This window comes from Mustelus asterias, chromosome 27 (genome assembly GCF_964213995.1).
Source record: "Mustelus asterias chromosome 27, sMusAst1.hap1.1, whole genome shotgun sequence".
Classification (NCBI taxonomy): Eukaryota; Metazoa; Chordata; class Chondrichthyes; order Carcharhiniformes; family Triakidae; genus Mustelus; species Mustelus asterias.
Window position 1 is genome coordinate 21,695,590 of NC_135827.1, and position 72,089 is coordinate 21,767,678.

Consider the following 72,089-nt stretch of genomic DNA (forward strand, 5'->3'; position numbering starts at 1 on the left):
CCATTTATGCGTGGCTGACTAACTGGACAGCAAAGCCCTGGAAAGATCCAGATGTCTGTTGTTACATGACATGACATCCTGAACCTCATGAGGCACTGAACTTCAGACATTTGGGAAGGCAGCAGTGTCGCTGGACTAGTCATCCAGAGACCCAGTGTAATGCTCTGGGGACCTGGGTTTGAATCCCATTACTGCAGATGGTGAAATTTGAATTCAATCAAAATCTGGAATTAAAAGTCCAATAATGGCCATGAAACTATTGTTGATTGTTGTAAAAACCCATCCAGTTCACGATCATAGAAAAGAAGCATAGAATCCCTACAGTTCAGAAGGAGGCCATTCGGCCCATCTAGTCTGCACCGACCACAACTCCACCCATGCCCTACTCCCGCAAACCCCACACATCCACACCGCCAACCCCCTCTGACACCAGAGCCAATCAACCTAACCTGCGTTTCTTTGGACTAATGTCCTTTAGGGAAGAAAATTTGCCAACCTTACCTGGCCTGGCCTACATATGACTCCAGAGTCACAGCAATGTGGTTGACTCCTAATTGTCCCAGGGATGGGCAATAAATGCTGGCCCAGCCAGCAACTCCCACATCCTATGAACAAATAAAAAAATGTCAAGGATACTAAGCCTCTGTTGATGTGGTTTCATAGGTCCTGACTCTTGCGAACTGTACACCTCTGCTGGGCATCTCAATAGAGTTCCCCAGTTGGCTGGTGTTCCTGTGGCTCAGTTTGTAACATGCTTATCTTCAAACTACAAGATTCTGGGTTCAAGTCCCAGACCAGGAGTTATGCATAAAAATGAAGACTGGCGCTTCAAGTGTTGTAATGAGGGAGTGCTGCACTATTGGAGGTGCTGCTTTGCTGGAGGAAATGTTAAGCCATCCATCTATGCCAACTTGGGTCAAATTAATTAATTGCTCAGTACAGTGATCCATAGAATCTCTACAGAGCAGAAGGAGGCCATTCAGTCCATCAAGTCTGCACTAACTCTCCGATAGAGCACCGTACCCAGGCCGGCCCAACCCCTGCCCTGTTCCCTCAGCCCCACATATTTACCCCGCCAATCCCCCTAACCTATTCATCTCTGAGTCGAGAGACTACAGGAAAATTTAGCATGGCCCATCAACCTAAGCGCGCATCTTTGGACTGTGAGAGGACATGGCGAATCAGAATAGGGGCAATGGAAGCATGGTGGTAATGTTATTGGCTTAATAATCTAAAGGTTCAGGCTATGCCCCAGGGGTAAGGATCCAAGTCCCTCCAATGGCAGCTGGTGGAATTTAAATTAAACTCATTAAACATGGAATTGAAAGCTAGTCTCGGTAATGGTGTCATGAAGGTTCAGTGCAAGGGCAATTAGAGATGGCAACAAATATTAGCCAGTAACACTCACATTCCAACAAAGAATACAAACTTCCATTTTGTCCTCTCTGCTGTATGGCTGCAGGTGTGGTTTGCTGTACTTCCCCTGGTCATCTTGTCCTCACCTGATCTTCATCCAAGGTAACCAAAGCTCCATGATCCCTGATAAGATAGACCAAACCTCCAAAGTGTGAAAGTAACCTCTCAGTAAAAGTGTGAACAAACCCAGTCCTACAAGTGGCTGCGAGACTGAATATTTATTTCTCATATTTCCCTGAGATTAGTTATACCCCCTCAATTAGTGTAATGATCTTGTGTGCACTGATGATTTTCGGGAAGCCCAGGAACCTATTGTTAAACATATGCTGAAATAGGTAGGGCAGCACAGTGGCACAGTGGTCAGAACTGCTGCCTCACAGCAACAGGGACCCGGGTTCGATTTCAGCCTTGGGCGACTGTGTGGAGTTTGCACATTCTCCCTGTGTCTGCGTGGGTTTCCTCCGGGTGCTCCAGTTTCCTCTCACAGTCCAAAGATGCGCGCTTAGGTTGATGGGCCATGCTAAATTTTCCTGTAATCTCTCGACTCAGAGATGAATAGGTTAGGGGGATTGGCGGGGTAAATATGTGGGGCTGAGGGAACAGGGCAAGGGTTGGGCCGGCCTGGGTACGGTGCTCTATCGGAGAGTTAGTGCAGACTTGATGGACTGAATGGCCTCCTTCTGCTCTGTAGAGATTCTATGGATCACTGTACTGAGCAATTAATTAACACATGGGCCGGGATCTTCTGCCCTTGTTTTTGTTGGGTGGGTTTGGTGATGGGACGGGAAAATCTGGTGAGATGTCCAAATCGTGTTTCACGCTAACATAAATGGGTGACACGATTGTCCCCGCCCCCTGCCAATGACATGGCGTGTTTCCCAACATTGGAAACAGAATTTCTAAACATTCACACCTCATTATCAGGCCTCTAAGCCTGAAGCAACCCCCTAACCCGTAAGAAAGTTCATTTACGTCAGCCTTAGGGCAGAAAGGCCGGAAGCCCAACTGGTCTCCCAAGGCATGCACCTGATGAGCAGACCTGTGGTGATTTGTGGTGCTTGTCCTTTTAAGGGCAACACAGCAGAGTAAGGGTCACCTGCCTTGGGGGATCAATTGAGACTGAGGATCACAGAGGGTGAAGTCCTCTTTAAACAGGAGATATGTAAGGAGCTAGATGCAGGCATGAGGCAGTTGTTTACTTATCAATAAATCCTTTTTGTTTTCACTAATGGAGTCTTTGAAAGTGCATGATTACACAAATTACCCAAGGAGCTCAGGTGAGTGCATGGTTCAAGGGGCAGGGGGTCATGACCAGGCACTAGCCTGGCACTGCATAGGTGCTGCACCCTGGCAGTGGCCCCCAGAACTGTCCAAACACTACCCAGAGAATGCCAGGGGGCAATGCCCTGCCAGTAGCGGGGAGGGGGATGCATTGACTAGACTAGAATTCAGAGACTCAGGCTAATTCTCCAGGGACATGGGCTCGAATCCCACCACAGCAGATGGTGACATTTGAATTCAGTAGAAATCTGGAATTAAAAGTCTACTGATGACCATGAAACCATTGTCACTTGTTGTAAAAACCCATCTAGTTCACTAATGTCCTTTAGGGAAGGAAATCTGCCGTTCTTACCTGGACTGGCCTACATGTGACACTAGAGCCACAGCAATGCGGTTGACTCTCAATTGCCCTCTGAAATGGAGGGCAATTAGGGAAGGGCAATAAATGATGGCCCAGCCAGCAATGCCCACATCCTGTAAAACAAATTTACAAAAGAATGGGGGCTGTGCGTGGGAGTTCCTGGTGAATGATTGTACACTGGCGCGGCCTTCAAAGTGACCCCACGATCTTCAAAAAACTATGGTGCTGACATCGTGGGACCTGCCTTGAGGCCTCTGAGTCCTGAATGACGGAAAATGCCCCCATTGCTGCCGGCGGCTTCAATGCCACTTTTCCTGCCTACCTTTGCTGATTTCCTGGAAAATCTCACCCTCGGTAACTGGCAAACTGGCTCTCCCATGTTGATTTTGTACATGTGGCCTAACATGCTGAAGTAAAGTGCGGAAGGATATTCCCGATAGTGGGGAGGCCCAGAGCCAGGGGTCACAATCTGAAGATTCAGGGTAGACCACTTAGGATGGAGGTGAATTCATTACCACAGGAAGTAGTTGATGCCAAAATATTGAATGTATTCAAGAGGCGGCTGGATATAGCACTTGGGCGAATGGGATTGTAATAACTCCATGGAGATGAAAATCCCATCACCAAGTTACTTTATTTACACCATACAACTGTACACAGCCAGCTCTCCAGTTGCTCCCTGCTGAATGCAGGCTGGGAGTCTGACACACCAGCTTTAAGGGAGGTTTCAGGGAGGTTTAACACAGATATCAGAAGGACATATTTTACACAGAGGGTCGTGGGGGCCTGGAATGTGTTGCCGGGCAAGGTGGTGGAGGCGGACACACTGGAAGACTTATCTAGACAGCTATATGAACGGAGTGGGAATGGAGGGATACAAAAGAGTGGTCTAGTTTGGACCAGGGAGCGGCGCGGGCTAATTGTTCCTTGTTTCTCGTTTCAAGGCTTCATTCTATGATCATCTTGCTGGTGCCAGTACAGAGCGAGACTGCGGATAGTTGGGAACCTGTCTCGGGGGCAGGGAATTCATATGGTGTTCGCGGAAGTGGAAATGACTAGGGTTGGGAAGCATTTTCCGATCAGGGCCAGTGTGATCTCCTGGACTCGTTTCGATCGCCTCAGGGGGTCGGAGAGGAATTTCCCAGATTTTTTTCCCCCATATTGGCCCTGGGGTTTTCACTCTGGGTTTTCGCCTCTCCCTGGAGATCACATGGTCTGGAATGGGGGGGTGGGGGTGAGTTAATAGGTTGTGATGAACAAAGCATCGTAGCTGTGAGGAACAGCTCGGTGGATAGGATATTGGTATGTAGATAGGCTGGAAAATTGGGCGGGGATCCTGGATTCAGGATTCAATCCTGGACCGGGGAGCGGCGCGGGCTTGGAGGGCCGAAGGGCCTGTTCCTGTGCTGTATTGTTCTTTGTTCTTTAAATAGAAAGCATGAGGCTCGCTGATTTAACCATCAATTAGGACTCATCAGGCAGTTCATACTCTAGCAAGCAAACCTCATTAGCCTGGCTGAAGTCATCACAGGGATTAAAGGTTACGGGAAAAAAAGCAGGATTAGCCTATCGAGTTGGATGATCAGCCATGATCGTAGTGAATGGTGGAGCAGGTTCAAAGGGCCGAATGGCCTCCTCCTGTTCCTTTCTTCTGTTTCTATGTTGCTTTGGAAATCAGTGTGTTGGAGCTGATCCCTCACATTTTCACTGATATGAAACGCCCAGCCCACTCGCAGGTTGAAATTCAGGCCAAACATTTCAACCGAAGAAAGAGGAAGCTCAAATAATTTCATAACAGCAAAGACCCAACCAACTTTATCTTTTGAAATAGGGTGGTGGGAAATACTTTATTAAAGATATCAGACTCTGCAAGTCTTCATAACATGGAGGCAACTTTGAAAATACAATTGTTTTGGAATATTTCCATATTTCATTCAATCAAACTTACAAGAAGTATTTAATAAATGATAAATTCAAGCACAAAATGAACATTAAATGTTAAAGCCAATTGTTAGTAATGTGTCACACGGTAACAATGGCATTGACTGCATATTGGAGTCACTAAACCGTGTGCTATGATGACCCTGTGAATTTGGGTTTAAGATTATTATTATTACTAATGACTACTTTTTAATATAAAAACAAAGAAAATATAATGACATTGGTAATAACCTGTAGTGATTTCCCAGATAAAAGTCTTACCCTATTAGTCAATATGTATGTTACACCTCATTTTGAAACTGCCTCGGTCACAAATTGGGTGTAAAATTTACACATTGTGTGGGGAATATTCTGTCCCGCCTGCCACGGGAATCGTAGCGGGTGGGAGGGGCCGGACCATGCAAAGGGCCGCTAACCTTGGGTGGGATTTTCCAGACTTTGATCGAGCACGACCGGGAAATCCTGTCCATTATTTTATTATGAATGTATAGGTAATCAATGATGTATTGATATATAGGATGGAATAGAGGATCTTGAAAAATCGTTAAGTCGGACAACTCAATCATGTACTTTAAGGCACATTCTAATTTTCAGCTGTTTTTAGTGTCTGTAATCTGACTTCACTGGGTAGGAGAGACCGGGATGCTGTCTTCCATCACCAATAGAATATTTGATACAATGGCTGGGATTTTACTGTCCCGCCGCAACGGGAATGGGAGCAGGTGAGGGGCGAACAATGGATAGGTCCGTTGACCTGTGGCAGGATTTTACAGTTTCAGGACCGATGAGGCCATAAAATCCCACCTAAGGACAGAGAATGCTGGGGAACTCAGCAGGTCTGGCAACATCGGTAGCGATCTCTCCCTTCAGGTACTGCCAGACCTGCTGAGTCTTTTGAGTATTCTTTGCTTTTGTTTCAGATTGGCATCCACGGTATTTTGGTTAGAATATTTGACTTGTTGGTTGATCAACGGTTCTGGTCAGACTCATCATCAAATACTTCAAGTGGTTCCGCACTACACATATTGAATATTCAGACACTGGCATTATTGGGCGTCCCTTAATAAAATTTAATTAAAAATCATTAAAATGCAAGAGGCCAGAATGGACATGGAAGTTGTATAAAACTTAAAATAATAGTGATGACATCCTTATTGTCCGATATTAACAGACTGAGGGAGTTGGCTGTAATTCTGAGTTTATTAACGCTCAGCAAATCTTTTTTTAATATTACTGCTCAGAAGTGCAAAAAGAATTTCACACCTCTTCATGCTAGTCAGTTTCAGAAAACTGCATCGACTGTAATGTATAACAGGCAAATATGGAGTCTACCATTTGTAATTGTTTAAAGAAAGCAAAAAAAAAGTGCATTTCTAAAAGTATTTTCTGAGATCTGTACCATACAACATGAACCTCAACGAACTGAGCAAGAACTCTTAAATTGGTTTAGGGTCTTATGTCTGCAGGGAAATATAGGTGAACATTTCTGCAGGATGTGAGATTCACTTTATTGTGATTGCTGAAGTGCTATTAGTGCAAAGAATATCAGTGTGATGACAAATCCACTTGATGTTTTGAAGGCACTCATAGCATTTCCTGTGGTAGTAGTGGTAGTTGGGTTGGTGCTCTTATTCATGGTGGTCTTTTTGCTGGTGGGCCCACTCTTGGTAACTGTGGTTGCTGCACTGTTTGTCTTTGCACTGCTCATACTGGATGCAGCAGTGCTGGTCATGGATCCAGTGGATGCAGTGTTGGGTTCGGATGTAGCAGTGCTGGTCATGGATCCAGTGGATCCAGTGTTGGGTTTGGATGCAGCAGTGCTGGTCATGGATCCAGTGGATGCAGTGTTGGGTTTGGATGTAGCAGTGCTGGTCATGGATCCAGTGGATGAAGTGCTGGGTTCGGATATAGCAGTGCTGGTCATGGATCCAGTGGATGAAGTGCTGGGTTCGGATATAGCAGTGCTGGCCATTGAGGTCATTTGTTCTGTGTGAATACCATTATATTTAGTAAATAATATTTCTATGTTCAACAATACTAACATTTTCATTAAGATCCCAATTATACTGATTGAGGGCGAAAGATTTCACTTCCATGCTCACTTACAAGCCCCTGGTTATCTCACGTTCAATTTGACAAAAGGGGGATTCAAGATGTGGGGAGCTCAGAAATGGGATTTGCATCCCTCAAATTTTTAACTCAGAAGGTATTTGGCATGACATTTTTTTTGTCAATCGGCAAAGGAATTGAACTTTGATTTGGTTTGATTTATTATTGTCACATGTATCGGGATACAGTGAAAAGTATTGCTTCTTGCGTGTTATACAAAGCATACCATTCACAGAGTACATAGGGGAGAAGGAAAGGAAAGGGTGCAGGATATAGTGTTACAGCCTTGGCTAGGGTGTAAAGAAAGATAAGCTTAATATAAGGTAGATCCATTCAAAAGTCTGATGGCAGCAGAGGAGAATTCTTGAGTCGGTTGATACATGATCTCAGACTTTATATTATTCATATTGAGCCTGTGAATTCATATATATGAATATGCAATGTCAGCCATGAATCACTCAGTTCCCACTGAGAATATTGCTAACTATTGTGGAAATATAAACAGGGCTATTACATATGATTTTGTTCCTCACTAGTGCATCTTTAAAGTTCTGTCATTCAATAAAGTTCATTTATTGGTGTCACAAGCAGGCTTACATTAACACTGCAATGAAATTACTGTGAAAATCCCCCAGTCTCCATACTCCGATGTCTGTTCGGGTACACTGAGGGAGAATTTAGCATGGCCACTGCACCTAACCAGCACGTCTTTTGGACTGTGGGAGGAAACCGGAGCATCCGAAGGAAACCCACGCAGACATGGGGAGAATGTGCAGACCCCACACAGACAGTGACCCAACTGGGAACTGAACCTGGGTCCCTGGTGCTGTGAGGCAGCAGTGCTAACCACTGTGCCGCCCCCATAGCTACATATCAGGGACTTGTACAGCAGTAGTTTTTCAATTTTGGGAGTTCTCCTTAAAAATATCACATCCCCAAATATTCCCTGTAAATATTGCCAGACTCCTAGGGATATCTTAACTGAAGCTCTGAGTTATTATCAGGCCCTTGAAGGGAAAGAATGAGCACACCCCAGTAAACATAATTTTATTAGGATAGTGCAAGAGAATTAATTTGCTGGTAACTGTGTAGAAAATTAATGTAGAGCACATAAGATTTGAGACAATATGCAGACAGTGGACAGCATGCTCACTGTTGTGAGGGCCTCAGATTCACTAATGTTGGGCCTAGAAATTGATAGTAACCTAAAATGGCCGTGCAAGGGGTATATGAGCTGGGATTTTCCGGGTCAGCCGGAAGGACTGTAAATTCCTGGTGGAAATCAATGGGCTTTTGGCTGCCTCTCCAAATTTTCCCCCAGCATGGAACATTTCCCACTGCGAGCGGGAAATTCCAGCAATGGTCTGTAAATGGATGAGATTGAAGTGCTCATTATATTGGGCACTCTGGGCCTCTTTGCCTTTGAGCGGCAGACAGTTAATGGAGGCTCGCAGAAGAGAGAGCACCAGTGGTCAGGCATGTTCCGCAGTCCTTCTGGAGAACAGGACAGGGAGGCAAATGGGAATGGGCGGTGCAGGAGTGAACTGGCACAAGGGGTGAGGCAACTAGGAATGGGGAATGAATAATAAACCCCCGACAGTGAGGAAGAGGCCATTCGACCCATCAGGTCTGCACTGTCTCTCTGACAGAGTATCTTACCCAGGCCCTCTTCCCCGCCCTATCCCCGTAACTCCACACATTTCCCATGGTTAATCCATCTAATTTACACATCTGGGGACACTAAGGGGCAACTTAGCACGGCCAATCCACCTAACCTGCACATCTTTGGACTGTGGGAGGAAACCAGAGCACTGGAGGAAACCCACACAGACATAGGGAGAATGTGAAAACTCCACACAGTCACCCAAGACTGGAATCGAACCCAGGTCCCTGGTGCTGTGAGGCAGCACTGCTAACCGTTGTGCCGTTGTGCCACATAAATGGTTGGGAGAGGGATGGATTGGAAATGAGTGCAATGTTGATCAGAAGAATGGATGCTGATGGTGGAAATTGGGGATGGTAGTGGCAATAACAGGTGCCAGAATGTGGTGACTAGGAGATTTTCACAGTAACTTCATTGCAGTGTTAATGTAAGCCATACTTGTGACTAATAAATTAACTTTACTTTAATTGGCGATGGTAGAGGCACAGTTTTAGAGACGGAAACCTGCAGAGTTTGAACATGGAGCTGTGAGGTGTATTCCATCTGCTCTGCAGTTCCAGTCAGGTAACTATTTTAAGTAACAAAGATATGTAGAGGGACAAGTAGTATTGAGGAAGCAGGGGGGCTGCAGAAGGACTTGGACAGGTTAGGAGAGTGGGCAAAGAAGTGGCAGATGGAATACAATGTGGAAAAGTGTGAGGTTATGCACTTTGGAAGGAGGAATGGAGGCATAGATTATTTTCTAAATGGGGAAATGCTTAGGAAATCAGAAACATAAAGGGACTTGGGAGTCATTGTTCATGATTCTCTTTAGGATAACATGCAGGTTCAGTCGTCAGTTTCAGAAGGTAAATGCAATGTTAGCGTTCATGTCAAGAGGGCTACAATACAAGAGCAGGGATGTACTTCTGAGGCTGTATAGGGCTTTGGTCAGACCCCATTCGGAGTATTGTGAGCAGTTTTGGGCCCCATATCTAAGGAAGGATGTATTGGCCTTGGAAAGGGTCCAGAGGAGGTTCACAAGAATGATCCCTGGAATGAAGAGCTTGTGGTATGAGGAACGGTTGAGGACACTGGGTCTGTACTCATTTGAGTTTAGAAGGATGAGGGGAGATCCTATTAAAACTCACAGGATACTGCGAGGCCTGGATAGAGTGAATGTGGAGAGGATGTTTCCACTAGTAGGAAAAACTAGACCCAGAGGGCACAACCTCAAGCTAAAGAGATGATCCTTTAAAACAGAGATGAGGAGGAATTTCTTCAGCCAGGGAGTGGTGAATCTGTGGAACTCTTTGCTGCAGAAGGCTTTGGAGGCCAGGAATTTGAGTGTCTTTAAGGCAGAGATAGATAAGTTCTTGATTAATAAGGGGATTAGTGGTTGTGGGGAAAAGGCAGTAGAATGGGGATGAGAAAAATATCAGCCATGATTGAATGGCGAAGCAGACTCGATGGGCCGAGTGGCCTAACTCTGCTCCTATGTCTTATGATCTTATGGTAATTAACTTGTTGCTTGTAGCCTGTAGCCAAACCTTTACAGAAAACCTGTTAGGCCACATGAAGAGCTGGCTTTCCTGAATGCAGCTGGCTCAGTTTCAGCCAATCTGTGATACACTTCCTGCTTGTGTATGCAAGGGATCAAATGTTTGTTTCAGGCGTGAATCTTGAACACCTTTTCTGAGCCAGAATCTCTGGGTTTGTTTCCCACGATGTGGAGATGCCGGCGTTGGACTGGGGTAAACACAGTAAGAAGTTTAACAACACCAGGTTAAAGTCCAACAGGTTTATTTGGTAGCAAAAGCCACACCTGGCTTTTGCTACCAAATAAACCTGTTGGACTTTAACCTGGTGTTGTTAAACTCCTTACTTTGTTTCCCACCCCATGGTTGACGGCCAAGGAAGGCGCATTCAGATGGGTTGAGTGTGTAAATCTGCGAATCCTTCCAACACGCCAATGGCTGGCAGTTAGAGTGGGAGAGACCCCTGGTCAGCCACACCTGATGTGGAGTGTTGCCTCTGGTGACAGACGCGCAACCTGTTCTTGGAATTACTAGATATGGAATCAGACAAAAGTCTGCCTTAGTGCACCACTCGGTGTGGGAAGAGAATTGGAATTGAATCCCTTCAAGGGGAGAACCCCCCCTAACTTGAATAATCTCAGGAACCTTTAAGGAGCCTTGAACATAGCCTGTGTGCAAGCCACATCTGGAGGTAGGATGTCTTGGTGTAATGAAGGCCTTGGGGAATCCTTGACCAATAATGTCAGAATGCACGGGACTGTCTGATATTCCAGATATGATTATTCATCCCATTTTGTCTGCATTGGCTATAACAGAGAGAGAAAAAAGAAACTAATTATGCATTTTAACCCCATTTTCCAGCATCTGCTCTGTTTCATACAGCGCTTCAGGAACGGATCTTGATTTTAAATCCAATCACCTTAAATCTACACCCCTTGGTAATTGCACTCTCCATTCAGGGAAACAGTTTTTTTTCCTCACCACACTATCTGGACTCCTCATATTTTGAAAGTAAGTGATTTACTCTCAAGTCACCAAACATCCAACCCAAGGAGAACAGAGAAGCTTGCTGTAGTTTATGAACAGATTTTCCTACTGATTATTGCATTGTGTAATGGGGTGACTGAGATAAGGAATTCAGTGTGTGGGTCCAACAACATACCAGCGGATGCAATGCAAGGCAAGATTTGTAAATCCATTCCTGTTTATAATCAGTAAGAAGTCTTACGACACCAAGTTAAAGTCCATCTCACCTGATGAAGGAGCGGCACTCCAAAAGCTCGTGATTCCAAATAAACCTGTTGGACTCTAACTTGGTGTCATGAGACTGTGCCCACCCCAATCCAATGCCGGCATCTCCACATCATGGCTACCATTGACACCGCAAACCGCTGGCTCAAAGTGGAGAAGATCTCCAAGAAGATCGTGTTTATATCAGGAATGAGATTCAACCATCTAAGGCTGTTTTTTTTATTCATTCGTGGGACATGAGCATCGCTGGCTGGCCAGCGTTTATTGTCTATCCCTAGTTGCCCTTGGAGAGCACTTGAGAGTCAACCACATTGCGGTTCTGGAGTCACATGTAGGCCAGACCGGGTAAGGATGGCAGATTTCCTTCCCTGAAGGACATTAGCGAACCAGATACGGTTTTCCAATAATTGACAATGATTTCATGGTCATCAGTAGATTCTTAATTCCAGATATTTTTTAATGAATTCAAATTCCACCATCGGCCATGGCAGGATTTGAACCTGGGTCCCCTGAACATTCGTTGAGTTTCTGGATTAATAGGCTAACGATAATACTACTAGGCCATCACCTCCCCTAATTGCACACAACTTGTGATCTGCCAAGAATTGGAACATTATGCCAGGACCCAGGGCCTTTAAAGCTTGCGAGAGTAATTAAGGTCTCAGCTTATTGGCAAATTGTCATGACGTTAGCAGTAAGCATAGGAAGTGAAATCTTGCACGATTGTTATATAAATATACTTTCTTATGAAACTATATTGATCAATCTATCCACCCATCTATCATTGTCAACCAGCATCTAAAGATGAGCCTTACTTGAGCTGAGGAGTGCAGTTAAAAGAAATGTGCCATCACTTGTCTTGACATACGCACTGAAACAGAATAGGAAGAGTGGTTATTCACTTTGGAATCAACAACAAGAAGGTAGATTACTACCTGAATGGCTGTATATTGGGTGAGGGGAGTGTGCAGCAGGACCTGGGTGTCCTTGTGCACCAGTCACTTAAGGTAAGCATGCAGGTGCAACAGGTGGTAAAGAAGGCAAATGGCATGTTGGCCTTCATTGTGAGAGGTTTCGAGTACAGGAGCAGGGATGTGTTGTTGTGATTATACAGGGCCTTGGTGAGGCCACACCTAGAGTATTGTGTACAGTTTTGGTCTCCTTTTCTGAGGAAGGATGTCCTTGCTCTCGAGGGAGTGCAGCGAAGGTTTGATTCCGGGGATGGCGGGACTGATGTATGAGGAGATACTGACTACGTTAGGATTGTTTTTGCTGGAGTTCAGACGAATGAGGGGAGATCTCATATAGACTTATAAAATTCTAACAGGACTAGACAGGATAGATGCAGGAAGGATATCCCTGATGGTGGGGGAGTCCAGGACCAGGAATCACAGTTTGAGGATTCAGGGTAGACCATTTAGGATGGAGGTGAGGAGACATTTCTTCACCCAAAGAGTGGTGAGCCTGTGGAATTCATTACCACAGGAAGTTGTTGATGCCAAAACATTGAACATATTCAAGAGGTGGCTGGATATAGCACTTGGGGCGAATGGGATCAAAGGTTATGGGGAAAAAGCAGGATTAGGCTATTGAGTTGGATGATCAGCCATGATCGTGATGAATGGTGGAGCAGGATCGAAGGGCCAAATGGCCTCCTCCTGCTCCTATCTTCTACGTTTCTATGTTTGAATGAAACAGCTAATACTTGTTATCATGTGACTCAATTCACAATCAAAGAGCAACATTCAGAATTAAAGTTGGATTACTAGGTTCATGGTGGATATATATCTGCCTCATTACTCATTGAGTTATACAGCATTTTCAAAGCTTGTTAAGAGTTTTATTATTGTAATTATATGTAAATGGAGGCCTACATTAACATTAAACCATGAAGTGACCTGAACTGGGTCCTATAAGTTAACTGTAGGTATCGAGGCTTTCCCTCTTTCTTCTGTTTTGGGTTCCAATAGTTGGGTCCCATTAGCCACAGTTGGTACTGTTGTGCAAATCCATTACGTGAGGGAAGGGATGATTCAGGCTGCGCAATGAGGGTGGCCGTTCTGAAGTGTTGATTTGGAACATTGATGCTTCTTTACCTTCACAAGTATTGAGAGAGGCAGGATTCTGTTTTTTAAAATCACCCCACCTTTTATTCTCCCTTTCAGAGTGCTAAATTACATTGGGTCGTGATCCCACCAAATAGGTAACATTTTCAAGTAGACGGCACGGTGACTAAAAATAGGTGATTTGACTATGGGTCGGCCAGGTAGATGATTGTTCAGAATATGGAAGCAGGTGATAAAGGAACTGGTCTTGTACCTTGCACAAGTACAAAATTTCACGCAACATGGGAGGAGAGAATGGGAGGGAGAATGGGGAGAAGAATAGGGGAGAGAATGGGGGGGAGAATGGGGGGCAGAATGGAGGGCAGTGCTGGGACCACAACTTTTCACAATATACATTAACGATTTGGAAGGAGAAACTGAAGGCATTGTTGCTAAGTTTGCAGATGATACAAAGATATGTAGAGGGACAGGTAGCATTGAGGAAGTAGGGGGGCTGCAAAAGGACTTGGACAGGTTAGGAGAGTGGGCAAAGAAGTGGCAGTTGGAATACAATGTGGAAAAGTGTGAGGTTATGCACTTTGGAAGGAGAAATGGAGGCATAGACTATTTTCTAAATGGGAAAATGCTTTGGAAATCAGAAACATAAAGGGACTTGGGAGTCATTGTTCAAGATTCTCTTGGGGTTAACAAGCAGGTTTAGTTGGCAGTTAGGAAGGCAAATGCAATGTTAGTATTCATGTCAAGAGGGCTAGAATACAAGTACAGGGATGTATTTCGGAGGCTGTATAAGGCTCTGGTCAGACCCCATTTGGAGTATTGTGAGCAGTTTTGGGCCCCATATCTAAGGAAGGATGTATTTTGGCCTTGGAAAGGGTCCAGAGGAGGTTCACAAGAATGATCCCTGGAATAAAGAGCTTGTGGTATGAGGAACGGTTGAGGCCTCTGGGTCTGTACTCGTTGAGCTTAGAAGGATGAGGGGGGATCTTATTGAAACTTACAGGATACTGCGAGGCCTGGATAGAGTGGATGTGGAGAAGATGTTTTCACTAGTAGGAAAAACTAGACCCAGAGGGCACAACCTCAGACTAAAGGGACGATCCTTTAAAACTGAGATGAGGAGGAATTTCTTCAGCCAGGGAGTGGTGAATCTGTGGAACTCTTTGCCGTAGAAGGCTGTGGAGGCCAGGTCATTGAGTGTCTTTAAGACAGATATAGATAGGGTCTTGATTTATAGGAGGATCGGGGGGTTATGGGTTGAGAGAAATAATCAGCCATGATTGAATGGCGGAGCAGACTCAATGGGCCGAGTGACCTAATTCTGCTCCTATGTCTTATGGTCTTATGGTCTTATAGAATGGCGGGGGAGAGAATGGGGGAACAATGGGGGAAGAATGTGGGGGAGAATGTGGGAGAAAATGGGGGAGAGAATGGGGGGGGCAGAATGGCGGGGAGAGAATGGGGGAAAGAAATGGGGGAGAGAAAGGGGAGAATGGGGAGGAGAGAATGGGCGGAGAATGGAGGGAGAATGGGGGAGAATGGGGGAGAATGAGGGAGAGAAAGGGGACAATGGGGAAGAATGAGGGGAGAATGATGGGAGAGAATGGGGGGAGAATGAGGAGGAGAATGGGGGAGAGAATGTGGGGAGAATGGGAGAGAATGGGGGAGAATGACAGGGAGAGAATTGTGAGAGAATGGGGGAGAATGAGGGGGGGGAGAATGGTGGGGGAGAATGAATAACTTGACTATGGGTCGGCCAGGTAGATGATAGTTTGGAATATGAAACTGGGTGATAAAGGAACTGGTCTCGTATCTTGCACAAGTACAAGATGTCGCGCAAAATGTTTCCCAGCTCTTGTGCAGATTGATTATAGCTGGCGTATGATACATGTGATATTTCTATGACAATTGTGTGCATTTTATGTGAGAATCTCTCATGGGAAAGAGATGAAAAGTTAAAATACGTTGATTTTTGAAGACCTACCTAATTGTCACATTGACTGACATGTCTGCAGGCGAAGTCCACATGTTCGTCTTTGTCACATTTCTGGTTTCAAGAATGCCAGAACAGTTTGCTGAATTACCCGTCCAAGTACCAAAGCTGGAGCCATTCACCACAGCTGATAGAGCCACTTCAACCTGAACATGAGTTCCGAAGATGGTAACTGGGGGAAAGCAGCAACACTGATAATAAATACTTGTATCGAGATGAAGATCATCACAACTATGGCTTCGTAGAAAATACAATATCTAGCTAAAGGCTTTCTTTTGAAATTTGAGGGATATGCTAAGCTTGTGATGCAGTTTACTAAAGGAAGCATAATTGTATCCACAAAGGTGTTATTCTGCGGGTGCTGGAAGTCTGAAATACGAACAGTAAATGCTAGGCATACTCAGTAGGCTGGAGGGACAAATAGCCTCTCTTTCCCAGTTTCAGGTCAATCAAATCTGACCGAGTGGATTTTGGACATTGTGGGATGTAGCCTTTGCAGGTGACATCAGCGTAGTACCTAAGTGTTTGTCACCACCAGGATTGGACAGCAACTATTTATTAGAACAGCTATACTTATATTCAGAGCACTAGAATCTATAGAATCCCTATAGTGCAGAAGGAGGATATTCAGCCCATTGAGTCTGCACCAACAACAATCCCACCCAGGCCCCATCTCCGAAACCCCATGTATTACCCTACTAATCCCCCTGACACTAAGAGGCAATTTAGCATGGCCAATCAATCTAACCCGCACATCTTTGGACTGAGGGAGGACCTCGGAGCACGTGGAGGAAACCCACGCAGACACGGGGAGAAAGTGCAACCTCCACACAGACAGCGACCCGAGGTCGGAACTGAACCCAGATTCCTGGCGCTGTGAGGCAGCAGTGCTAACCACCATGCCACCGTGCTGTCCAGGATCGATTCTGCCCGGGAATGCCCATGCACAGCCTCAGGGATGCCCGCTCTTCGGCCCGGTTGGCCAATAGAGTCACTCGACCTTCTGAAACTTTGCCCCTTAAAGCAGCTTACTATTACAATCCGCCTTTGGCGTAAATGGCCATTCTATATTGTGCAAATGAGTGAGCATTTCAAAGGCATTGAAGTCAGAGATGGACCAGACTCTAACACCAGAATAAGTGTCTATCCAATGAATGAGTCAATTTTTAATGTAGTAATAATAGGTAGTTGTCGTGAGGGAGAGGTAATAGATTAATATGACATGGCTTTAAAATCCAAGAAAGGAGACAAAAAAATGGTCATCAAAATCTACATTTGAAACCTATAGGAATTGCTTCCTATTTAAATCAAGATCATCCCTGCAAATCAAGATTATCCGAGTTTCTTCCCATTGCCCTTTAGGCAGAGAAAAATATAATTGAAAGCTGAAAATGTTCGATAATATGTCAGATAAAACACACTCCTATCAGCTTCAGTCACCAAGGCTCGCAAAAGGAAATAAATTAAATTACGGTTCACAGAGTTATGCTGCGTCAAATCTACAACACGGAAGCGAGCCCGTTGTTTGAGCTGGTCTGACCCAGTTCACACAAAAACTTCCCTTTATTGCCTTTTCCCCTCCATGTTCTTCCTTCTGATTGCTGTCCAGGGACAGTGTTGGCAACAAGTGATCCTTGATAAACTATTGGTAGGATTTGATTAATCCAGATTGGAATGACCCAAATGATTGCAGACCAGAGGTTGGCCCAGATCCTGCTCATGTCTAAATAATGGCCACTTTACTGGGGTAGCGCAGGGCAAGTGGCTCCAAGGACAAAGCATTCTGCTTACCTGGAATCCCTTCCACAAATATTCACTTCCCCCACCAGCGATAAACAGCAGCAGCAGTGTGTACCATCTACAAGATGCACTGCAGCAACTCACTAAGGCTCCTTAGGCAGCACCTTTCAAATCCATTACCATCCAGAAGGACAAGAGCAGTAGATACCTGGAATCTACCATTTTCTCCATTAGAGCGATCATATTTCAGAGGTGCTTAATTGACTCTTAGACACCTGAGGCATTCTGATTTTGGAAAAGGTGCTATATAAATGCAACTCTATGACATGCCCTTGGTCAAAAATAGTATTCAGTGATTTTTCTTTTTAAATCTAGCTAACTTTTGTCATTCTCATTGAGTTAACCTGGAGCCCAGAACACACAAAGCTGCACAAGATTAAGAAGTTGAACAATCTACAATTTCCAAATAATGGGCACATGATTGCAAACCACCCAATATCATCATTACCAACAAAGGACACAAGTGAGAGTAAAGCTCCATTGCCCCAATAGCATGTAAAGACAGGTTTAGCAACTTAAAGTGTATCGCTGGCTACTTAGTGAGAGCTGGTAAGAACTAACTCTAGAATCTGCTTCCCAGAGTTACATACACTTAAGCCTACGTCATATTTTATTCCCACATTAAGGGTGGAACATCCAACCAGCCCTATATCATGATACAATCATTGAGAAGCGCTCGTCCCAAGATATCCAGACTAAGATCCAGACTAAGATCATCCTAACGTTAATAGTGTAGAGAAAGCAAAAAGGTCTGGGAAATTGCCTTGTTGAGGCTTCAGCTGAAGGCACCTGATTCAAATTTCTATGCTACAAGGAGGAAGTCCTGGCTTTGCAGAGGCGATTTAATGAGGGAATTCAGTTAAGTGGAACAAAACTGGTCTGGGTCGCTTTGTAGCAGGGAGGTTTAAGGGATGGTTTAGCAAATAGGTTCAAAATTACCAAGGGTTTTGATGGAATGAATTAGGAGAACCAGTTTCCACTGGCAAAGGGGAGTTCACCAACTAGAGAACAGATTATGCTAAGCTGTAAATCTGTCGGCCACCTCTTCAAGATAAAGAAATGGTACCAACAGAGGAGCTAATTTAGAGGGTGGGATTTTCCGGCCACACTCGCCCCAAAACTGGAAAAACCCGCCCAAGGTCTTTGTATGGTCTGCTCCTCCCCGCCCGCTATGATTCGCGTGTCGGGCGGGATGGGAAAATTCCTCCCAGAATGTGCCATATGCTTACATAAAACTTGAAATGTCACCTATTAATTAACATTCAGTTCGATATAACAATCAGATTTACCTTCAAGCGCAGATAAAACATGATCCTTATAAAATAATGATTAAAACTAAATTAATTAGAAGGATGCGGAATTTAGTTCGCCAAAGGGTTGTAAAATATTGAATATGAGCAGATTAACAGTGGATTACTACGACATAGGTGAAATGCCTTTTAGACACACCAGATTTAATCTACACTTAACTATCTAACCATGTATTTCTGCATACTATACTAGATAAGATGGCTTATTGAACACCAGGGCCTGCTAACAACATGCTTATTTTGCAAATTATTTCAATACTTGTAGACAAGATGATATATTAATTGGAGAAAAATAAAGTTCAGCTACTTTAGTTTCTATTTTTGACTTTTTAAAGTTAGAAAAGTGCATAATAGCATAATCCTTAAGAATTTGGACTGGTTGTACAGAAAAGAAAATTGCCTTTGCTAAGATTTGACAGGAACTCACCATGATATGTCTTATTCGGCAAGTAATCAGTTGAATCAACGGTTAGGTTGAATAAATTACCGGTCCTACCATTCGGAAACATGCAAAGATTTTCAGAATAGGCTGGTGTGTGCTGAAGGAGCAGGCAAAAAAGCAACACTGGTAAAACTGAAGCCATTTCTTCTTCCGGATAGCGACGCTGGACAGCAGAAGTGAAGTGGTCAGCGGTTACTTCAACTCTCCGATTCCTTCTCAAAAAAGGATGCAGTGCTTTAGCGAAGGTGTGCTGCTCCGAGGCTACTGGCAGTGAATTTATATCATTCTGTTTTCATCATTGGGTGGGTCATTGGTAAAACCTGCACCACCTGCTATTGTTCAGATAATAAACGTTCTGCACAAAGTAATCTCTGCTTAAAAATCTTGGTGACGTTTTGTGTGACAAGGTTTTGATGAGTCAGTGCTCTACTTGTATCAAGTACTTTCGTAGTTTATTTTCATAAGTTCATAAGTTCATAAGATATAGGCTCAGAATTAGGTCATTCGGCCCATCGAGTCCACGCCGCCATTCGATATGATTTGATTTGATTTATTATTGTCACATGTATACAGTGAAAATTATTGTTTCTTGCGCTCTGTACAGACAAAGCATACCATTCATAGAGAAGGAAACGAGAGAGTGCAGAATGTAATGTTACAGTCATAGCTAGGGTGTACAGAAAGATCAATTTAACGCAAGGTAGGTCCATTCAGTTGTCTGGCGGCAGCAGGGAAGAAACTGTTCTTGAGTTGGTTGGTACGTGACCTCAGACTTTTGTATCTTTTTCCCGACAGAAGAAGGTGAAAGAGAGAATGTCCTGGATGTGTGGTGTCCGTAGTTATGCTGGCTGCTTTGCCGAGGCAGCGGGATGTGTAGACAGAGTCAATGGATTTTCCTGCCTTCTCCCCATAACCCTTCAATCCATTATCAATTAAAAATCTAACTCCTCCTTAAATTTACTCACTGTCCCAGCATCCACCGCACTTTGGAGTAGCGAATTCCACAGATTCACAACCCTTTGGGAGAAGTCGTTTCTCCTCAACTCAGCTTTAAATTTGCTACCCCTTATCCTAAGAATATGATCTCTCGTCCTAGAATGCCTCACTAGAGGAAGCATCAACTCCATGTCTACTTTATCCATATCTTTGATCATCTTGCACACCTCAATTTGATCTCCCCCCCATTCTCAACAACTGGAGAAACAAGGAGTGCACATAGCTCGTCTAACAGCCCCATGTGGCCAGTAAAGAAATCCAACAAAGAACAAAGAAAAAAGAACAAAGAAAATTACGGCACAGGAACAGGCCCTTCGGCCCTCCAAGCCTGCACCAACCATGCCACCCAATTTAACTAGAACCCTCTACCCTTTGGGGGACCATATCCCTCTATTCCCATCCTATTCATGTATTTGTCAAGACGCCCCTTAAAAGTCACAACCGTATCTGCATCCACTACCTCCCCCAGCAATGGGTTGCAGGCACCCACCACCCGCTGTGTAAAAGATCTGCCTCGTACATTTCCTTTAAACCTTGCCCCTTGCATCTTAAACTTGTGCCCCCTAGTAATTGACTCTTCCACTCTGGGAAAAAGCTTCTGACTATCCACTCTGTCCATGCCTCTCATAATCTTGTAGACTTCTATCAGGTTACCCCTCAACCTCTGTCGTTCCAGTGAGAACAAACCAAGTTTCTCCAACCTCTCCTCATAGCTGATGCCCTCCATACCAGGCAACATCCTGGTAAATCTTTTCTGTACCCTCTCCAAAGCCTCCACATCCTTCTGGTAGTGTGGCGACCAGAATTGAACACTATATTCCAAGTGCGGCCTAACTAAGGTTCTATAAAGTTGCAACATTACTTGCCGATTTTTAAACTCAATGCCCCGGCCGATGAAGGCAAGCATGCCGTATGCCTTCTTGACTGCCTTCTCCACCTGCATTGCCACTTTCAGTGACCTGTGTACCTGTACACCCAATACTCTTAAGGGTTCTGTCATTTACTGTATATTTCCTATTTGTATTAGATCTTCCAAAATGCATTACCTCACATTTGTCCGGAATGGAACTTGGCGTTTGACTGTCAACAACAGAAAGGCCAATCAGTGTATTGATCAAAAGACTCCTTGAGTCGCGAATCCCTCCACCATCTTTAACACGTTAACCCCAGAGCATAGGTAATTCTCAGCCATCGACACAGCTAACGGATTTTGGTCAATGCCACTTGCACCTGAGGTCCAACCATGGTTTGCCTTTATGGTCCAGGAGCAACAGTACACCTGAACCCAACTACCACAGGGGTTTCACAATAGTCCTATGGTATTTCACATGGCCTTACAAAGCCACTTGTGAGAACTACCTACATTGGCCTCCACGGTTATCCAATACGTGGATGGTATCCTGTTAGCCTCTGACACGGAAGAACAGCACATGCAGGACTTAGCACCCTGCTGGATCACCTTCACCTGAAAGGACACAAGGCTAGCATCAATAAAGCACAGATAGTCTAAAGAGTGGTTGTGTACCTGGGACAGAAGATTTAAGAAGGAAAAAGAGAACTTACCCAGTAAGGGCTACAGCCATTTGGACTGCTAAATAGCCTACCACGGTCCAAGGATTGAGATCCTTTTTGGGTCTGTGCAACTTTAACAGAAGTTGGGTGGACTCTTACACACAGCTTACCTAGCCACTGAATGATCTTTTGAAGGGAAAACAGGACTCCAAGGAAGCTATTACCCTCAAGGAAGAACAGAGAGAGGCTTTCAGGAACCTTAAAGATGCTGCACCAACATTAGGAATCCCCAACAACGGGAAGTCTTTCACTTTGTTTGTCCATGAAAAGGACGGATTTATGACAGTTATCTTGACAAAGGAACATGGGGACTGGCAAAGGCCTATCGGCTACTCTTCGGCGAAATTGGATACGGTCGTCCTCGGATGGGGAAGTTGCCAAAGGGCCATGGATACCACTTGTTGAGCCATAATGGCCACCGCACCTGTTGTTCTGGATCAGAAGCTAACTGTCAGGTGCCCTCACACAGTCCACGCTTTGTTGTCAATGAACAGAGTATCGCAGGTCACGGCAGCCACTGGACGGTGGTTCTGGAGGCCCACAATCTCCACTTTGTGGAACTTCTAAAGGAAACAGACGAAGCTGCTTTGGCGACGGAGGACTCTTTACCCAACCCAGATCTCGTCCTTTTTATGGATGGTTCCTCCTATGTTGGCAACAGTGTCAGAAAAGCCGGATGGGCAGTTACTACCATACATGACGTTGTGGCAAAAGGCTGCCTACCCTAAGGAAAGTCAGCTCAACAGGCCGAACTGCGAGCCTTGGCGAAGCCTGCCGGATCGAGGAGGGACAAGCGACTGATATTTATACGGACTCACAGTTCACTTTCGGAGTTGCCCACGGACTTTGGTCGGTTATGGTGGAAAAGGGGTTTCCTCACAGCAGTGGGTACACCTATCTGGGAGGGGGAAGTCCGAGATTTACTGGAAGCCATACGGTTGCCCCAGGAGGTATCCATTTTGAAGTGCAAAGCCCATATGATGGAAAACACCATGGAAGCAAAGGGAAATGCCCCAGCTGACCAGGCAGCCAGACAGGCTGCCTCACAATCCACCTGGTCGGATGAATCAATCCAGATGTATAAACTGGAATGTATAAACCAGTTTGACACAAGATCTGCAGAAAATGAGTGTACACGGGAAGAAAAATGGATCGAGGCAGGAATGAAGTTATGGGAAGACAGTGTATGAAAGCAAGGAGACACCGAGTAGCCAGTCACGTCCCAGGCGCAACCCCAAATAGGGCCACGGGCCTGGGTCCATTTGAAATAATAACTGGAAGACCATTGCCTGGAACTACTGATTTGCGAAAAGCTGATTGCCACTTGATAAATTACACTTGGTAAAAACCTGACAAATGTTATCAGCTCTTTTCCCAACAGGTGTCTGTAGCTTGGGGTGATCCCCCTGAAGGAGGACATGACCTTGTCCCAGAGAATTGGGTCTATGTGAAGAAAATAAAACGGGAATCCCTCGGGACCAAATGGGAAAGTCTGTTCCAGGTGTAGAAGGCCTGGATACAGGCATCCCAAGGGAAGAGAGCCCCCAGTGGCTCCACCTAAAGACATTTGTCTTTTTACTTCTTGCGTATATAACCACATGTTTAAACTCAGTATTACGTTGTTTTGTATGTTAAGCATTTATCTATCTCCAGCCTGCCAGCCCCTTGCACCTGAGGACCCAAAACAAGTGACCAAAGAGTTACAGGTGACCACCTTCATGTACATGGCCTACACCTATGCCAAGAGAGTTAATGGCTGGAATTTTACCGCAGGTGAGGCTCGCAGAACGGAATTCTCCGTTGGCCTCGGGTGGGATTTTACGAGCCTCGCCTGAGCGAGGTTGTAAAATCCCGCTCAATGTCTCCAGCTGTTGGGTGTGTGTGTACACATACCTACACATTCAAAGGGCAGTATTCCATTGAAACCTGTTCCCTTTAATGAGTCTGAAACAGTGGAACAGCTGATCAGAAGTAACGGGACCAATACGTCTTCTGTAGCAACCTTCGGCAGAGGAGCAAAGAGAAAAGACTGGGATGGGGCAGGCTACACCCTGAACTAATTTGTCGAATGGTACCAGCCCAATTACAATACAACCTGTGATCCCCTGTCCGTAGTCCTCACTAACACCTCTGGGATAGGAGGTCATGAGGGTCGGTCTGCCTAGTTAGGAACCAAATCGGAGGACAAGTGGTGGGGTATAGTAATTGTAGCAGTACCCTTAATCCTATCCAGCCGGTAGGAATGTGGAACTTATCAGGCATCCTCAACAAGGTAAGAGTTTTATCAACACCAGGTTAAAGTCCAACAGGTTTATTTGGTAGCAAATAAAGGAAGTACCATTGGTATTTGCTACCAAATAAACCTGTTGGACTTTAACCTGGTGTTGTTAAAACTCTTACTGTGTTTACCCCAGTCCAACGTCGGCATCTCCACATCATCCTCAACAAGTGGGAGCCCTTGGCGACCTGAGAATGATTTGATGTTGACCAGGGAACTCAGGAACTTTACAACCTATAATGGTACCTACTTTATTTGCAGCTACAAGGCCTATCCCTGGCTACTCCGACTCTAGATGGGATCTTGTTATCTGGGGTACATCCTACCCTGTATTTGCCACACAACCTCCCTGCCCTTGCCGCCTCGTTGGCAAAGAGTAAGGCGGGCACTTACAGAAACGGAACGATTCTTCACAATCCTGTTCCCTTGGTATGGAACTGCAAAACTGGCAAGGGAGTCCATCGACATGGCATCTGTCCTGGAAGAGGCAGCCAATGACACTGCCGTAGCCCTAGGTGAGATGACTGCTGAAATGGTAGCCATTCGTATCATAGCCCTGAAAAACAGGATGGCACTTGACAACATCCTGGCTGAACAAGGAGGCACCTTAATTGGGACAGAATGCTGCACCTACATACCCGACAGTTCAGAAAATATCACCAATTTGGCTAGACACATTAAAAAGGAAGTCGAAAAACTTAAACAGCCTCCACCCTCCACCTTGTGGAGCTGTGCAACTGGTTGGCTAGGATTCAATTGGAAGCTCCATGGTATAAGGACTGGTGTTATCTTTTGTTATTCTTGTAATGATGTACTGCGTAATCTTATTACTTAAATGCATGTATGTATTTGATTCAAAGTGGTTATATCGAGTCATAGGAGGGAATTGTGGGATCCTTTGTATGGTTTGCTTCAGTTAAAGACTTCATTTTGAGGTATTTCTGTCTGTGTAACTAACTATGTTAAGCTTCAAAGCTACATTTTAAAACTCAGCTGGGAATTCTGGGATGAGCTTAGAAATTGACTGCATTTGAAAATGCGATGTTAGTAGAAATGGTTCTTTTCATAAACAAGCTTTTTACATTCACAGCTGCAAATTGTTTTTGAAAGTTACAGACACTGCTTGTACCTGGTAATTTCATAACACGGATAAAAACTCAAATATTGTGGTAAGAGCTATATCTGTTTAGTCCAATTGAGTCCTGTGCAAGTTCAAGATCAAGTCTTTATTGGGACCAGCTTTTTGTCCCTCTCTCTCTCTTTCTCTCTCCAGTAAATCAGTCTCTTTTGCTTTCTGTAAATGCTCATTTTAAATGATGCTCAAAGAAGAGGTTCTACTTTGGACCAGTTTTGCCTATGTCTATTCTAAAGGAATGAACAGACCTTACAACCACGCCTCAGAGATTAGCGCGGGTCACTCCATTATTCTTGCTGTTATGATACTTAGGGTGTGATCGGTGCCAAACGAGCAGCGCATCACAATCTTATGGCACTTAACGCAATAAAAGAGCCCGGATGTGACTCTCGCTGGAATAGACCCTCTGGCCGCGTGACTCACACAAAGTGGCTGCAGCCATACGGCAATAACAACTGAGAGCTGCATATAAGCGCTAATGATGGACACACAGGCAGTCACGCCAGGAAGATGGCACCGCGAAGAACTGCCCCAAGATTTTCTTCCCTTCGGACGGGTCACGCCAGCAATGAGGTCTGGGAGTGGCGGCAGTCAGTGCCCGTGCATTGGCATGGAATACCAGCTGCCAGTGCCACAAGCAACTGAATGACCTCGTTCAGGCAACAAGGGCGAGTGTCCTTTTTTTTTGGTGGAAAATTGAGTTTAATTATCTTTGTATTCCATACTGATGGAGCTTGAAAATGTGGATTGCACGGTAGCACAGTGGAGTCAAAAATTGTACATGAAAATTGTGTCCTGGGCCGTGAGCCTTGCTTGCTGCATGTGCGTGTTGTGAAATCATAGACAAGGTTGATGGTTAAAGGTGTGAATTGTCTCAAGCGTGACAATCGCCAGGTAGGAGTGTTCCCTTCCTGTCAGGGAACACTTCAGCGGTCACGGGCATTCAGCCTCCAATTTTTGGGTAAGCGTTCTCCAAGGCAGCCTTCAAGACACACGCCAAAGCTGAATCGCCGAGCAGAAACTGATAGCCAAGTTCCACACGCATGAGGTCGGCCTCAACCGGGATCTCAGGTTCATGTCACACTAGATGTAAACCCCACAATTTGGCCTGGGCTTGCAAAATCCCACTAACTGTCCAGCTTGGGTCACTGTCTGTGTGGAGTCTGCACAGCCTCCCCATGTCTGCATGGGTTTCCTACAGGTGCTCTGGTTTCTTCTCACAGTCCAAAGATGTGCATGTTAGGTGGATTGACCATACTAAATTCTCCCTCAGTGTACCCGAACAGGCACCGGAGTGTGGCAAAGGGGATTTTTACAGTAACTTCATTGCAGTGTTAATGTAAGCCTACTTGTGACTAATAAATAAACTTTACTTTGGCTTGAGACAATTCACACCTCTTTAACCTGTGACTATCCCTCTCTCCACTCACGCTGTCTGTACCTGTAAAGATTTGATTACCTGAAAAGACTTGCATTCCAACCATTATCTTGCAATTGTGTCTTTGTTTATATATGCTGTGTTTGTGAAACCTACCTCTCCACTCACCTGATGAAGGAGCAGCGCCCCGAAAGCTCGTGACTTTAACCTGATGTTGTGAAACTGCCCACCCCAGTCCAACCCCGGCATCTCCACATCATGGCAACCCCGTGATGGTATCGTTCTGGAAACACAATTAGGATTCTGCCCGAGAAGCTTTGTTTCTCCGGGTATCACTGTGGACAGTGGCTTCAGTGTTATAACCTCACAGCTTAGAAAGAGAAGCTAAACAGGGATGCAGAACTTTACTTGGCCACAAAATTGAAAAGTAGCCTTTAAGCATCGTGAGTTTCAAATTCAAATTAGCGCTGTAAGAGTCAGCTTGAAAGTATCTCAGGGAGTGCATACATGATGATCTGAGGCATTAGCTGCTGGAATAAAAGTCACATTTATCACACTGCACGTCACATCACCTTACGTAACCTCAGATCTCACCTTCTTGCAGATTTTGTTTCCATTAGCTTCATTTCTGTACAATTTGACTGTGTGCACTTGTGAAAAATGTAAAGCTTACTTATTATCAAATGTATAATTTACCGTCGTCTCTGGGTGGCCAGAGCTGAAATGAAGAAACGCTTCTCTGACCTGTCTCCTTTAGGGATGTGAGCTCAAACCAGAATTTTCAGTGGTTAGCCCTGCTGCCTCACAGCGCCGGGGACCCAGGTTCGATTCCGGCCTCAGACTCGATGGGCCGAATGGCCTCCTTCTGCACTGTAGGGTTTCTATGATTTCTATGATATGTCAAATTATTGACTGTTGCAGTTGAGTGAACAAAGCCACCTCCCTGGTGTCAACATTTCAATTGAACATTCTGTACTGTCTTGGCACTTTTATTTTCAAGTGTGTGACTCTGGCTTCAAAGAGAAACTGAGCAGACAAAGCTGCAATGTAGACCACCAGAGAAAACCTCAAGAACCGGGAAGACACTGATGGAGGAATGTTTGGTCGCTGGTTGTTTTAAAACCCACAAATAGTCTATTAGACTGGTGAGGGGGGAAATGGCAGAATGCTCGTGAATTCCATTAAATTGTGTGTATAAATAACTGTGATCTGAGTATGTGAATCCTGCCTTGCTCATTTCTCATGTTCATTGTTTTATGTAACTGGTCTTCAGTTTAACTCATTCCTTGGGGCGGCACGGTGGTATAGTGGTTAGCACTGCTGCCTCATGGCGCCAAGGATCTGAGTTCGATTCCCGGCTTGGGTCACTGTCTGTGTGGAGTTTGCACATTCTCCCTGTCTCTGCGTGGGTTTCCTCCGGGTGCTCTGGTTTCCACTCTGTGGTGAACCATAGATGGTTACCACTATGGGTACTTGTACATATATTAGTCTTGTTACTGTTGGGGTTAGGGTTTGGGTGTTCCACCTGTTAGCATTGTTCTGTGGTACACTCCGTTCGGCTCCGCCTTCTTACAGGAGTATAAAGGTCACTGCTACTTCCTAGTAGCCTTTAGTCTGGGATAATATTGTCAAGTAGTGTGCTCCTATTTTGTCGTGAATAAAAGCCTTTATTCCCGGGTACGTCCTAGCCTCCCGTGTGAATCAATCGCGCATCACACTCACAATCCAAAAATGTGCTGGTTAGGTGGATTGGCCATGCTAAATTGCCCCTAGTGTCAGGTGGGGATTAGCAGGGTAAATATGTGGGGTTACAGGAACAGGGTCTGGGTAGGATTGTTGTCGGTGCAGACTCAATTGGCTGAATGGCCTCCTTCTGCACTGTAGGTATTCTATTCTATTCTACTCTATTTTATCCTTGCAATAAAATGGAGAAATTGTTGATTTTGGTACACTTGTGGATCTGCTTCTTAAAATCTGAGGTAACATTTGCCAAAATGTCCCTGTGTCCAATCCTTTGATTTGATTATTGCGATCTGGTTTTCACTGATTTGCAAATGTCATGAGTTGAAATCAGTTCCCGGATCAGTTCCCCTGGGCGGCACGGTAGCACAGTGGTTAGCACTGCTGCTTCACAGCTCCAGGGACCTGAGTTCGATTCCCGGCTTGGGTCACTGTCTGTGTGGAGCTTGCACATTCTCCTCGTGTCTGCGTGGGTTTCCTCCGGGTGCTCCGGTTTCCTCCCACAGTCCAAAGATGTGCGGGTTAGGTTGATTGGCCAGGTTAAAAATTGCCCCTTAGAGTCCTGAGATGTGTAGGTTAGAGGGATTAGCAGGTAAATATGTGGGGGTAGGGCCTGGGTGGGATTGTGGTCGGTGCAGACTCGATGGGCCGAATGGCCTCCTTCTGCACTGTAGGGTTTCTATGATTTCTATGATATGTCAAATTATTGATTGTTGCAGTTGAGTGAACAAAGCCACCTCCCTGGTGTCAACATTTCAATTGAACATTCTGTACTGTCTTGGCACTTTCATTTTCAAGTGTGTGACTCTGGCTTCAAAGAGAAACTGAGCAGACAAAGCTGCAATGTAGACCACCAGAGAAAACCTCAAGAACCGGGAAGACACTGATGGAGGAATGTTTGGTCACTGGTTGTTTTAAAACCCAATAGTCTATTAGACTGGTGAGGGGGGAAATGGCCGAATGCTCGTGAGTTCCATTAAATTGTGTGTATAAATAACTGTGATCTGAGTATGTGAATCCTGCCTTGCTCATTTCTCATGTTCATTGTTTTATGTAACTGGTCTTCAGTTTAACTCATTCCTTGGGGCGGCACGGTGGCACAGTGGTTAGCACTGCTGCCTCATGGCGCCAAGGACCTGAGTTCGATTCCCGGCTTGGGTCACTGTCTGTGTGGAGTTTGCACATTCTCCCCGTATCTGTGTGGGTTTCCTCCGGGTGCTCCGGTTTCCTCCCAGTCTAAAAGATGTGCTGGTTTGGTGCATTGACCCGAACAGGCGCTGGAATGTGGCGACTAGGGGAAGTTCACAGTAACTTCATTGCTGTGTTAATGTAAGCTTTACTTGTGACTAATAAATATACTTTACGTTTGCTTTATTTTAATTTCTGAGACCTTTTTCAGGAAATCCGCCATTTTAAAATTAGAACCAGATATATATAGAGAGTGGCATGTGGACTGCTCATTTCTATATTCTAATTGATGGGCAAAAGTTGGTTGTAAATGATTTTGTATATCCTTTAAAAAGATGATTAACATTCTTTTGAATGAAGGGCGCATTGTAAGCCTTCCAAGTCCCACACTGTTGACATATTGCTCAACATTTCGATCAGGCGTTATGAGAGTACAAGTTGACTAACCAGTATCTCAGTGGCAATTTAACTGAATGTTAACAATGACAACCCATGTCTGTTCCAGGCGTCAATTATTTTAGTGTCAGTTTCGTTTACAGCGGAACCAAGCACTCCTTCCAAACCAAAAGCTAAAAGGTAATAGTTCGCAAAGTTTGGAGCAGTAGCCCTCAGTGGGCAGCATCCTTTTGGTGCTTATTTTGACTTCAGGCGAGAAGGTACAATTGGAATGCGTAAAGGTGGAGGTTGAAAATACTGCCTGTTTCACATTATCATTCAAAGTCGCTATATATAATAAAACCACAAACCCTGTCACACCCATTGAGTAAGAAGCCTGACAACACCTGGTTAAAGTCCAACAGGTTTATTTGGTAGCAAATGCCACTAGCTTTCGGAGCGTGCTGCTCCTTCGTCAGGTGGAGTGGGAGATGTATGTCTCAGTTACATAAAACAATGAACATGAGAAATGAGCAAGGCAGGATTCACCTTCTCAGATCAAAGTTATTTATACACACAATTTAATGGAATTCACGAGCATTCTGCCATACACCCATTCAGATACATTCATGCATGTATGTGATGCGCTTCTCAATCACGAGGCCAGATGCTCGGGAAATAAAAGGCTTTTATTTACTGTAATGAAGCAGCCAATAATTATATACACTATCCCAGACTGAAGGGGTCCCAGCCAGAGCAGGGACTTTTATACCTCTCCCAGGAGTCGGAGCCCAACTGGGATGTACCACAACACTACAGTACAAAGGTGTAACAATCCCACCCTAACCCCAACAGCAACAAGTAGCACAACCCAACAGTAACATATGTACATCCTTGTAGTACTGGCCAGACCCTGGCTCAGTACTATCCAGTGGGAACCAACGATGGTTCACCACAGTATGAAAAGTGTGTGTTTCACTTCTCAATAAATTGATGCTCCTGTTTCCATCAATGGGGACGGACGAAGTAGAAATGGTTGAGAACTTCAAGCTTTTAGGTGTCCAGATCACCAACAACTTGCCCTGGTCCCTCCATGCCGACGCTATAGTTAAGAAAGCCCACCAATGCCTCTACTTTCTCAGGAGACTAAGGAGATTTGGTATGTCCGCTACGACTCTCAGCAACCTTTATAGATACTCCATAGAAAGGATTTTTTCTAGTTGTATCACAGCTTAGTATGGCTCCTGCTCTGTCAACTTTCTAGGCAAGTTAGTCTAAAAGGCAGTTTGTTCTTGTGGTGAACCATCGTTGGTTCCCACTAGATAGTACTGAGCCAGGGTCTGGCCAGTACTACAAGTATGTATATATGTTGCTGTTGGGGTTAGGGATGGGTTGTTCTACTTGTTGCAGTTGGGGTTAGGGTTGGGTTGTTACACCTTGTATTATAGTTATTGTGGTACATCCCAGTCGGGCTCCGCCTCCTGGGAGAGGTATAAAGGTCTCTGCTCTGTCTGGGACCCCTCAGTCTGGGATCGTGTATATAATTAGTAGCTGCCTTGTTACAGCAAATAAAAGCCTTTATTTCCTGAGCATCAAGCCTCGTGTGTGATAACGCGCATCAATTTTATTTGCTGCAAATAAACTCTCGTCGGAAAAAAAAGAGTATGGAGCAGATACTGAAGCCTGAACGCCTTACCCTAGATCCACGTGTGGTGGGCGCCTCTAACACCTTCGACCACTGGTTGAAATGTTTTGAGGACTACCTGGCAGCCTCCGCAGCGGTCACCACAGATGATGACAGACTCCGGGTCCTCCATGCGAGGGTAAGCGACACCGTCTACCTCGCGATCCGTGCGGCCACCGACTACACAAAGGCCCTCGAGCTTCTTAAGAAGCGTTATATTAAACCGCCCAACGAAATACACGCTCGTTACCTCTTAGCCACTCGACGACGGCAGTCCGGCGAAACGATGGAGGAATACGCGAACGAGCTCTTACAGCTAGTCAGGAGCTGTAACTGCAAAGCTGTGTTGGCTGAGCAGAATATGAACGACCTCGCTCGAGATGCGTTTGTGGCGGGAGTCGGATCATCTTACATCCGACTCAAATTACTGGAGAAAGGTAATCTTGACCTCACCCAGGCAATAGAACTAGCGGAGATGCTGGAAATGGCCTCCAAAAGTCTAGTATTGTATCCTGAACACCACATGGAGACAACGTGGCAGGAGCAGTCGCCAATCCCTCCTCGTCCCTCGGGTTCGAAATGCTGCGTAATGGCGTGCTCACACTCGGGCCAGACGACGGCAGCAGCTCCGGGCGCCCCGCGGTGTTACTTCTGTGGGGGAGCGAAGCATACTCGGCAACGGTGTCCCGCTAAAGCTGTGTTGTGATCCGCCTGCGGTAAGAAGGGGCACTATTCGAAAGTGTGCCGCTCTAAATCTGCTTCTCGGAACAGCAGTGCGGCCTGCGATTCCTCAGCGCCCGGTCCTTCATCGTCGATATCGTTGAGGGTTTCGTCCACGTGCGAGGCCAGGATGACGCCATTACGGTCGACGGATTCGGAGATGTGTGACCACCAGGGGTCGCTGAGTTTGGCGCCATCACCCATGTGCGACCTATGGGAGCGGCCATGTTGGTCGGCACCGACCGCGAACGACCAGCAGGGGTCATCCTCGTCAATCTCAGCTGCCTGCAGTGGCGCTCATGAACCAACAGTGGCGTCGATCATCCTGGACCAGGCCAAGCCTTATAGACTTGACAAGTCTATGATGGACATTCAGGTAAACGACCACTTGATTTATTGTCTGTTTGACAGCGGGAGCACTGAGAGTTTTATCCACCCAGACACTGTGAAGCGGTGTGGACTCCGGATTCAACCTCAACCTGTCAAACAGACAATTTCTATGGCATCAAGGTCCCGGTCTGTCACCGTGCTAGGGAGTTGTGTGGTAACTTTAACGGTGCAAGGCACAGTTTACGAGCGTTTCAAGCTCCTAGTGTTGCCGCACCTTTGCGCGCCAATACTTCTCGGACTAAACTTCATGGTCCACTTGAGGAGTGTAATCCTACAGTACGGTGGGCCACTCCCTTCGCTTTCAGTGGGATAACAGCAGCCTCCAAATTGCCCAATGCCTGTAGCCTCTCGACGCTGAAGATCACCACACCCTCCTTGTTCCAGAATCTTGTGCCAGGCTGCAAGCCCATTGTGACTAAGAGTAGGCATTACAGCGCTGAAGATCAGATCTTCATTCGATCTGAAGTTCAGCGGCTCCTCAAGGAAAGGATCATACAACCTAGCGCTAGTCCATGGAGAGCGCAGGTCGTGGTGGTCAAGAGTGGGAACAAACCCCGGATGGTCATTGACTATAGTCAGACCATTAATAGATACACGCAGCTGGATGCGTATCCCCTCCCGCGCATATCTGACATGGTCAATCAGATTGCGCAGTACCGGGTGTTCTCCACCATAGACCTCAAGTCTGCCTACCACCAACTCCCCATTCGCCCAGAGGACTGACAATACATGGCTTTTGAGGCGGATGGTCGCTTGTATCACTTTCTCAGGGTTCCCTTTGGTGTCACCAATGGGGTCTCGGTCTGCCAGCGTGCTATGGACCGAATGGTGGACCAGAACGGGCTGCGGGCTACCTTCCCATACCTGGATAACGTCACCATCTGCGGCCATGACCAGCAGGACCACGACACAAATCTCCTGAATTTCCTACACACTGCATCTCGCCTGAACCTGACCTACAACAGGGAGAAGTGTGTGTTTCGTACGCGCCGTTTAGCCATCCTAGGATACGTGGTGGAAAACGGGGTCATTGGCCCTGATCCAGACCGTATGCGCCCCTTGAATCTTTGAACTTCCCCTGCCCACTAGTGCAAAAGCACTGAGAAGATGCTTAGGCTTCTTCTCTTATTATGCACAGTGGGTTTCCAATTACGCGGACAAAGCCTGTCCGCTCATCAAGTCCACTTCTTTTCCCCTAACGCCTGAGGCCCGATTGACCTTTGATAAACTAAAAGCCGACATTGCGAAAGCTACGATGCACGCTGTTGATGAGTCCATCCCCTTTCAGGTGGAGAGCGATGCATCTGATTTCGCCCTGGCCGCCACACTTAACCAGGCGGGCAGGCCCGTCGCATTTTTTTCCCGCACCCTCCAAGGCCCCGAAATTCGGCATTCAGTGGTGGAAAAGGAGGCCCAGGCCATTGTGGAGGCCGTCAGGCACTGGCGCCATTACTTGGCGGGAAAACGGTTCACCCTGATCACGGACCAGCGGTCCGTGGCGTTCATGTTTAATAACACGCTGAGGGGCAAGATCAAGAACGACAAGATCTTGCGGTGGAGAATTGAACTCTCCACCTATAACTATGACATCATGTATCGTCCAGGGAAACTCAATGAGCCCTCGGATGCCCTGTCGCGTGGAACATGCACCAGTATACAGGAGGACCATTTGCAGGCTCTCCATAATGACCTATGCCATCCTGGGGTCACTCGGCTCTACCACTTTATAAAAGCCCGCAACCTGCCCTACTCGGTGGAGGATGTCAGGTCCATAACAAGAAGCTGTCGGGTATGCGCGGAATGCAAACCGCACTTTTACCGACCTGACTGGGCACAATTAGTCAAGGCCACTCGTCCCTTCGAGAGACTGAGTGTCGATTTTAAGGGCCCCCTTCCCTCAACAGATCGGAATGTGTACTTCCTCAACATCATTGATGAGTACTCTCGATTCCCTTTTGTTGTTCCCTGCTCTGATACATCCGCTGCCACGGTTATCAAGGCATTCCGTGATCTTTTTAGCCTGTTCGGGTACCCCAGCTACATTCACAGCGACAGGGGCTCGTCGTTCATGAGTGATGACTTGAGGCAATATCTGCTCTCATACGGGATTGCCTCTAGTAGAACCACGAGCTACAACCCTAGGGGTAACGGACAGGTGGAACGTGAGAATGCTACAGTCTGGAAGGCTGTCTTACTGGCGTTGAAGTCAAAAAGCCTTCCAGTCTCCCATTGGCAAGAGGTGCTCCCTGATGCGCTCCATTCCATACGCTCACTCCTGTGTACGGCAACCAACGCTACTCCCCATGAGAGGATGTTTTCATTCCCTCGGAAGTCATCCTCTGGGACCTCATTACCGTCTTGGTTGACGTACTCAGGACCCGTCCTCCTGCGGCGACATGTAAGGGCCCGCAAGTCCGACCCATTGGTCGAACAGGTCCATCTCCTCCACGCCAACCCTCAGTATGCCTATGTGGCATACCCTGACGGGCGAGAGGACACAGTCTCGATCCGAGACCTGGCGTCAGCAGGGGACGTAGGAACCCCTGTCGCTCCCATACCCCCTGTTACAAACCCCATAACTCTTGTTTCCCCTCCAGACACGGCGCAGGCAGCATCGGGACCATTACTTAACCCTTTTACTCCCGTGTACAGCTTGCCTGAGTCCAGAGGATGATCGCCACTTCAGGGCGTGTCTGAACTCCATGGATTACCATCACCTCAGGGTCAACCGGCCCGTGAGTCTGTGGAGGAACAGTTGGACATCGCCTTGGGGAGAACGCCACCGCAAGTGCCTACTCCGGTGTCATCGCCGGTATTGAGGAGGTCACAACGACGGTGCGGTCCCCCTGACCGTCTGAACTTATAGACTGATGACAAATTATTCTGTTTTTTTTGTACCCCGCCGGCCTTTGTCTTCAAAGGAGGGGTGAATGTGGTGAACCATCGTTGGTTCCCACTAGATAGTACTGAGCCAGGGTCTGGCCAGTACTACAAGTATGTATATATGTTGCTGTTGGGGTTAGGGATGGGTTGTTCTACTTGTTGCTGTTGGGGTTAGGGTTGGGTTGTTACACCTTGTATTATAGTTATTGTGGTATATCCCAGTCGGGCTCCGCCTCCTGGGAGAGGTATAAAGGTCTCTGCTCTGTCTGGGACCCCTCAGTCTGGGATCGTGTATATAATTAGTAGCTTCGTTGTTACAGCAAATAAAAGCCTTTATTTCCTGAGCATCAAGCCTCGTGTGTGATAACGCGCATCAGCTCTAAAAATGCTAGTAGTTTTGAAAATAATCTATAATGTGTCATGAATGAAGCCCAGTCCATCACTCAAACCAGCCTCTCATCCATTGACACTGTCTACATTTCCCGCTGTCTCGGACTCGGAAAAGCAGCCAGCATAATCAAGGACTCCACGCAACCCGGACATGCTCTCTTCTACCTTCTTCCATTGGGAAAAAGATACAAATGTCTGAGGACACGTACCAACCGCTGCAAGAGCAGCTTCGTCCCTTCTTCCATCAGACTTTTGAATGGACCTCCCTTGCATTAAGTTGATCTTTCTCGGCATCCTAGCTATGACTGTAACACTACATTCTGCACTCTCTCCTCCTTTCCTTCTCTATGAATGGTATACTTTGTCTGTATAGTGCGCAAGAAACAATGCTTTTCGCTATATCCCAATACATGTGACAATAATAAATCAAATCAAAAAGGAAACAGCATGGGGAATGGACAATTTGAGTTTGAACAAGACAGAGTCAAGGGCTTCTGAAGAACAGTCACATTGGACTCTAGAATGTTGGCCGGAATTTTACTGACCCGCCCACCCCAGGAATCGGAGCAGGTGAGGGGTGAAACATAGAAATGTCTGTTCGGGCGGGATTTTATAGTTACGGGATAAGCGAGATCGTAAAATCCTGCCCCTCAACTCTGTTTCTCTCTCCACCAGTGCTGCCAGACCCGCTGATGTTTTCCATCACTTTCTGCTTTCATTTGCAAATTTCCAGCATCAGCAGTATCTTGCTTTTATTTTGGAGTCAAGGGGGTGGGGTGGGTGGTGGTGGGAGGTGTGACTGGGGGGGTGGGGAGGGGGGAGTGGTCAGGTCACCTCTCTCTCCTTGTCAACAAATATACATGAAACCATCCAAGGCTGAAAGTAGCCTATTTATTTGGGCAGGGAATCAAAATGGAAACCTTTTGGGAAGACATTAAAAATGCAGCAGATTTCCCCTGTGGAATTAACAGCCGCAATTTTCTCAATGTCTATCGAGAGTGATGTACAAGACCACACAGATCGAGCCATCACTTAATACATTCCACAGAATGGGGTGCTGTAGACCAGCTGGTCACACGTACACCCGGGATGATGTGTCAGTAACATGAGTTCTCCCCAGCACAGGCAGACACACAGCATGTTAGAGCTGTGAAGATTGTTGAATAAACTCTTCTGCTTGTCGTCAATCCAGCGATGTCTACTTGGTGTCCTGAGCTGGCTGAGATAGCATAGGAACTTCGCTGCATCTGCCAATAATTTTATCGGCAGATGCCTCCCAACATGGGCATCAAGGATCCTGACTAAAACAGAAACTCGCTATGCACAGAGCGAAAAGGAACTCCTTGCTCTAGCCTTCACTTGCCAGAAATTTCATGACTTCATCTATGGCCGTGCTGCCAATGTTGAAACTGGTCATTAGCCACACATAACTATTCTCAACAAGCCTCTTTGTACTGTGTCAGCAGGGCTACAGCGTGTGATGTTCAAGCTGCAATGCTGCAATCTCAATGTCTTTGACAAACGCAGTAAGGTGCTATACCTTGCTGGTGCCCTCTCCAGGGCTTACTCACCCACCAGGCAGATTGTGAGCATCACATTGGCATCATGATGATTCAAGTATTGTCACTTTGTAGAATTGATGAACCCAAAGCTGTTTACAGGCGGATCTCACATGCAGGCAGCTTCACGATGTCAGTATGAAAGGGTGACCCGAGTCATCAAAGGAGCTTCCCCATGACCTCCACTCACTCTTTACAATGAGAGAGGAGCTAACCGTACCAAGATGGACTGATACTGCGTGGCAAGCATTTATCCATTCCTACCTCTCTGCAGAGGTACTACACCCAGCAACTCCACCAAAGGCACCCAGGGTTGGAAGCAACAAAGAATCCTTGCACTATCCCTCCAGATATGCGGACATAGAGAGGGTCGTGTCCAGCTGTGCACTGTGCAATGCACTCAAGCCTCATCAAACCAAAGAGTCACTACATCTACATGAGATCCCAAACCTCCCATGGTCACTCATGGTGGCAGGCATATTCCAATAGAATGAAAAACAGTACTTAGTCCTGGTTGACTCATATTCTGGTTGGTGTGAAATCGACTATCTGTCTGATCAGAAAAACAACACAGTCATCGGCAAGCTGAAGAGACACTTTGTCACACATGACATTCTCCAAAGGATAATGATGGACAATGCACGGCAGTTCATCTCCAGGGACCTCAAGGGCTTTGTTCAAAAGTAGGACTTTGAGCACATCGCAAGTAGCCCTGTCTATCCACAATTGAATAGTTTGGCAGAATGGGTGGTATGCTTAGCAAAGCATCCCCTTGAGAAATGTGTCCGAGATAACACGGACTTTTATGCTGCATGACTCAACCTGCAAAACGTGCCGAGACAGGACCTGCTCTCGTCAGCACCGAGAATGTTCTCCAAGTGTACCAGAAGCATGATCTCCGTCACCAAGGCCCTTCTTAATCAAAAGTGGAGACAAATGTGTTGCCACTCTCGTGAAGTGGCGAGGAAGAGGTAAAAGGTACGATGACCGCTATGCCCTCAGACTCTGAACTCTAGAACCAAGACTTTGCCAGGGCCAACTGAATCCCCTGCCTGTTGTCTTCCCAGGCAGATGACCACTGGTGGGTGGGGGGGAAGAGTGAATGTTCCACAGGGAATGCCTCCCAGTGGAGAAGGCCCAGCTTCCAGTCCCACTCTGAAGTTGGAAGCCAGGATTCCGAGGACCCGGCACCGTCCCCCACCATACCAAGGTTCCTGGAATGTCATGCCTGAATCCCTCCAATCTGATTTCTACCCTTGTCACAGTTTCAAAACAAACACTCATCAAGTCACATAATGACATTCTACACAATCGTGACCAAGATAAACTCTTCCTTCATGACCTGTCTGCAACCGTTCATATGTTTGACCACACAATCCTCCTTCAATGCCTCTCCACTGTTGTCCAGTTGAACAGGGTTGCCCTCACCTGCATGTCTATACAATCAGGCTATACAATCACTTGCAATGACTTCTTTTCCTGCTCCCACACTTTTAGCTCTGCTGTCCCACAGAGATTAATCCCTGGCAGCCTCCTACTTCTCATCGATACGCTGCCCCTCAGCGACAATTTCCAAAGGTATTGATTTTCATGCATCCACTGACAGCATCCAACTCTGCCACCTCACTCGACTCCTCCACTGACACCAAATGATCAGACTGCTTCTCTAACATCCAGGACTTGGAGGAGAAGAAATTTCCTCCAGTTAAATATCGGGAAGACTGAAGTCATTGGCTGGAATTTTACCGGCATGCCCGCCCCGATTCTGGAGACGGGCGAGGCTCGGAGAATGGCATTCTCTGTTGGCTTCTGGCGGGATCGTATAAACCTCGGGCAACGTGCCGGTAAAATTCCACCCATTGTTTTCAATCCCTGCTCCAAGTTCCGTTCCCGAGCTCTCCCCCACCCCACTCCACTCCACCCCTCTTCCTGACAACACTCTGAGATTAAATCAATCCGTTGACACATTGCTGTCACATTTAATCCCAGAATGAGCATCCAACCCCAGATTTGTGCCATTGGTATGACTGCCTCATTCCAGCTCTGTAATATTGCCTCACTTCGCTCCTGTCTGATTGTCTGCTGGTGAAACCAAGGGGTGGCATGGTGGCACAGTGGTTAGCACTGCTGCTTTGCAGCGCCAGGGACCCGGGTTCGATTCCTGGCTTGGGTCACTGTCTGTGCAGTTCTCCCCGTGCCTGCATGGGTTCCCTCCAGGTGCTCCGGTTTCCTGAAAGACGTGCTGGTTAGGTGCATTGGCCATGCTAAATTCTCCCTCAGTGTACCTAAACTAGGGTATTTTCACAGTCACTTCATTGCAGTGTTAACGTAAGCTTACTTGTGACAAATAAACTTAACTTCAAACATGGTACAGACTGCACCTGGATATCTGCAGTTGAACCCACCACAACCCCTGGCCTTTCCCAGCACCTTCACTGTGACCTATCAAGAGACAACATTAGTCATGGAATAAAGCTAGCATAGCGGTGAAATGGAGGGGGTTGTAAGGAACCTATGAGAGCGTGTGGGGTCCAAATGTTAAATTTCAATCTCCCAATAATTGGTTGGAGATAAAGTTAGTGGTGTTTTAGTGGCATGGCAAGAATTGCATTGGGATGTAACAGTTTCATGCTTGCAATACATTTGCATATTTTCAATTAAGTTCTGCTGTCAGGATAAAGTTAGTGACATGCAAGAATCTCGTGGTTCCTGGTCCGTGATTGTTTACAGGTAGCACGCACCAGTCAGCTTTGTGCAATTGTGACTACGGTAAGCATGTTTCCATGTTGAACTCTGTGGCCCAAGGTGGTGGGTGTTGAAAGGGAGGGCAGGCAGAGATTGGTGCTCCAGTGCAGTGGAGGGAAGGGCCTCGCACCCTGGGTGAGGTGGTGCTGTAAGGGGTAGGAGTGGGTGGGCCAAGGAAGGGAATGAAGGATGAATGAAATGCCTAAGGGGTAGGGTCGATGCTATTGATAGTGGGGTCCTGAGAATCAAATGGAGGATGCTGAGTGGAAATGAAAATAATTCAAAAGGACTGAAAAAGGCCATTTATATGATGCATGAACAGGAAGACTATAATATTATAGTCCATCATTTTCTGTGGTTTCATGAATGGATTAACAATGACATGTGGAATGTCGCTTCATCCAAAAGAACTGGAAACACAACTATCTATTCTTGTTCCAGAACTACGTTGTATGAAATTACATCAAAAATGTATGAACTCCTGTGAGGATTTAAAAATGAGGTCACCATTGCAGATGTCAGAGCAGCTATCTTGAAGGTCAACCCACGGAAAGCAACTGGCCCGGATGGAGAACTCGGTCGTGCACTCAGATCCTGCGTGGATCAGCTGGCGGGGGTATTCACAGACATCTTCAACCTCTCTTTACAACAATCTGAGGTCCCTATCTGCTTCAAGAAGATCACCAACATCCCGTTACCTCAGAAAAAACCAAGCAGCGTGCCTTAATGACTATCGGCTGGTGGCTCCGACATCCATCATTATGAAGTGCTTCGAAAGGTTGGTCATGGCGCGAATCAATTCCAGCCTCCCGGACTGCCTGGATCCACTACAGTTTGCCTACCGCCGCAACAGGTCCACAGCGGACGCCATTTCCCTGGCCTGGCACTCAACCCTGGAACACCTAAATAACAAGGACACCTATGTCAGACTCCTATTTATTGACTACAGCTCAGCATTCAACACGATTATTCCCACAAAACGCATCTCCAAACTCAGTGGCCTGGACCTCGGCACCTCCCTCTGCGACTGGATCCTGAACTTCCTCACTCACAGACCACAATCAGTAAGGATAGGCAACAACACCTCCTCCACAATCATTCTCAACACCGGTGCCCCACAAGGCTGTGTTCTCAGCCCCCTACTATACTCCTTATACACCCATGACTGTGTGGCCAAATTCCCCTCCAATTTGATTTTCAAGTTTGCTGACGACACCACCGTAGTGGGTCGGATCTCAAACAATGGCAAGACAGAGTACAGGAATGAGATAGAGAATCTGGTGAACTGGTGCAGCAACAAGAATCTCTCCCTCAGTGTCAACAAAATAAAAGAGATTGTCATCGACTTCAGGAAGCGTAAAGGAGAACATGCCCCTGTCTACATCAATGGGGACAAAGTAGAAAGGGTCGAGAGCTTCATGTTTTTAGGTGTCCAGATCACCAACAACCTGTCCTGGTCCCCCCATGCTGACACTATTGTTAAGATAGCCTACCAACGCCTCTACTTTCTCAGAAAACTAAGGGAATTTGGCATGTCAGCTACGACTGTCATCAACCTTTAAAGATGCACCATAGGAAGCATTCTTTCTGGTTGTATCACAGCTTGGTATGGCTCCTGCTCTGCCCAAGACTGCAAGGAACTACAAAAGGTCATGAACGTAGCCCAATCCATCGCGCAAACCAGCCTCCCATCCATTGACTGTCTCCTCTTCCCGCTGCCTTGGCAAAGCAGCCAGCATAATTCAGGACCCCACTCAGCCCGGACATTCTCTCTTCCACCTTCTTTCTTCGGGAAAAAAAGATACAAAAGTCTGAGGTCACATACCAACTGACTCAAGAATAGCTTCTTCCCTGCGGCTGTCAGACTTTTGGATGGACTTACCTTGCATTAAGTTGATCTTTCTCCACACCCTAGCTATGACTGTAACACTACATTCTGCACTCTCTCATTTCCTTCTCTGTGAATGGTATGTTTTGTCTGTATGGCGTGCAAGAAACAATACTTTCCACTGTATGTTAATACATGTGACAATAATAAATCAAATCAAATCAAATCAAATCAAATAGAATTGTGCAATAAATCAGAAAGGGAAAGTGAACAAAGCTTGAAAAGCCTTGTCGACGACACAGTTGCATTTTCACATCAGGCATGTTCTGTACATGACATGTGCTCTTTAATTGTTGTTCCTGTGCACATTTTTTAAAAAAGCAATGAGATAAAATATAGAACTGAGGAAGAATCTGAAGAAGGATCATATTTGACTTGAAACATTGGGTGGGATTCTCCAATCTCCTCTGTGTCCGCCCCACTGCAAGTGAGAACGGAGATTTTGACGTTCCGGCTAAGACTCCATTCACTCTCAGTGGCGCCGGAGAATCCCAGCCGCGACGAGGGCGGAAGTTTCCGATGTTTAATTCTCTTTCTCTCTCCACAGATGTTGCCAGGCCTCCCTTTTGTTTTTAATCAAAGCAGCCTTGTTTTGACTGGCGTGGATACCAGGAAGTATATTTCCCGGCTCCATATAATACTTATAATTTGCAGCATAACCTGGTTGGACCAGAGATGAACATACTGAAATCTTCCCTCCAAGCCTGTTCAGCTCCCCTCCTTTTCTCCCTCTTATTCCCTCCCTTTATTCCTCACATTCTCTTCTTTCTCCCCATCATCTCTTCATTCCTTTCCCTCACTCAGTCATTCCCTCTTTCACGTGAATGTCTCATCCCACATCTATAAGACCATAAGACATAGGAGCAGAATCAAGCAACTCGGCCCATCAAGTCTGCTCCGCCATTCAATCATGGCTGATATTTTTCTCATCCCCATAACCCCTGATCCCCTTATCAATCAAGAACCTATCTATCTCTGTCTTAAAGACACTCAATGACCTGGCCTCCACAGCCTTCTGCGGCAAAGAGTTCCACAGATTCATCACTCTCTGGCTGAAGAAATTCCTCCTCCTCTCTGTTTTAAAGGATTGTCCCTTTAGCCTGAGCTTCTGCCCTCTGGTTCTAGTTTTTCCTACTAGTGGAAACATCCTCTCCATGTCCACCCTATCCAGGCCTCGCAGTATCCCGTAAGTTTCAATAAGATCCCCCCCTCATCCTTCTGAACTCCAATGAATACAGACCCAGAGTCCTCGCCCGTTCCTCATACAACAAGCTCTTCATTCCAGGGATCATTCTTGTGAACCTCCTCTGGACCCTTTCCAAGGCCAGCGCATCCTTCCTTAGATACGGTGCCCAAAACTGCTCACAATCTCTTTTGTGCTCGGTTACATTCATTGCTGGAGGGAATGAGGTAACGGGCTGAGTGGTTGCAAAATGCAGCTCCATGGTGCCAGTATCTTCTGTGCAAGTTTAGGACAACAAGGGCATTCCGGTGTTCACACTTATGTCGAGCATGGTGTTAACTGGGCGCAATGCTGTTATGGGCATTAGCACGGGTATGAGGTGTGTGCTTGGAAGTGTGCATAGTTGGCAGGACATGAAATTGGTCAGCACCTAATCAGGCGACTGGCTTGCACTTCAGTTGATTCTTGCCTTTTAAATACACATACATATGTTCATCAGCAAGATTGGACGGCATGATGGCATAGTGGTTAACACTGCTGTCTCACAGTGCCAGGGACCCGGGTTCAATTTCGGCCTTGGGTCACTGTCTGTGTGGAGTCTGCACATTTTCCCCATGTCTGTGTGGGTTTCCTCCGGCTGCTCCAGTTTCCTCCCACAGTCCAAAGATGTGCGGGTTAGGTTGATTGGTTATTTTCCAGGAGAAAACCCACACATGCTAATTTTCCAGGAGAAAACCCACACAGACATGGGGAGAATGTGCAAAGACAGTCATCCAACACTGGAATTGAACCCTGGTCCCTGGTGTTGTGAGGCACTGTGTCACCGTGCCGCCCCTATCTTTAAGTCAAAGTTTGTGGAAGTGCTGGATGTTTGGAGGTGTTGATAACAGCTCAGTACAGTCATGAGGGAGTAACACTGATTGCTGGAAAGTTGCTGCTTGCCACTGCGAGGGCACTTTATCTCAGTCATGGGGCTGGAATCGTAGTTCATCTTGGGTTGTAGCGTCAGAGGGAGATGGAGCAGAGGCAGCATCAAGTGAGAAGGAGGAGGAGTGCTCTCAGCAGGTAGCCTGGATACTGAGGCTTTTGAATGGCCCTAGCAGAGGGTCACTCTTGCTGATGAACACATAGAATCATAGAATCCCCTATATGTATGGGCCATTCAGCCCGTCGAATCTGCACTGACAACAATCCCACCTAGGCCCTGTCCCTGTAACCCCACATATTTACCCTGCTAATCCCCCTGATGCTAAGGGGCAATTTTGCAAGGCCAGTCCACCTAACCGGCACATCTTTGGAGTGTGGGAGGAAACTGGAGCACCCGGAGGAAATCTACGCAGACATGGGGAGAACATACGAACTCCACACAGACAGTGACCCAAACTGGAATTGAACCTGGGTCCCTGGTGCTGTGAGGCAGCAGTGCTAACCACTGGGCCACTCCAAATGTTCAAATGTGTGTGTGTGTTGAAACCACAGTTTTAAATAATGTGCAATGTTGAAAATGATGGGGCAGCAATCAGGGCAGCTTAACATGCTGACTAACCTCATGCCCTGCCACTCTGCACACCTCCAAGAACACACCTAACACCTGCACTAACACCCTCAACAATATTGGATTCAGTAGTGCCAGGTTCAAAGTGAATGTCCCTTTTCTCCTAAAATACCTAACGTGGCACAGAAAATATTGGCACCACGGAACTGATTTTGCGACCATTGAACCTACTGTGTCATTCTTTTCCCCTACCCTCACCTAAGCCAGAAGCAGCGTCGAAGTCCCCATCCGAGCCCTCAGGGCAGAACTGATGTATAACCTCGCTCTCTGGCAAATTGGTACCCTTGTGATCCTTTCCCCAGACTGGCTGCAGCCCACTCATGCCTGATGATGTTGATCCTTCCTCGATGTTACATAGAGGGACATTACCTGAGGTGATGGTGGCAAGTATCAGATTGAGTGGCTCGGTAAGCATTGGCTGACCAGGTGGCTGGTTTTTGGCGTCTCAAAGTATAAATGCACAGAGGCTTTGATGGGGGAGGAGGGTTGGATCCGGAGGAAGCAAGGTGCACATGACTACACCATCTGCAGCTTGTATATCATACCAGATGATGGGATGAAGGTAAGTTGGATTTGATAAGGTATGTTTGGCAGGAACATACCATCAGCCTTGATGGCTTCAGCAGTGCCAATGGGCACTGCCTTGGTGACAACAGCTCCCAGCTGGAGATCAGCAGTGGCTGTGTGCCCTGTTGCCCAGGCTTACTGCCAATGCTGTTTATCGTGGCCACCACATCTTGGAGAAGAGAGAGAAATGTATCAGTGAGTCTGGTGTCGTGTGATGTGCCTGCACAGTTGAATAGCTAGCAGTGCGTCAAGCTATGAGATGTGAGTTAGTGGCTCTAGTTTCTGAGGGTGAATTGCAACACATGAACATAAGATTGGAGATGTGGTTGATCTAGATTTTTGGTAAGAGAGTGAAGAGTATATTGTTACTGGAACAGTGCGAGAGGCGAATGTAAGATATGGTAGCTACTAACTTTGACCACTCATGTAAGATCGTGAAACTTCTTGCAGCACTGCATCCTGCTCCTTGGAGCTAGACAGGTGGCATTGACCACCACAGTTACCTCACTGGCTGGAATTTTACCACCCTGCCCACCACAGGAATCGGAGCGGCCGAGGGGCGGATCATGGAAAGGTCCATTGACCTCAGGCGGGATTTTACGGTTTCAGGATGAGCAAGGTCGTAAAATCCCGCTTCAGGTCAATGGACCTTTCCATGTTCCTCCCTCGGCTGCTCTGATTCCTGTGGTGGACCGGGTGGTAAAATTCCAGTCATTGTCTTCTTAGCACATGTTGGGTAGCGTCTCCTAGCTCCTCAAGGAAGAGAATGACCTTCCTCCTATCAATCTCCTTTAGTGGCGCAACATCGATAAACCTTACTTTGTCCTCTGTGACCTTTGACACCCTCTCTGTAGCTTTGGCTGTGTCAGCTGAAGCTTATGTTAGTAGCACTCTTGCCTCTGAGTCACAAGTTTCTGGGTTTAAGCCACTCCAGGGCTTGAGCACAATAATGAAGGCTGACACTCCCGCGCAGAACTGAATGAGTGCTGCACTGTTGGAGGTGCCCTCTTTTGGATGAGATGTGAAACCAAGCCTACACTCGGGGGAGATGTGAAAGATTTCATGGCAGTATGTTGAAAAAGAGCAGGGGGTGTTATTCCAATGTCCTTCCCATATTTATTCTTGAATAAACATAAACACCTGATCATGATCCATTTCACTGGAAAGACCGAGGCTGAGGGGATACCTGATAAAGGTCTACAAAATTATGAGAGGCATAGACAGGGTGGATAGTCAGAGGCTTTTCCCAGGGTGGAAGTGTCAATTACATGGGGGGGCGGGTGCAGGTTCAAGGTGAGATGGGGAAAGTTTAAGGGAGATGTGCGGTTGAAGTTTTTCACGCAGGGAATGGTGGGTGCCTGGAATGCGCTGCCTCAGGAGGTGGTGGAAGCAGGCACATTAGCAATGTTTAAGAGACATCTGGATGGGTAAATGAATAGGGAGGGAATAGAGGGACAGCTCCAGTAAGGGCAGAAGGGTTTTTTCAGTTTAGTTAGGGCATCATGATCGGCACAGGCTTGGACTTTTCTTTGTTCTTGTTCCTTGTGTTATCATATTGCTGTTTGTGGGAGCTTCCTGTTGTTGTACTGCCTGTGTCACTTTGAATGGGCATCTGGTGATTAGGTGTCACAATCCCCATTCCTGATTTTCGGGCTGGTCAAATTTTGCCCTGACAGATGAGTTCATATTTTACAAAAATGACAACAATTTACAGGAATGTGAAATAAGTAAAGTGGGTAATTTATTTTTGCTTTATTCATTCATGGGATGTGTGCGTCACTGGCAAGGCTAGTGTTTGTTACGCATCAACTGAATGGCTGGCTAGGCCATTTCAAAGGATGGTAGGAGTCAATCACATTGCTGTGGCTCTGGAGTCACGTGTAGGCCAGACCAGGTAAGGACGGCAGATTTCCTTCCCTAAAGGAAATTAGTGAACCAGATTGTTTTTTTTTAACAACAAGTGACAATGGTTTCATGTTTGCCATTAGACTTCCAATTTCAGGTTTTTATTGAATTCAAATTTCACCGTCTGCCATGGTGGTATTTGAACCTGGGTCCCCAGAACATTACCCTTGGTCTCTGGACAATATCATCATGCCATCATCCTGTGACAATATCATCATGCCATCATCTCTCCTATGTTTGATTTGATTTATTATTGTCACATATATTAGTATACAGTGAAAAATATTGTTTCTTGTGTACTATACAGACAAAGCATACCATTCATAGAGAAGGAAAGCAGAGGGTGCAGAATGTAATGTTACAGTTGTAGCTAGGGTGCAGAGAAAGATCAACTTAACATAAGGTAAGTCCATTCAAAAGTCTGATGGCAGCAGGGAAGAAACTGTTCTTGAGTCAGTTGGTACGTGACCTCAGACTTTTGTATCTTTTTCCCGATGGAAGAAGGTGGAAGAGAGAATGTCCGGGGTGCGTGGGGTCCTTAATTATGCTGGCTGCTTTTCTGAGACAGCGGGAAGTGTAGACAGAGTCAATGGATGGGAGGCTGGTTTGCGTGATGGACGGGGCTTCATTCACCACCCTTTGTAGTTTCTTGCGGTCTTGGTCAGAGCAGGAGCCAGACCAATCTGTAAAACAACCAGAAAGGATACTTTGTGATTTTGATTTGATTTGATTTGATTTGATTTCTATGGTGCATCTGTAAAGGTTGGTGAGAGTTGATGTGAGAGTGGTATGTGTGAGAATATGAGAGAGAGGAAGAACAACAAAAACAACTTTAGACATTGTTCTTATCTATATTTGGATTTCTGGTAGGTTTTGATTTCACACATTCACCCCTCACTCTGTCTGATGGCTTTTATTGAGCAAACAAACCCTATTCACCGTTGGAATGCTAACCTTCCTGCTCTCCGCAGGTGTGGTCTAACCAGCAGAACGCCATACCAGCAGTTTTTATTTTTTACTTCCGATTTTCCGGCATCTGCAGTTAGTTTCGTTTCTGTAAAAAAAAAGAATTGGTTTGAATAAAATCTTGACTGCGTTTAATCAGAGGTTTGAGCTGAAAAGGGGCAGGCCAGGGGAAAAGAGAGAGAGAGATGGGTATGTTTGTGTCTCTGGGTTCGTACGTATGCAAAGCGCACTTGCTTCTCCCGGAGACTCAGGTTCAAGAGGCACTGAGTGCCAATGCAGCTTATGAACACAAGACATTGAAATACATGAGCTTGTGCATCAGTGCTGGCACAGTTGTTAGTACATCACCATTAAGTCAGGATTTTAAGTCCCACTCGCAAGAAAAATCAAGGCTGGCACTCCAGTGCAGCGCTGGGGGCATGCTGCGCTGTCAGAGGTGCTGTCTTTTGGATGAGATGTTAAAGTGAGACCCCCCCCTCATCTACTTGCTGTGGGTGGATGTAAAGATCCCGCGACATGGAGTGGACATGGAGCAGATGTTTCCTCTTGTCAGAGAATCTAGAACTGGAGGGGGGGGGGGGCACTGTTTAAAAATGAGGGATTCCTCATTTAAGACAGAGATGAGGAGAAATTATTTCTCTCAGAGGGTTATGAGTCTCTTCCACAAATGACAGTGGAAGCAGAGTCTTTAAAATTATTTTAAGGCAGAGTGAGGTATATTCTTGATTAACAAGGGGGTGAAAGGTGATCGGGGTGGGCGGGAATGTGGACTTGAGGTTACAATCAGGTTGACCATGTTCTTGTTGAATGGTGGAGCAGGCCAAGGGCAGAGTGGCCTCCACCTGCTCCTAATTTGTGAAGAAGAGCAGAGTATTTATCTTCAGTGTCCTGGCCAATATGTATCCCTTGATCAACATCACAAAAAAGGATTATCACATTGCTGTTTGTGGAGGTTTGCTGTGCACATAATTGGCTACAGTTTCCTACATTACCAAGTGACTAAACTTCAAAAATATCTTATTGGCTGTAAAGCGCTTTGGGATATCCGGTGGTTGTGAAAATCTAAGTTTGCAAGTCTTTGGCCGGAATCTTACCAGTGTTCGTGCCGACGGATTTTCCCACCTTTCAACCTCGCAGCAGCAGGAGCGGGGTGTGAATGGCAGGTAAGATCATATGCCCTTTGTTTTTTCTTTTCATGTGTAACACGTGATAGAATGACACAGGCAGACTCGATGGGTCAAATGGTCTCCTCTGTGCCCATATATCTTGATGTGGAGATGCCGGTGTTGGACAGGGGCAAACACAGTAAGAAGTCTCACAACACCAGGTTAAAGTCCAACAGGTTTATTTGGTAGCACAAGCCGCTAGCTTTCGGAGCGCTGCTCCTTCATCAGGTAAGTGGGAGTTCTGTTCACAAACAGGGCATATAAAGACACAAACTCATATATCTTCCCATATATCTTCCCTTGTTTCTATGTGACAATAACTTACATTTCCATAGCTACACAGAGAAAAATACCTGCCCAAATAATCATAACATAATAAAGATTTTGCAATCAGCATCACAAAGATGATGTTATTGAACCAATAATCCTGAGGCCTGGATTAATAATGTATTCAATGTCCATTCCAGAATTTAAATTCTCATATCAGTAATGGTGACCATGGATTAAATTTACCGTTGGTGATGAGAATCTTGTCCACAAGCTGGAGAACTCGAGGGAAGGTCTATCAAAATTAAGTTTCCATCAGACACTTAAGTGGCCATTGTTGGGCCTTCCCAGGGACCTGAGGGACGAGACTGCTGCCTCGTTCTGACTTATCATGGATCTTTGCAGACTTAAATGGTGTTCTTTCAATTTGATACAATCCTTAACTTTCTTATTTATCCACGGATGATGCACCCATATCAAAGAGCCTTGGCCTTAGTCATGGGCCAAATCAGATGGCCCGAGGGAGAGGAACACATGGAGGAATGTAAAGATAGAGTGGGAAGAGAGAGTTGAGAGAATTGAAAATGGCAAATCGATTCAGTAAAATACCAGGAAATGGTGGAGTTTTACAAGGATTCAGGTAATAAGAGTGTAAGGCTATGAGGTTGATTTTAACAGCCAATGGGTTTTATGTGCAGCTTGTGCCAAGCATTCTCGCCTTAATATTGAGGCCTAGGGTATTTTAACTCCCATGCTTTGCCTACACCCTGCTGACCATCTGCCTTCCGAAAACAGGTGGGAAGTGTTGGCTGGCAGGCAGGCCAGGGAGATTGGGTGGATAGAGGCTGCCAGCTGGGCACCAACATGTAGGTCGACTATGGAGAGTGAGATAACCGCTCAGAAGCTGGTGTCCCTTCACCAGATTCCCTTTATTTACAAGCTCTATTCCACTCCTAAGAGTGCTTCAGGTACAAAGCCAGAATCTGGAGTGTGAGTGTCCCTGACACTTTTCATATTATACACAGGTGAGACTTCTTGATTGGGCTGACAATCATTACCTCAATCAGGGAGCTCATACTCCAAGAGGCCAACCTGATGGACCTCGCTGAGATCATTTCAGAGAAAGTCTTGTAGGAGGAAAGAGACAGGATGGGGGCAAGTTGATGGGAAAGTTCAGGAAGGGGACGCCAAGATTTTCCCTGTGCGACTTGGGGGAGCTTGGAGTTTTTAATCATCATGGGCGGGATTTACTGCACAATCCGCTGCACGTTTTGCGGCGACAGGAGACAGCCCGCCATTGGCCGCTTTCCTGTTCAGCCCTGCTGCTGTCAATGGGGTTTCCCATTGGATGCACCTCTTGTTGCCAGGAAACCTGCGGTGAGGCCGCGCCATCAGCAGGACCGGAAGATTCCATCAGCGTGAACAGCCAGAATGTTCTGGCCCCTATACCTTTGAGTGGGATATGTGATGGAATATGCTCCACTTGTCTGGATGGGTGCAGCTCCAACAACACTCAGGAAGCTCAACATCATCCAGGACAAAGCATTGTTACTCTTTCCACAAACGTTCAATCCCACCACCGCCAAGCACAGTAACAGCAGTGCTTACCGTCAACAAGATGTACTGAAGGAACTCACCAAAGTTCCTTAGGCAACACCTTCCAAATCCTGACCATTTCCATCTAGAAGGGCAAGAGCAGCAGATACCTGGGAATACCTTCACCTGGAGGTTCTCTGCCAAATCACTCAACATCCTGACTTGGAACTATATCACCGCTCCTTCACTGTTGCTGGGTCAAAATCCTGGAACTCCTTCCCTAACAGCACTGTGGGTGTACCTACACCACTGCAGTGGTTCAAGAAGGCAGCTCACCTCCACCGTCTCAAATGCAACTTGGGATGGCCAATAAATGTTGGCCTAGCCAGTGACACCTACACCCTGTCAATGAAGTTTTAAAAATGGCAAATGTAGCACCACTTTCCTTGGGTGAGCTCAGATGGAATTTAAATTGTTCCAAATCTTTTCATATAAAGCTCTGCTACCCGACTGATCAAGGCGTCTCTTCAGCTGTCCAAGTTGAACTTGTTCCAGATCCCACAGGTGAAAGGTCAATCTCACTTGATAACAAATCGTTATAAATTATGAAGAGCACAGAAATAGACCATTTGGTCTGACTGGTCCATGTTAGTGTTTATGTTCTACACGGCCCTTATCTCAACTTTTATCATCTAATCTCATCAGCATGTCCTTCTATTCCTTTCTCCCTCATGTGTCCCTGAATATCTTCTCCTTAAATGTGTCCATGTTTTCCCTTTAGTTAACCTCTGAATAAAGTTACTCCTGAATTCTTTATTGGATTAATTCGAGACAGTTGATGGCCTCTAGTTCCGGTGTCACCTGCAAGTAGAAACGTACCCTGTGGGTGGAATTTTTCCGGCAAGTCCACCCGAGGTTCATATGATTCTGCTCGAGGCCAATGGAGAATGCCATTCTCCGAGCCTTGCCCGCTCGCGGATTCGGGGCGGGCGTGCCAGTAAAATTCCGGTCTGAGTGTCTACCGCATCAATCTCTTTCATAATGGTTAAAATCTCTACCACTCAGTTCACTCACCCCTCTGCATCTGAAGAATTTTCATTCAAGGTGTGTCAATATCTTGGGCATGGAAAAAAAGTACTAATCAAACTGAAAAGCTGTGCTCAAGCTATTTGTAAGTGGTCAGGATAGATGTACTGTATATCTATACCCATTGATTCTCCCACTGGGGACCATATAGTTGAAGACATTTCGGGCAGAGTTTTCCCATCCTGTCCACCACGGGAATCATAGCGGGTGGAACAGAAAATTCGGTGGACCATTCAAAGGTCTGTTGACATTGGCCGGGAATTTCTGACCTTGGGGAGAGCGCGGATGGAAAATCCCGTTTTTAGAATCCATTGCTGAGGAAACTTGCATAACAGAAAGCTGAATAACAAAGTATTGACCGGACAGAAATGGGCCATTTGCCCCAACAAGTACATGCTGGTGCTTATGCTTATGCTCCTTGCAAGCTCTCTCCTACCTGCTTTAGCTAATTCCATCCTAGCAGGTTGTGAGAATTTTCTGTGGGTCCAGTGTCCCATCAAGGTTAGCCACACCTCAAGGGCTCTGTCAGATAAAGATGTGTGTTAATCTCGGAGATTAGCTGGACAGCAGGAAACTGATGAATCGACTAGCCAGTTCTTACATTAAATATCTGGGAATGTCAAGGGCATCATGTCTTCCTTTACAATATAAGGCAGGAAATATAAGGTTAAATTGATTAGCATTGAAACCATCAATGTGGACGTTGTGTAAAGCTCTGATGACGGTTAGGTGAGAAGGATAGTCACTTCATTGTACAATCGCGGCATCATATGATATAACTCTCATTAAAGGGGAATGTCTTTTAAGGATTCAAGAAAGGTCAATTGCATGCAGTTCTGGTCGCCACACTACTGGAAGGACATGGATGCTTTGGAGAGGGTGCAAAGAAGGTTCACAAAGATGTTGCCCGGCCTGGAGGGCTTTAGGGCTGAAGTGAGGTTGAATAAACTTGGATTGTTTTCACTGGAAAGACGGAGGCTGAGGGGAGACCTGATAGAGGTCCACAAAATTATGAGAGGCACAGACAGGGTGGATAGTCAGAGGCTTTTTCCCAGGGTGGAAAGGTCAACTACAAGAGGGCACAGGTTTAAGGTAAGAGGGGGAAAGTTTAGGGGAGATGTGCAGGGAAAGTTTTTCACACAGAGGGTGGTGGGTGCCTGGAACACACTGCCAGTGGAGGTGGTGGAAACGTACAAGGTGTATCTTGATACACACATGAACAGGAGGTGAGCAAAGGGATAGGAACCATGGGGGCGATTCTCCCAATAGTGCTGAATTGGCGGGAAAACTGGTCTAGATCACAGCTGATTTTTCAGTGCAACTTCAGACCCAAATCTCCTCACTCTGTGCACTGCAGAGGTCACAATCGTGAATATCATTAAAAACCCAGGGGCGGGGCCTATTTGCACCAAAGAGCCTGACATTGGCAGGATGAGTGGGAACCCACGCATGCGCACATCGCTGGGAGATCATTGAAAAGACCTCCCAGCATCCAGATCACTGCCATCCAACCCCCACAGACATCACTGGCCTCATCGCTGGCCCCCACAACCCTCCCCACAGACATCGCTGGCCCTCACAACCCCCCCACACATAGCTGGCCCTCACAACCCCCCCCCCACAGACATCGCTGGCCCCCACAACCCCCCCCCACCACAGACATCGCTGGCCCTCACAACCCCCCACCCCCACACACATAGCTGGCCCTCACAACCCCCCCCCTACACATAGCTGGCCCTCACAACCCCCCACCCCCCACACATAGCTGGCCCCCACAACCCACCCCCCCACAGACATCGCTGGCCCTCACAACCCCCCCCACAGACATCGCTGGCCCTCACAACCCCCCACCCCGCCACACATAGCTGGCCCCCACAACCCCTCCCCCCCCACAGACATCGCTGGCCCCCACAACCCCCCCCCCCCCCCCACAGACATCGCTGGCCCTCACAACCCCCCACCCCCACACACATATCTGGCCCTCACAACCCCCCCCCCCCTACACATAGCTGGCCCTCACAACCCCCCCCACAGACATCGCTGGCCCTCACAACCCCCCACCCCGCCACACATAGCTGGCCCCCACAACTCACCCCCCCACAGACATCACTGGCCCTCACAACCCCCCCCCCCCCACAGACATCGCTGGCCCCCACAACCCCCCCACACACATAGCTGGCCTCATCGCTGGCCATCACAACCCCCACACAGACATTGCTGTCCCCCCTCCCCCATACAGACATCACTGCCCCCCCCACCGTATCTCCCCCCACACACAGACATGGCTGCCCGCTCACCCCATGCCCCCATGAATCTGGATAATGTGGGTACCCAATTCCTCCATCCCTTGAACATACTGTCCTCATTGCTGCCCTGCAGAGAACTTTCATTGTGCTGACATGCGCAACCCCAGCTTGCGATCATTCCTTGTCTTGAATGTGAGCCCTGAGCATTGCACCCCCCCGGCCTATTGAATGGCAGCCAATCAGCACCCTGAGGGATGAATGACACTCAATTAAAGGCCTTCAAAATCTCTCACAAGTATTTGTTGTCAATGGGCCCTTGACTGGCCACACGCACTGCACCCGCACTCCCCTGACTGGCCGCACGCACTGCACCCGCACTCCCCTGACTGGCCACACGCACTGCACCCGCACTCCCCTGACTGGCCACACGCACTGCACCCGCACTCCCCTGACTGGCCGCACGCACTGCACCCGCACTCCCCTGACTGGCCGCACGCACTGCACCCGCACTCCCCTGACTGGCCACACTCACTGCACCCGCACTCCCCTGACTGGCCACACTCACTGCACCCGCACTCCCCTGACTGGCCACACTCACTGCACCCGCACTCCCCTGACTGGCCACACTCACTGCACCCACACTCCCCTGACTGGCCGCACTCACTGCACCCGCACTCCCCTGACTGGCCACACTCACTGCACCCACACTCCCCTGACTGGCCACACTCACTGCACCCGCACTCCCCTGACTGGCCACACTCACTGCACCCGCACTCCCCTGACTGGCCACACTCACTGCACCCGCACTCCCCTGACTGGCCGCACGCACTGCACCCGCACTCCCCTGACTGGCCACACTCACTGCACCCGCACTCCCCTGACTGGCCACACTCACTGCACCCGCACTCCCCTGACTGGCCACACGCACTGCACCCGCACTCCCCTGACTGGCCGCACTCACTGCACCCACACTCCCCTGACTGGCCGCACGCACTGCACCCGCACTCCCCTGACTGGCCACACGCACTGCACCCGCACTCCCCTGACTGGCCACACGCACTGCACCCGCACTCCCCTGACTGGCCACACGCACTGCACCCGCACTCCCCTGACTGGCCACACGCACTGCACCCGCACTCCCCTGACTGGCCACACTCACTGCACCCGCACTCCCCTGACTGGCCACACTCACTGCACCCGCACTCCCCTGACTGGCCACACTCACTGCACCCGCACTCCCCTGACTGGCCACACTCACTGCACCCACACTCCCCTGACTGGCCGCACTCACTGCACCCGCACTCCCCTGACTGGCCACACTCACTGCACCCACACTCCCCTGACTGGCCACACTCACTGCACCCGCACTCCCCTGACTGGCCACACTCACTGCACCCGCACTCCCCTGACTGGCCACACTCACTGCACCCGCACTCCCCTGACTGGCCGCACGCACTGCACCCGCACTCCCCTGACTGGCCACACTCACTGCACCCGCACTCCCCTGACTGGCCACACTCACTGCACCCGCACTCCCCTGACTGGCCACACGCACTGCACCCGCACTCCCCTGACTGGCCGCACTCACTGCACCCACACTCCCCTGACTGGCCGCACGCACTGCACCCGCACTCCCCTGACTGGCCACACGCACTGCACCCGCACTCCCCTGACTGGCCACACGCACTGCACCCGCACTCCCCTGACTGGCCACACGCACTGCACCCGCACTCCCCTGACTGGCCACACGCACTGCACCCGCACTCCCCTGACTGGCCACACTCACTGCACCCGCACTCCCCTGACTGGCCACACTCACTGCACCCGCACTCCCCTGACTGGCCGCACGCACTGCACCCACACTCCCCTGACTGGCCACACTCACTGCACCCGCACTCCCCTGACTGGCCGCACGCACTGCACCCGCACTCCCCTGACTGGCCACACTCACTGCACCCGCACTCCCCTGACTGGCCACACTCACTGCACCCGCACTCCCCTGACTGGCCGCACGCACTGCACCCGCACTCCCCTGACTGGCCACACTCACTGCACCCGCACTCCCCTGACTGGCCACACTCACTGCACCCGCACTCCCCTGACTGGCCGCACGCACTGCACCCGCACTCCCCTGACTGGCCGCACACACTGCACCCACACTCCCCTGACTGGCCGCACGCACTGCACCCGCACTCCCCTGACTGGCCGCACGCACTGCACCCGCACTCCCCTGACTGGCCACACTCACTGCACCCGCACTCCCCTGACTGGCCGCACGCACTGCACCCGCACTCCCCTGACTGGCTGCACGCACTGCACCCGCACTCCCCTGACTGGCCGCACGCACTGCACCCGCACTCCTCTGACTGGCCGCACGCACTGCACCCGCACTCCCCTGACTGGCCGCACGCACTGCACCCACACTCCCCTGACTGGCCACACGCACTGCACCCGCACTCCCCTGACTGGCCGCACGCACTGCACCCGCACTCCCCTGACTGGCCGCACGCACTGCACCCGCACTCCTCTAATAAGCCAGAGCTGTATATAAGTTGCAGGAATGGACACACAACTAGTCACGCCATGGCTGCTCGGAAACCGGCTCCCAGATTCACAGAGGCCGACCAGGAGCAGTGGAGGAGAGACGTGATCTTCCCCGGCCCTCACCCAAGGGGCGCATCCGCCATGGCATTGTGGGAGGAGGTGGCAGAAGCAGCGAATGCCAGGAGCCTGACACCACGCTCTGGCCGGCAGTGTTGGAAAAAAAGTACGACCTTCTTTGAGGTTCTTGGAACCCCGCACAGGCTTGGCACGGATCTTAAACCGTGCTGAGACACCTGAAGGTCAGGCAACAAGTTACCCTTCCCCCAGAAACAGAATCTAACCCCTTCCCCTCACCCCTCAATGAGCACCCTTCAGTGGTGACCGCTTTCCCCGAAACACAGGCACGCATTGCGCACCATGCACTGCAATACATTAATGCTTGCTATCCACCTTATGTTCCCACAGGAAAAGAACATTCACAATGTACGTGAGACGACACTGACTGGTGGTGGTGTACCTGACCCGCGGCAGCTGACCAGCATGGAGGAGCGTGCCATGGAGCTGGCAGGGGGTGATGGGCCTTCCCGATTGGTCACCGACAGCCAGGTCGGCGTCCAGCATGCAAGTGAGCAGAAGCGCACCCTCAACCTAGGTCCTCCTCGAAGTAAGTGCGATGCTGCATAGAATGTTTTGCCTCCCTTCCCCTAAGGTGTGTACTTTATTGCAGCTCTGGACCCAGAGGAACCCGGCCCTTTGGGTTTTGCCACCACCCCTGCTGCTCTGGAGCCCTGAACATTGGGAATCCCAGCAATGGAAGTGAAGCTGAGAGCCCAGGCCTCCTGCTGTGCACGGCCCATATCAAAATTTATGTACTGGGCATACAGGGCATCTGTGACCTGCCGCACATATCTGTGCACGGAGGCCTGGGAGAACCCAACTAGGTCGCCACTGGGTGCCTGAAATGAGCCAGAGGCATAAAGATTCAGGGCAGCCGTAACCTTCATGTCAACAGGGAGCGGGTGGCCGCCCCTCTCCTGAGGTGCCAGGTGTGCGAGCACCTCACAAAGGTGTCGCACCATGGTCTTGGAGAGCAGCAGCCGGCAACGGCACATCTCCTCGAATAGGGCCTCGAATGAATTGCTGGGCCTGTACCCCCTTGGCCTTGGGCACCCTCCACCTTCTGTGCACCCTCTCGGGAGCCTGTTCACCCACCTCCTGGCCCTCAGCGGGAGCCCCCTCCCCTCCCTCCTGAGGGACTGGCAGTGGCTGCTCCTGTGGTGGTTTCTCCAACGCCTGCCACCTCCTGAGCCACCTCCTCCTCCTCCTTCGCCCCTGCTGCCACCGACACGGCCAGCTCCAGATCGAGCAAACAGATCCATCTGCAGAATGGGGCTTGGAAAGAGCATAGAATGACGGATTATTCTCATTGGCTGTATAGACCCAGCACCACCCCAATCCCTCATTTGGGCCAGAATACCCACTTGTGAGAGCTGGCAACACCACACAATCCATGGTGCCATGTGTGGCCCGATTAGGGTTGTGTGAGATTCCCATCATGACAAATGCTGGCACAGATTATGCAGGTCAGTGTGCAGCCGTGGGCACTGAGCCATTGCTATGTGTGCAACTGCAGCATCCGTTACAGGCAAGTGTTGCTGATCAGTGTCACAGGGCAGGGATAAACTGCAAAGCAGCACCAGATGTGTGTCCAGTGACAGCAGATTCCATGCAGTCCATGTCTGAACCTTTGCACCCCGGCCTGGAGCAGCAGCTGCTTCATCTGGTTAGGCCTCAGTCAGCACTCCTGGTACACTCCTCCCCCACCCTGGAACACCCAGCACTCAGTCGAGTCCCTGACCACAAGACAATGCCATTGCAAAGTGCCCTGGAGGGGCAGGGTGAGCAGGACTCCTTGAGGGTGCCTCCCACACCGAGCTACAGCGCTGCCCTGGTGGGAAGGGTGAGCAGGACTCCTTGAGAGTGCCTCTCACACTGAGCGCTGAGAAAATAGAAACCTCCCCCACCCTCCACCCCGGATATCACTAGTCCATGGGCCAGTACCTGAAGACAGCAGGAAGAAGCCCACTAGGCATCTCCAGGGCCTGCCTGCAACATCCCCCCGTACTCTGCCAGCAGCACTTGCCACTTCATGCCAATTCAAGACTGCCACGCCAGGTTCAGACTTTTATACACCTACTCTGATTCGCGCCACAGTAACATCACGTCAAAGAGACGGGAGATTGCTGTGTCAATCCCGATAATGGCATGCAGAGGTATGGAAAGTAATGCAAATCAGCGGCATGCCAGTTTTCTGCGCGGTCCCGGCGGCACCATTTTTTTCTCGTTGGGAGATGTGCGCGAGTCGTAAACGCTCGCAGGGAACCCGCGAAATGACCAACATGTGCATCTCCCAACCTGACCCGACCCGCCAGAAAATTGCCCCCCACATATCAGCACAGGCTTGGTGGGTTGAAGGGCCTGTTCCTGTGCTGTATTGTTCTTCCTCTTTGGATATGTGACAGAAGGATTAAGAAGGATACGAATGTGTAGCAACCATCTTGTAGTTTGAACCATGGGACAGTTGGGAGGGCATGTTTGACCACCTTGTATCTGCAGGCAGGCAACCTATTAGTCTGTTGTTTAATTGTCAAAGTCATTGCCATTAGCACCTGAATAATGAGCTTACATTTGGGAAACATGTTTGAGACAGAGCCATACAAGGTATCATTTGATTGAGATAAAGAGATTTTGTTTCGCTGGATTCCTGTTGAATTACTATTTCCTGTAGCCACATAGATAAATGCTACCAATGATAAATCAAGTCTAAATTGGGACAACATTGAGCTCAACTGCATTCCTTCTGTGGGATCTTCGCAGCTCACGTCAATTGATTCCTTATTATTAATAATGTTCTTGAGTCATAGGGTGGGGAACTGAATCCAGGAACAACAAAGGTTTTCAGTCGCCCTGAGGTAGCATTACAATTAATTGTGATTCTTACTTGAATTATGTGAGTGTACAATTGTGCTACGATACGATACTCATCATATGTAACATATACTATAACCTCTAAATAAAGAACAGTTTGGACTGTTCCTTACTATATTTGTGCTTTTACTGCTGTTGAAAGCCGATTTACATTCCCCCACCCCTCCCCCCCCCTACCAGGCATCCATTTTGACTCCTGCACTCAGTGAAATGTAGTGGAATCACCGGATCTAATTAGGGGACTGCTTTTCTTCTAACTGCTTGGTAGGAGCAAAAGCAACGGATGTTAAGGTTGCGGCCAGAGCGTCAATGGCACCGCATTTCAGAGTTGGCACTTCACAGCCTTTTGGAGTAAACGGCCGGAATTTATCCGCCATGCTTGCCCCAATTCCAGGGCTCGCAAAACGGAATTCTCCGTTGGCCTCGGGTGGGATTTTATGAGCCTCACCGTAGTAAGGCCATAAAATCCCAGCAAACGTTTCAACAATTTTAGACCACAACCATTGCTCCCATTTTTTAGTCAGCTGTTGGTAATGGTTCTATTGTTGCTATTTATGGCTCCTCTAGCTCCTTTGCTTTCTTCACTCATCCCTTTACCGTCCACTTTTGCCTTGAACTCCATCATTCCATTCGTCATTTAATCACTCCTGCTTTCCATCCATCACAGACCTCCCTCTTTCCTCCTTCATTTCCTCTTCTACCCTTCGCAGGATTAAAATCTGGAATGGACGCGGGGGCACAGCCTTAGAATAAAAGGGAGTCACTTTAGAACAGAGATGAGGAGAAATTTCTTCAGCCAGAGAGTGGTGGGTCTGTGGAATTCATTGCCACAGAGGGCTGTGGAGGCCGAGACGTTGAGCGTCTTCAAGACAGAAATTGATAAATTCTTGATTTCTCGAGGAATTAAGGGCTATGGGGAGAGAGCGGGTAAATGGAGTTGAAATCAACCATGATTGAATGGTGGAGTGGACTCGATGGGCCGAATGGCCTTACTTCTGCTCCTATGTCTTATGGTCTTATGGTCTTATGTCTCTGAGGTTGCCAGTTCAAACAGGTCAATAACCTTTAACTCTTTCTCCACAGATGCTGCCTGATCTGCTGAGTATTTCCAGCATTTTCTGTTCTTATTTCACCCCGACAGTACCTTACTGTTCTGCTCTATGTATGTTACTGACGTGGCACAGAAGAAAAGAACAACTGGTTTGTCCAGTCTGTCTCTGCGTGTCACGGCACCTCAATCTCCACTCATCTGAAACTCCCAGTAAAGACACACCCAAAATATTCCTGTCGATTCTTATTGACATACCAATTATTCAGAACAAGGAGAACTTATGCATCCATCTGCATCGTGCCTTGAGTCCCAACCAAGAGTGGCGGCAGACAAGGAAAGAAATGGAAGAAAATCCTGCACTCCAGACTTTAATACCCTATGCGACGTTCCCTGCTCATGTGCCCAAGGGTTTAAAATCAGCTGCTCAGTCACATGAAGACATATGGAAGAAACCTGCAACCCTGACTAGACAGCACCCTCAAAGAGAAGAATAGTCAGTGATCTTTCATTTTGTCTTCATAAATATTTTCTGGCCTAGTATATTTGGTGTATTTTCTGGATGGATAAGTTCTCCTTGTTCTGAATAATTGGGTATGTCAATAAGAATTGACAGGAACACATTGTGTGCGTCTTTACTGGGAGTTTCAGATGAGTGGAGAGTGAGGTGCTGTGACACACAAAGACAGACTGGACAAACCATTTGTTCTTTTCTTCTGTGCCACGTCAGTAATGTACATAGAGCAGAACAGTGTATTTTCTGCAGCTGAGCATCAGTTGGTCACACACTTGCCTCTGAATCACGGGTTCTAGGTTCAAGTCTCACTCCAGGACTTAAGCACAAAAATCAAGGCTGACGCTTCAGTGCAGTGTAGTGAAGGAGCACACAGTTGGAATTGCAGGCCAGAATGTCACCACCGTCCACGCTGACAGGATTTTCCCATCCCGCTGCTGTGAACAGAGATTTGGCCTTGTGCCAAATTCTCCAAGCTTGCTGCAGTGGCAGCATGGTGTGAACAGCCAGTAAGATCAGGCCTGTTGTCTTTCAGTTGAGGTATTAAACTGAGGCCCCAACTGCCAGATCCCATAGCTCTATTCTGAGGAAAGGGAGGGGAGTTACCCCTGATGTCCTGACCATGTTCTCCCTGTGTCTGTGTGGGTTTCCTCTGGATGCTCCATTTTCCTCCCACAGTCTGAAAGACGTGCTGGTTCGGGTGCATTGGCCATGCTAAATTCTCCCTCAGTGTACCCGAACAGATGTCGGAGTGTGGCGACAAAGGGATTTTCACAGTAACTTCATTGCAGTGTTAATGTAAGCCTACTTGTGACATTGATAAATAAACTTTAACTGCTGCTCTTCCGACATTACAACAGTGACTATACTTCAAAAATAAATTCATTGACTGTAAAGTATTTTGCGATATCTGGTGGCTGTGAATCTTTCTTTTCTCTGCTCCCAACATTTTATATTTTGCCCTGTTTACATCCACATAACGGTGAACAGCATTTTTTTAATGCAACGTCACACTCTGTTGCTGAATATTGTTATGGCAATGCTCCACACAGTTTTGTTCCTTCAGGCAACTGTTTAACACGTAGATTGGAATTGCTCAATAATTTCCATAAATAACTTCAACTCCGCATGGTAATAATACACAAGGTTTTGAGGGAGACAAGCCTTAAATTGACCAGGTTTACAAATGCCAGTGATATCCTTTACCTCACACTTTATAATAGGAAGTCTCACAACACCAGGTTAAAATCCAATAAGTTTATTTGGAATCACGAGCTTTCGGAGCAGCGAAAGCTCCTAATTCCAAATAAACCTGTTGGACTTTAACCTGGTGTTGTGAGACTTCTTATTGTGCCCACCCCAGTCCAATGCCAGCATCTCCACATCATGGTCACACATTATAAAACCGAGACTTGACAGATGGAAGGATAAAACCGCAACACCTTTAATAAATAGATTGGAGAAGAGACCATTTTAAAATGAAAATTCCGTCATGTGAGCACAGCGTCAAGAGCCCAGTCAAATGTGTGACAGAGGGCCCGATTTTACCATTTTGATTCGAAGTGCTGGGTGGACTTGAAACTGGGAGGGTTTCAGATCCGACTTTTAGACCCAATCTCAGGCACCCCCATCTGCACTCTGCCTGCAAAAATACCAGCGAGTCTGAATCGCGCTGCACAAGCTTGTGGGTGGGGCTAAACGCACCCAAAACCCTGTAGCTCCAATTGGAGCCTCCAATTGTGCATGCACAGAAACCAAAATGATAGAATGCTGCTCCGCTGTCACACCCCTCCTGGGCCAGGTAATGCCTCCCCCTGGCACCCGCAGACAATGCCCCACCCCACAACATAATTGACCTCCTTATACCCCCAACCCCCCACCACCCAGACTGATTGTGGGCCCCTCCCCCCTCCCCCACCCCCACCAATCTCAGGCAGAGTGGCAGGGGACCCCCATTCCCCCCACTGATCTCAGGCAGAATGGCAGCAGACCCACCTCCCCCCCCGCCCCCCACCCCCCAACCGATCTCAAGCAGAGAGCCGTTGAACGCTGGGCACCTACCTCCTCACTAACTGGGGAGCCTGAATTGATCTTCTATGGAGCATGTCTATTTCTCGCTGATTCTGGAAGTCGAATGAGTTGGTAAAGGGGGAAGTGACGGTAAAGTTGGGCGTGCAGCCCAATAAGTCAATTTAAATGCATATAAATGAGATAGGGCCTGGGTGGGATTGTTGAGTGCAGGCTCGATGGCTCAATGGCCTCCTTCTGCACTGTAGGGATTCTATCATTCTATGATTGTGACTTTGGTGCAATTGCTTGACTTTGGTCAAGCTGGTGATAACAAAACTGGCAGCCCATCCTGTCACTTTCCTGATTATCATATTCTGCAGCATCCATGTATTAACTGTGGCTCAGTTGGTGTGGTCAACCTTCAGTTGAATTTATTCCCACAGAATTTTGAGCATGAAAATCTAGGTTGGTGCCATGCAGTGCTGAAGGAGTGCTGGACTGTCGTAGATGCCATCTCTTGAATGAGAAGTTAAACCGATGCCCCACCTGTCTTCCCAGGCGGTCACAAAAGATCCCATGGCAGAATTTCAAAGAAGAATTATCCTCGGAATCCTGGCCAATGTATATCCCTCAATGAATATCACAAAAACAAATTATCTGGTAATTATCACATGATAGTTTTAATTCATTCGTGGGACATGGGCATCGCTAGCTGGCCAACATTTAATGCCCATCCCTAGTTGCCCTTGAGAAGGTGGTGATGGTTGAATCGCTGCAGTCCATTTACTATGTGTTGGCCCATAATGCCGTTAGGGAAGGAATTCCAGGATTTTGACCCAGCGACTGTGAAGAAATGGTGATATATTTCCAAGTCAGGATGGTGAGTAGCTTGGAGAGGAACATGCAGATAGTGGTGTTCCCATGTATCTGCTGCCCTTGTCCTTCTAGATGGAAGTGGCTGTGGGTTTGGAAGGTGCTGTCTAAGGATCTTTGTTGAATTTCTGCAGTGCATCTTGTAGATATAGTATGCAGTAATTGGAAGAGCCCTTCGAAATATTAGCATACAGAGCGATCTAGGCGTGCAGATGCGCAGTTCAGTAGCAACTCAGGTGGACAAGGTGACCAAGAAGGCATATTGCAAGCTGGCCTTCATCGATCAGGACCTTGAGTTTAGGAATTGGAAAATCATGTTGCAGTTGTATAAGACTTTGGTTAGGCCGCTTTTGGAGTATTGCGTACAATTCTAGTCACCACACTACTGGAAAGATGTTGATGCATTGGAAAGGGTGCAGAAGAGATTTACCAGGATGTTGTCTGGTTTGGAGGATATGGACTATGAAGAAAGGGTGAACAAACTTGGATTGTTTTCATTGGAGCATTGGAAGATGAGGGGGGACCTAATAGAGGTTTACAAGATTATGACAGGCTTGAATAGAATGGATAATCAGAGTTTTTTTCCCAAGGGTCCAAGGGTCAATTACTTGGGGGCAGAGGTTGAAAGTAAGAGGGGAAATTTTTGAAGAGATGTAAGGGGCAAGATTTTCTTGCAGAGGGTGGTGAATGCCTGAAACGCGCTGCTGGAGGAGGTGGTGGAAGCAAATTCTATAACAATGTTCAAGAGGCACCTGGATAGATACATGAATAGGCAGGGAATAGAAGCATATGGACCACATAAAGGCAAGGGAATATTAGATTATAGAGGCATCTGTGGCGGCACAGACTTGGTCGGCTGAAGGGTTGTGCTGTACTGTTCTTTGTTCTGTGATAGTACACACCGCTTCTGCTGAGTATCAATAGTGGAGGGAGTGGCTGTTTGTGGATGTGAAGCCAATCTGCTTTGTCCTGGACGGTGTCAAGCTTCTTGAGTGTTGTTGGAGCTGCACCTATCACATATTTTTAGTATATGTTTTACATTTCAGAATGTCAAAGTACGTCTTTGGCTCGAAAGTGTTTTGCAACATCCTGATGTCATGAAAGGTGCTTTATTTCTCTACGGACTAGATATGACTGTAACACTATATTCTGCACCCTCGCATTTCCTTCTCCCTTATGTACACTTTGAATGGTATGCTTTGTCTGTATAGCGCACGAGAAACAATACTTTTCACTGTATCCCAACACATGTGACAATAATAAATCAAATCAAATCAAAATAAATGCAAGTTTTTTTATTTTGACTTCAGATTGCACAAACTCAATCCTTTTTAACCAATTGGATAAATTAAGTTTGACACGGTCGACTTATATCTTCAGCATAAAGAAGGTGCCAGATTAGATGCCTGACTTTGCGTGGGAGGGGAAATATGTGAGGAATCTTACATGCGTGTAGTCATAACAGTGGATTTGATGAGCTGCTTGGAGCCCAGTAGAACTGCCATTTATTTCAATTTTAATTTGGTTTGGGTGAAATTATTGGAAACATTCTGAAAGACAGCATCAATCACTAACCAGAGAGCCAAGGATTAATCAAGGACAGTCAGCATGGACTTGTTCAGGGAAGTCCACATCTGCTTTGTGGAACTAGCAAGGAGGGGCGATTGGGGTGCCACTTCGGATGTAGTCTGTGGACATTTTGGCAAAACCTCTGACAAGGTCCTGCAAGATGTGGAGATGCCGGCGTTGGACTGGGGTGGGCACAGTAAGAAGTCTCACAACACCAGGTTAAAGTCCAACAGGTTTATTTGGTATCACGAACTTTCGGAGCGTTGCCCCTTCATCGGGTGAGTCATCTGATGAAGGAATAGTGCTCCGAAAGCTCCTGATATCAAATAAACCTGTTGGACTTTAACCTGGTGTTGTGAGACTTCTTACAAGCTCCTGCATGGAATGCTGGTCAGCAGATTAGAAGCTCATGTGATCCAAGGCAAAGAGGCAAGTTGGAATCAAAATTGGCTCATTGGCAGGAAGTAGAGGGTTATATTGTTATCGGGTTCAGTGTAAGTAGAAAGCTGTTTCCAGTGGGGTTCTGCAGGTTTCATCCCCTGCTGTTTGTCATACACTTCAACGATTTAGACTGAAGTGTTGCGACCGTGATCAAAGTGACACAAAAATTGGCAGTGTGGGTGATAGGAAGGAGGAAATCAGCAGACAGCAAGGAAATACCAAAAATTGTCATCTGGGCAGAAAACTGGCAATCAGAACTCAATCCAGACAAATGTGAGATAACAAGGCAAGGAAATACACAATAAAGGTGAGGATTCTGCAAAGTGTTGAGGAAAACATTTTATTTATGCATTGAACATAGGAGGAGAAGCAGGCCATTCAGCCCCTTGAGCCTGCTCCGTCATTCGATAAGATCATGGCTGATCTGCTTATATTTCAAATTCCACGTTCCCATCTATTGCTGATAAATTTTGTTTCCTTTACCTAACAAGAATCTATCTACCTCTGTCTTAAAAATATTCACTGACCCCACTTGGAAGAGCCCTTCGAAATATTAGCATACAGAGCGATCTAGGCGTGCAGATGCGCAGTTCAGAGGTAGAAGGTCACACAACCCTCTGGGAGAACGAAAATCTCCTCATCTCTGTCCTAAAAGGGCATCCCCTCATTTTCAAACAGTGCCACCTAGTTCTGGGCTCACCCACAAGAGGAAACATGCCCTCAACCTCCATCATGTCAATACCATTCAGGATCTAATACACTTCTAACGAGTCATCCCTCATTCTTCTAAACTCCAGTGCAAATAAGTCTAGTCTGCCCAATCTTTGCTCATAAAGCAACCCGCTCATTCCAGGTATTCATCTAGTAAACCTCCTCTGAATCGCCGCCAATGCATTTACATCCTTCCTTAAATAAGGAGATCAAAACTGGACACAGCATTCGAGATGGTGCCTCATCAATGTTCAATTCCTTTCAGAATAAAGGTTAGCATTCCATTAGCCTTCATAATTATTGCTGTACCTGCGTCCTAACGTTTTGTGACTCCTACATTAGAATACTGAGATCACTTTGCACGTTGGCATCCATTTGAGTAATATTGTGTTTCTCTATTCTTCCTGCTAAAGTGAGCATCTTCACATTTTCCAACATTATACTCTACCTGACAGATTTTTGCCCACCCACTCAACCTCTCTCTATCCATCTGCAACATCCTTATGTCTACTTCACCACATACTTTCCTATCTATCTTTGTGTCATCTGCAAATTTAGCTACTATGCCTTCACTCCCCTCATCGAAGTCATTGATGTAAACTGCAAAAATGCTGAGCCCCAACACAGATCCCAGCGGGACTCCACTCATCTTATCCTGCCCATCAGAAAATTTATTATTTTTTTGTGCCACGAGTAAACTTACATTAATACTGCAGTGAAGTTACTGCGAAAATCCCTTGGTCGTTACACTCCGGCGCCTGTTCAGGTACACTGAGGGAGAATTTAGCATGGCCAATGCGCCTAACCAGCACGTCTTTCAGACTGTGGGAGGAAACTGAAGCAATCGGAGGTAACCCACGCAGGCATGGGGAGAACGTGCAAACTCCACACAGACAGTGACCCAAGCTGGGAATCGAACCTGGGTCCCTGATGCCGTGAGGCTAACCATACTTCCACTGTGCTGCCCATAAAGACCCATTTATGCATACTCTGTTTTCTATAGCCAACAAATCTTCAACACAGGCTAATATGTTGCCCAAAAACATGGGCCACAATAACCTTTGATGTGGCACCTGATCAAATGCCTTCTGAAAATCCAAATACAGTATGTCTACACTCATCCCTTTATATTAATCCTTCAAAGAACTTCAATGAATTGATTAAATGTGATTTCCCTTTCACAAAATCATGCTGACTCTTCCTGATTATGTTGAGTTTCTTTAAATGTTCAGTTATAATCTATAATGATTGAGGCGGCACGGTGGCACAGTGGTTAGCACTGCTGCTTCACAGCGCCAGGGACCGGGTTCAATTCCAGCCTCGGGTCACTGTCTGTGTGGAGTTTGCACATTCTCCCTGTGCCTGCGTGGGTTTTCTCCGGGTGCTCCAGTTTCCTCCCACAATCCAAAGATGTGCAGGTTAGGTTGATTGGCCATGATAAATTGACCCTAGTGTCAGGGGGATTAGCAGGGTAAATGTGTGGGGTTACGAGATTAAGGCCTAGGTGGGATTGTGGTTGGTGCCAAATGGCCTCCTTCTGCACTGTCGGGATTCTATGATACTAACACCTTATCCATGATAGACGTTGAGCTAACTGTTTTCTATTTTCTGCCTCCCTCCCTTTGTGAAGAGGGGGGGTTATATTTTCTAGTTTCCACTCTGATGGAACCTATCCAGAATCTAGCGAATTTTGGAAAATTAACACCAGTACATCTACTATCTCATTAGCTACCTCTACAGATGCCTGATGGTAGAAGGGCAGGTAGGTAAAGTGGTCAAGGAAACAATCGAGATACTTCCCTACACTGGCCAATCTAAGATCATAAGAGTGCAGAGGTTAAGCTCGAAATGTATAAAACACTAAGTTTGATTACAACTAAAATACTGTGTGCAGTTCTGGCCACTGCATTACAGGAAGGGTGTGACCATACTGCTCAGGAAACATAAGAAAGTCACAAGGAATTTGCCAGGAATGATTAATTTTAGCCTTGAGGAAAGATGGAATGGTTGGGGTTTCTTTTCCTTTGGAGGACACTAAGGGGAGATTTACTTGAAGTGTATAAAGTTATGAAGAATCCAGATAAAGTGGATATATTTCTGTTAGCGGAGATGTCAATAAGCAGGGTGGGGGGAATATGTTTAAAGTAATTGGTGAATTGGATTGAATTGATTTATTATTGTCACATGTATTGGGATACTGTGCAAAGTACTGTTTCTTGCACGCTATGCAGACAAAACATACCGTTCATAGAGTATATAGGAGAGAAGAAAAGGAGAGGGTGCAGAATGTGGGGGGGAATTCTCCCATCCCACCCGCCATGAGAATTGTTGTGAGCCGGGATGGGGGGGGGGGGGGGGGGGGGCGGACCACGCAAAGGCCCATTGACATCGGGTGGGAGTCTCCGGTTTTGGGGTGGGCGCAGCTGGAGAATCCCACCCGTAGTGTTGCAGTTACCGATAGGGTGAAGAGAAAGATCAGCTTAATGTGGGATTGGACCATTCAAAAGTCTGATGGCAGCAGGGAAAAAACTGTTCTTGAGTCGGTTGGTACATGACCTCAAAGTTTTGTATCTTTTTCCCGACGGAAGAAGGTGGAAGAGAGAATGTTCTGGGTGCGTGGCATCCTTGGTTCTGCTGACTGCTTTCCCAAGGCAGTTGGAAGTGTAGATGGAGTCAATGGATGGGAGAGTGTTTTGTGTGATGGCCTGGGCTTCGTTCACAACCCTTTGTAGTTTCTTGCGGTTGTGGTCAGGGTAGGAGTCATACCAAGCTGTGATATATCCGGGAACGATGCTTTCTATGGTGCATCTGTAAAAGTGACAGTCGTAGTGGACATGCCAAATTTCTTTAGCCTTCTGAGAAAGTTGAGGTGTTGGTGGGCTTTCTTAACTATATAACGTGGGCATGATGGGACCAGGACAGATAGTTGGTGATCTGAACATCTAGAAACTTGAAGCTCTCGACCATCTCCATTTCATCACCATTGACGTAGACAGGGCCTTGTTCTCCACTACATTTCCTGACTAACTCCTTCATTTTACTGACATTGAGGGAGAGGTTCATCAGATTCTTCACCTCTTTCCTGTACTCCGCCTCATCATTGTTTGAGATCCGACCCACTACAGTGGTGTCATCGGCAAACTTGAAAATGGAGTTGCAGTGGAATTTGGCTACACAGTCATAAGTGTATAAGGAGTATAGTAGGGGGCTGAGGACACAGCATTGCAAGGCATTGGTGTTGAGGATAATCATGGAGGAGGTGCAGTCTGTGGGTTAGGAAGTCCAGGATCCAGTTGCAGAGGGAGAAACTGAATGTGCAGAATTGCCAGCATTGTTGCTGGCAATTCTGCACATCTTCACCTGTAATGTTGTGTAGACCTTGCCATAATTGGTGGGTGTTCGTATAGCTAGTCTGGGACTCTATCTTGGTCTGGTACTGCCTCTAGGTATCTTTGATGAATCTTTGCGGATCGTATCTGGATGTCTTGTATAGGTCAGGGTTGCCTAACTTGAACACCTCAGCCCTGGACTTCAGTAGGCAGTGGATATCCCTGTTCATCCATGGCTTCTGGTTGGGAAACACACAGATTAGCTTCTTTGGCACACAGTCTTCCATGCACTTAATAATGACGGAAGGAGTGAATGGTGGCTGAGAGGAGTTTTTTTCACCCAAATGGTGGTGGAAGTTTGGAACTCATTGCCCGAGGGGGTGGGAGAGGGAGAACATGAAAAAGGAGGAGAGAAACTTGTGTCACAAATGGGGTGACCTGGAATGGAAAAGTTGGAGAGAGAGTCAAGTGGAGAGTGGGGCAGGTTAGGGTTCAGGATGATTTGGGATGGAAAAACCTTCACTGAGGCAGATATCACTGGCAGGAATCTCTGTTGGTTACCCTGTTTCTCGTGACAGCATTTTGTTTGTAATCTGTTTAATATTTATTTGCTTGCTGTTTATTTTTTTCCTCTCTCTTTCCTCATTCTTACATTTGTTGGAATGACTGCCCATTATTACACAACTTGTTGCTGTAACTCTGTTGTGATTTTGCATCATCTCACAGGGTTGGTATTTAATTCTTTTCACATTATTTCATGCAGTAACTACCCTCACTGCTGTTGGAGTATCTTTTGACTTTCTTCCCTGTCACCTTATTCGAAGCCCGGCCGCTTATCTCTCAGTCTTTAGTTCCAATGAACTTTACACACTCACTGCTTGTTCAAATTGATGTCTAATGCCTTAAACCTCATAGGTCAGAATCCCTTCTCTTTCCTTGGGTGGGATTTTCCCACCGCGCTCGCCCCAAGGCTGGTGATTCCTGCCCAAGGTCAACGGACCTTTGCATCGTCCGCTCCCGTGGTGAGCGGCATGGGAAAATTCCAGCCCTTGCGATTAATTTTGCCATTGCAGGCAAGTTCCACTGCCGGAAGCTGACACCACTGGCTGCCAGTGAGACCCTGCCGGAAGCTGACACCACTGGCTGCCAGTGAGACCCTGCCGGAAGCTGACACCACTGGCTGCCAGTGGAACCCTGCCAGAACTGACGCCATTGGCTGCCAGTGGAACCCTGCCGGAAGCTGACACCACTGGCTGCCAGTGGAACCCTGCTGGAAACTGACACCACTGGCTGCCAGTGAGACCCCGGGGCAACTAGTGATGGCCAAATAACATACTGCTGTTGGGCCTCTGCAGCACTGGTGCCTGCAGCTTGAGGGGGTAGCGACCTCAATGCAGAGCTGCCCTTGGGGAGCAGGTAAGAGTTTGTGAGAAAAGCCAGGCCTACACAGGCAGAACCTGATGATCAGAGAAGGGAGAGGGCGTAGTTCACTGGCAATGCCATTGCCAGGGGAACAG

At 47.3% G+C, this 72,089-nt stretch overlaps 1 protein-coding gene across 1 annotated transcript; it reads right to left on the reverse strand.

Moving 5' to 3' along the window:
* Window positions 1-4,843: 4,843 nt before the first annotated feature.
* On the reverse strand, window positions 4,844-19,417 carry LOC144480032 (uncharacterized). The gene is made up of 4 exons (XM_078199185.1): window positions 19,133-19,417; window positions 15,587-15,767; window positions 12,355-12,410; window positions 4,844-6,985 (listed from the first exon to the last, which is right to left on the reverse strand). Exons 1-4 carry the CDS (start codon window positions 19,287-19,289, stop codon window positions 6,507-6,509), a joined length of 873 nt encoding a protein of 290 aa, XP_078055311.1. The 5' UTR covers window positions 19,290-19,417; the 3' UTR covers window positions 4,844-6,506.
* Window positions 19,418-72,089: the final 52,672 nt, after the last annotated feature.

Excerpts from the sequence above, each read along its gene's own strand:
- LOC144480032 (XM_078199185.1), bottom strand. The coding sequence starts at position 19,289 with ATGGCTTCAGTTTTACCAGTGTTGCTTTTTTGCCTGCTCCTTCAGCAC. Across the intron at positions 15,768-19,132 it reads GCCGAATAAGACATATCATG|TTACCATCTTCGGAACTCAT; the intron begins GTGAGTTCCTGT and ends GCTTTCCCCCAG. Across the intron at positions 12,411-15,586 it reads TCAGTCAATGTGACAATTAG|TGCGTATGTCAAGACAAGTG; the intron begins GTAGGTCTTCAA and ends ATTCTGTTTCAG.